The sequence below is a fragment of the Sinohyriopsis cumingii genome, chromosome 7 (genome assembly GCF_028554795.1).
Source record: "Sinohyriopsis cumingii isolate HCF-2022 chromosome 7, ASM2855479v2, whole genome shotgun sequence".
NCBI classification, from domain to species: Eukaryota; Metazoa; Mollusca; class Bivalvia; order Unionida; family Unionidae; genus Sinohyriopsis; species Sinohyriopsis cumingii.
Genome location: NC_142967.1, coordinates 83,231,593 through 83,303,681, shown reverse-complemented (window position 1 = coordinate 83,303,681; position 72,089 = coordinate 83,231,593). Strand labels below are relative to the sequence as shown.

Genomic DNA, 72,089 nt, shown 5'->3' with positions numbered 1-72,089 from the left:
AAAAACACGTATTACATTATGCATGCAATGTACATGTTGAGCACGCACAAGATATTCATTCACAGCAAGAAGCAAAATGATGCAACGATTACCCATTTGGTGTCTGCCTTGTAAACATTTCACTTTTAATTTTCAGCTTAATTAATTTCACAGTTTAATTATACATACTGTTGACATGCATATCAGCCTTGAAACAAGCAGTCGGAGCGTTCTGCCTAAGATGACCCCTTAATTATTATATGTATTGCTGACAGTCAATTTAAATGTAGATATTACTGCCATCTAATATATATATATATATACATATATATATATATATATATATATATATATATATATATATATATATATATATATATATATATATATATATATTAAACTAAATATAACATTTGGACAACACCTATTTGACCAGCTGAAAAATGAAAAAAGTCTAAATTTAACAAAGAACAATAAAAACCAGTTCAACAAAATAACAGAAACTTACGATGTTTAAATACAACAGATAAAATTCACTGGACATATGTTACCTTAATCTATATAAAAAATTCGGCTGATTAATTGTAAATAAAGGTTTTGCGACTTTCACAAATCATATGATATTATTCGATAGAAAACAACACCTTAATTATAATGACCCTTGTAACAGAAACGCATCAGTTTCTAAAATATGTTTATAATCACCTGGGCCGATAAATCAGCCCCTCACCAGTGATTATATTGACTGACATTTTAGGGGATGATATCGCCCATTCATTAAAACCTGCTAAAATTGGCAGCCAATTTTGACTGCATATATCGGTGTACATTTTATACACCTTCAGGTATTTCTTGCGGCTGTGGAGCTACAGTCCGCTGAAGGGGTCTTTGGTGACATGTACATTATATTTCCAGAGCAAATCCTATGTTTTGGCAACTTGTAAATCCACTTGAAATAGTACTCCCAGTCCTGTGGCCATTTTGATTTTCGCGCTAAATATGGTTGTTACCAAATTCCTGTAACATACATGTCAACCCCTGGCGAGAAGAAAAGTGTAATCCAAGTGGACAAAAAGACTAATCCGAGCAGAAAAAGAGTAGTCCACATATGACATGCTACAAATTAAATGAACATTTACACAAAATGATTTATTTACCCCTCTGGTCTTTTAGCATCATTTACTGCTTCAAGTTTTCATATGTATCACCTTTAGCTTCAGAAAACAACGGACTATCATATTGCATTTCAAAACACTTTAGCACCAATAGCAAAATCTTCATTATCTTTCTGGTTTGCTGTCATGAAAGTCTATATCAGTTAAAAGAATGGCTGATGAAATTATTTCTGGCTTAATAAACCTTATTAACAAATCTGACAACTAGTTTGACAGAATCTTGTGCAAATGATGAATGCATGGTTCTTCTTTCTGTAAGACATTTGCTGCACCAAACAATGGAATGACACTCTTCATAATCAAGCAATAGAGCTTTGCAACTGGGTCATTTAGTTTTTGAAAACCGTCTCACATGCTGATTCTTCCAAACAGTGAACAGATTCTGCTTCTTTCTGTGACATCTTAGTATCCACTTTGTTAGTGTTGCCCTTAGAAGGATATATATACTTTCATTTCTTTTTCTCTTCTGACTTTTAATAACAAACTCTAATTTAGTGCTGCTCTTCTTCACTTTTTGTCCCTGTTGCTCTATGCAGATTCACTTTCAGATCGAAAGATTGTAGTGCTGGCCTAAGCTCGAGTCAACGGCTAATTCATTTGCCAAGGGATAACCATCTTGTACACACATGCTTTACAACTTTAAGGTCTTCAAGGTCAAACTCATCTTGTAACAACTTTAGAGCTTGTTTCCGTTTACTACTTTTCTCCAAATAATAGTAGATATCAATTTGCAAATTATCAATATCTACCTTTAATTTATCAGCAGCCTTTCCAGCAGCAAGGTGCATCAAATGACAGGGACAACCTGTTATGTACACTGATGGAGACATTTTCAAAATATAGGATGCAACTCCTTTATGAATTCCAGTCATCACTAATGCATTATCATCTGCAAACCCCATACAGTTCTAACAACTTGTATCATGTTTCTTCAAAGCATTATCAAGCAAATCAAAAATGTTTGCTCCAGTGGAATCTATTGTTAATTCTGGACATGAAAGAAGAACACTCCTGACTTTTCCCTTTTCGTTGTCGAAGTATCTAACACAGACTGGGTACATATTTTTCTCCTGATAATCACTACTCCTGTCTGTGGCAATACTAAACAGCCCAATTTTCATGGTTTCTTTATTTTTAAGTGAAGTATCTTCAGCTAAACAGCAAAAAAATATTATACGATTTTGATTTTGCACATGCACATTTTTCAGCAATTTTGGAATCAGGAAACAACCATTTGAACAAAGGACCAGCGTGGTCTGCTACCACTAGGGGTAGTCCGTATTCTATTAAGGACTCGGTAGATAACACCTCTTCATTTACAATATTCATGTCCGCACTTGAGTTCTGCTGTAAAAAAAAAAAAAAAAAAAAAAAAGTTACCTTAGTATTGGAGCCAGTAAGACGAGCTAATTTGATGATTTTCTTTGTTTTCAAGCGTTTTTCCACATCAAATTTACCACCATGACCAATACTGAAATCCTCTCCGCAAGGCCTGCATTGGGCATGATGCTGCCCTAGAATGGAACGCTGTATTATGTCATTTATGTATTCATCTTTGAATCTTTCGAGGATTCGGTTTTTATGTCTTCTTCTGATCGACTAGAATCCTTTTGACGACTTTTAGCGCCAAATATTAAATTTCTTTCCACACAGCCTGCAATGGGCTTGATGCTGTCGTAGAATGGAACGCTGTATTATATCATTCATATCTTCATCGTTAAAGGATTATGTATTTTTCTTCTTTTTTTGTTTCTGTTTATTTGTTGCCTTTTTCTAATCCATCTGTGAAATTATTTGAAAGAAAACAGTTTTACTCTAACACACGCATCGACTAAAATAAATTAGACTTGACTTTTAGCGTATGCTTAGTTACGTAGAAATTGACTTTTAATCTGTGGGATTTTTCTGGAGGGGCATATAGCGAAAACGCGTAATCATTATACCCTAAATCGCAATTTAGTGACAAACAGCGTAATGATTACGCCAAAAGCACAGTGGTCGGTAAGTGTCTAAACTCTACCGCATGTGTGTTCTGGAAAGATATGCATGCAGCAAAATTGCACATTTTAATGAACAAGTGACAGCAGTCCCACATATCGTCCATCAGGATCAACACATGTTTGGGGGGGGGGAGGGATTTATCGGACTAATAATCACTCCACCCAAATGAATCTGTGATTCAATGTTAGTATGACCAGGTTTTTAAAAGTAACTGCACCTGATATCTGTCGATGATGTAGTGCTAAAATAAATACCGTTTTACTTGCAAACCTTCTCACACCAAAGTTAAATGTGAACCTCTGCTCAAGAATGATTCAATTTAGACTTGTACGGGCAATATATATTGCGCGGAAATACAGTTAAAATCAAGCACAGTATTTGGTTCGTTGTCAGATGTATTGGGATCCACTATCTTTAATATCAGTGGATCACAAGTATCACTAGTGCTAATATTGGTACCCTTACTCGTACCTCGTGGACAGGGTACTAACATGAGCATATATGTGTTGTTGTTGTTGTTGTAGGGTTTAACGCCATTTTTCAGCACACGATAGGCTATACATGGTGGCCAGTATTAATGGTGGAGGAAGAACCCGGGAAATCCCCAGAAAGAACCACCGACCCTCGAGAAGCTACTGGCAAGCTTTCTCACATACCCACATTAGCCGAATCCGAGACTCGAACCCACGCAGACAGAGGTGAGATGGCAGTGATCCGTAACGGAGAGCGCTTTAGACCACTCGGCCACTCGGGGCCCCCCATATATGTGTTAATGGAGCAAGCCGGGTGTGATTCACACCCGGCGTTCTTTTAGACTAATAATAACACTTTAAACATATTCCTTGCACGTAATCCAATAAATTGAGTAGTTCTCTTATTTAATACCGGAAGTATGAAAATCTTTGTAGAAATAGTTGTAAAATCTCGTTTACCTTTTTTAGCCGATATTTTCGTTTAGATCGTCCGCCATATTATTTCAAATAATGATTACTTCCATTCTCAGCCTCGTTTGTTTGTGTGCCATATAAAGGCATTGACGCCTTATTTGGAAATGTAAACAAATCGTAGTAAAAATCTGGCGCCGTTTGGGTCAGAAATTCTGCACATTAAAAGTAAATACGATTTGTCGGCAACTTTGAAATTCCACCAAGAAGCAATTATTTGCACTTGATTGATAATAATATAGCGTAGAATATCCAAACTATGGTCTGTCAAGCCTTACGTAGAAAAGGGATCACGGCGAGAGTCTCGCGTTATCTGTCATGGCGGACAGGATAAGGTTAGAGTAACCATGCCAATTTATTTTATCCGGTAAGGGCTTAATAAATTCAAAATAAGTCATACTTCTTTCACAGAATGATTATACTTATGTAGTTGATTTCTACACTGTTTGTTTTTCTGACTTTAGTGATGATTTTTTTTTTTTTTTTTTTTTTTTTTTTTGCTCCATTACATGATATGGGATCAGTTCGTAGCCTCAACCACAACAAATCAAGTTGAGGCTACGACATCGTAGCTATAGTATCACTAGAAACCGATCGCACATAGTATTTCTCTCCGGCAGCTAATGTGGTGTTAAGTCTTCGTTACATGTAACTTATCAATACTAGGGCACGGTACGTCATTTGACTTGCTTCGGTGTTAAATAACTTTATTGTGTTGATGTGCCATAAAATACCAAACCAAACCGAACCAAACCATGTCCCAGTGTGGAATGGTGGTGGAACCAATGGTCATGGCAAATCATTAAACCTTTGTAGGCTTACTTTATTTTTAGTGTGTGTGTGTGTGTGTGTGAATACTGTAGCCTGTTCCGGTCTAGACCAGCAAGTTGTTCTCCACCTTTTTTTTTTCTTTTTGACTGGCGGCGGAGACCAACGTTGTTCTGCACCACTCGTGCTGAGACGTCCGAGCTATGTCACCTCGGATGATCGGACCGCGCGCTATTAATTAATAAATTTATTTAGACTAACCTTTGTATCCAGACGGTAAGTATAATCCCTCTTCTAATGATCCACAGCGTTAAATCCTTTAGAACACACACTTTTTTAGTATAAATCCCTATCAGAACAGAACACCTGTGTATTCATCGGCTGTTGACCTCAGATTTGAACTACCCACGCATGTGTGTAAAGCAGCATCACCACGAGGCAAGAGTTACGCGTGAAAACCGTCTAGCGAGGCATAGATCACTAGGAATTTACTGATGCTTGGGTGGGAACTGTGTCGTTACGGCAGAAATTTAGGAGATAGAGAGAGACTTCATGTCAGAAATGTGAGATAGAGTGAATGATAAATAAATTGTAAAAAGACAACAAACTGTATTCAGATGTGAAAATATGCTACATAATAATAATAATAATAATAATAATTTATTATTATTACTAGTGGTAGTATCTTCAATCATATTTAATAACATTTATAATGGTATAAATGGATTTTATTACATACTACATACATATCTACATATTAATACTTTACATTGCTTATAAGAAGAACATGATTATTATGATGAATATTATTAATAACATTTGCAATGGTATTTATGAATACATACATACATACATACATACATACATACATACATACATTACTTATAACATGATTAGTATGATGAACTTTATTAATAACATTTACAATGGTATTTATGAATACATACATACATACATGCATACATTCATTACTTATAACATGATTAGTATGATGAATTTTATTAATACATACATACATACATGCATACATACATACCTACCTACATACATACATACATACAAATAACATTACTTATAACATGATTAGTATGATGAACTTTATTAATAAAATTTACAATGGTATTTATAAATACATACATACATACATACATACATACATACATACATACATGCATACATACATACATTATAAATTGACATGTGAGTTAGCGATAATTTTGTTTCTTTTGTCAAATTTGCGTGATAATTTGTTTATGTGCGAGATGTATATGTCTGGGTTCTTTATTCTTGCTAATGAGCGGAAATTCTGATAAGCTCTGTGATATCTTCCGGGGATTTCTCTTAAGAGTTCCTCGTCCTTCAGTACTCTGACAAAAGTTTCAATATCCTTTCTTCGTGAAAACTTTGATTTTCCTGTCTGGAAATTTTCCAATTCGGAGACTGTTGTAGAGTATATTTTATCTAGAGCATGGCCAACTCCACCAGCCAACTTGCTATGCCTGTCCAAAGTGGCGTCACTCAGCCGATGACTGGCCGATCGTAAGCTTTCTATAAAGATAATAAAAAGTCAGCATTAATATTTTAACCTCCATAATTAACATTATGTGGTAGTTTTCAAATTAATGAACACATAATATATTAGACACCAAGAACATCATGTCCAAGTCGTATTTCCACGAATTACAAAATACTGCATATATTTATAAAACAAAATTCTTCAAATTTAAAACGATTAATAATAATTCCGTTATCAAATGATTTACCTTTGAACTCCTTGTTCAAAAATTCATTGACTAGGTCAACCTCATCATTGTTTCTGGCACCTCCTCGAAGATTAACTATTCAGTTCCACATCAAGTCTTGCTGCATTCTGTCTGAAACGCACCCAGATACTTAAGACTGTTTTCTCATTGTTTAACTGATTCTTATACAAATTTACTGTTACTGACCCACAAATGAAATAAATATGTTATATACTACCGCAGAATGATCACACTAAATTAAAACTATTTTCTTTAGAATATTTGATATATGCATCTGATGATTCTGATATAGTCCTAATCAGGGCCGGCGCAACCATATAGGCAAACTAGGCAGCCGCCTAGGGCGCTGATTTCAGGGTGCGCATTTTTTATTTTTTTTTAATTGTTATAAGTGTTGAAATTAATATTTTCGGGGGGAGGGCGCCAGAATCTAACCTTGCCTAGGGCGCCAGATAGTCTGGTTGGGTTTGGCACCGGCCCTGGTCCTAATGGGTATTCAGCTGTCACTTCTTTGATGTTCCAAAATTATATTAATTATAGGTGACTTGTTTTTAAATAAATGAACCGATAGAATCTTTACTGTGGAACTTTCGTAACATCCAATTAAACACTTGTCATAACTTTTATAATTTATTTTCACGTGACTTTTTAATATTTTTTGTACAGTAACCCTAAAGCAAACACTAAGTACCGCAAAAAAGGACCCCAAAAAATATAATGTAGGAATTCTTTTAAAATTACTTTATGAATAAGTAAACATTTAGTGGATTTTTCTTGTATGTGTTTTATCATGGATAACCATTTTGTTCTTTACAGTCGCTGGGATTATGAACTCATACAGAATAATTACAGTAATAAAAGGCTTCAATATAGGTTGTTTTTTCATAGATGTTAGATGGAGTTAGCTTGACCTAATTAACATATAAATACATACATTAATGCTCTGAAACAAATATAACATGGCTTACTTGTAATTAGATTGTGCCCAGGATAAAGTATCGTCTGTGGTTATTGTTGTGGAATTTGACCATGTCTTGCTTCCAAAAGGACACCATTGATGGACCATCATTTTCTCTGACAGCATCGCTTCTTACTTTATCTTCCATCCCTCTGATGAGAATCGTCTTTGTATACTCGAATTTACGGTCAACAGCCTTTTCACTTACAGAGTCTTTCTTGCTCTTCCTTTTCTTAGATTTCTTTTTTGATATCTTTTTGCAATTTTCAGAACAAAACCATTCTTCGTCTGGAAATGAAAACACATGTACCTTACATAAAAATGAGAACATGAAAAAAAAATTCTAAGTACGTCAATATGACCATTATTATAATGTAACAGTTGGGGTATGATTTTAGATAATGCCATATCCTTTGTATTGATAAAGTTCCATGAGATGAACATTAATGAAGAGATACATTATGTTATTACCACTATCTGGAAGTTCTTTAATCCCTTTGCACGAAACATGAAACCACTGATGGTCACATTGCTGATTGGAACATTTGACCATCGGTTCTTCTTTGACCGACTGGCACACACAATAAATCTTCTCATCTACAGTTTTCCTGCATGTGTCACCGCACACCCACTCATCTGGCAGATTGTCTTCCTCTAGGCTAAAACAACATAGATGGAAAATGGAGCCTCTAGGGCAGGATCTATTCAGGCATTGTATCATCGGTTCATCTTCTCCCAGATCTGGAAATAATTTGAGTTTGTCAGGAGATATCTTTGTGTTCGATAAGACCAAAACTGTTATTAGTTTAACAATGATGTACATTGATACTGATTTTGACTAAGTGAAGCACATTGGTACTGATGTTTATCACTTGTGCAAAAAAATAGAATACGGATAATTTTGAAACAATAGAATCTCCATCTTAAAGCTGTACAAAACAAGCTACAGATGTGTATTATTTTACCTGAAGCAGTAGCATTCTTTTGTGAATTTCTCCAGGTGATGGCACCAAGCCCTCCAATCTTTGTACAGGATTCCCAGCATTGGATCTTGCATTTTGAGCATCTATGTGTCTTTCACAAGACAGGCCATCCCCCCAGCACACTATGGGATACACATGATTATCATCTCTTCTTGGAACATAATCATGCAGCCGCGCCAGTATCCTAATAACACCTGCGGTTGTTGAAGGATTTTCTGGGATCACACCAATATTAAACTGTGAAATGGAACACAGTTTTATTACTGTACTTATACCAAGCCTTTATAACAGAGAATGCAGTTAAAGCGTTTGAGACAAAAATAATTTTCTCCACTTGCTATTGTTGTATTTTTGCCACAAAATAAATACGCACATTCTCTTACTTTCAACCTATCAGAGTAAGAAAAGAAAAACAATTTCAAATCTAAAACTAAGTGCACACATATCTCCTCAGATCGTAAAAGTACATTTGTTTAAACTGCTTCATGTAAACTTTTAATCCAAAACACGGACAAATCGTAGGCACTAGCATAACAATGTTGAACATACATCAATACAAATGAACAGTACATCGTTTGAATGAGATTATTGTTATTATCGTGATAGTAGAATGGCATTTAGTATAAATATCAGGCAAGTACATACTACTTCACTTTTCCTCCTTGATTCGGACCAGTGTTTGTGATCAATATGATGACAAACAAGGTCCGCCAGTGGATAGAGGCATGGGACATTTTCAGTCAGGATTCGAGACACCACAGCTTCCATTCTGTCCCTGGTCGCTTGTATCTCCTCTCGAGAAGGAAAATAAGTGGACATTGGTAGATCTACAGCTCTTCTCACATCAGATGCCTCCTTGTACATTATGGTGTTCACTCTGTTCTTTGCTATATATGCTAAGGCCCAAATCATGTACTTGTTGCCATGGTTCCTAGAATGATGCCTTGCCTTTAACTGTCGACCAACATTGTCCCAGCAAATAGTATAGCCTATTTATGGTGTGAAATTTAAGAAACTAATTAAATGCTGTGTTTAATATATGTCCGTGATTCACTGTACTATGATTTATAGTAAGTATTGAAATGTATCATTTTTCCACGGATAAAGAAACACAGGACAGAATTATTAAGGAATTTCGAAGACCCGAAGCATAATTCGCTGTCTTGTTGCTACGGTAGCATTCGGAATGGGGATCCAAATCAGCGATGTAGATATCGTTATTCTTTGGGGATGCCCAAAGAGCATTCTGAGCTATTGGCAAGAGATTGGAAGATGTGCCAGAGATGGGAGAAAAGGTTATGCTTGTCTCCTACCTTACAGGACAAGCACGATGAAGACAAGAACAGATAAAGACATGATAGAAGTTGCGAAAAATCGTCAACTCTGTTTAAGAAGAAAAATTCTTGAGGCATTATGGATCCTCGAAATGGATAAACTTTCCGCTGGTCTAAAAGAATGTTCCGCGGGAAGTTGCAATATATGCTCTTGCGGCAAATGTAATTGTTGTGTAAATTGTTGCAACACTTGTCAATGCAGTGGTCAGAAGGGAAGAAGAAACTATTGTTTTTGATTAAAATATAACATTATCCATATGTTATAAGTTATGGTATAAAATTATAACAGACGTATATATGTATGTATGCATGTATATTTGTATTCATAAATACCATTGTAAATGTTATTAATAAAGTTTATCATGCTAATCATGTTATAAGTAATATTAAGTAATGTATGTATGTATGCATGTATGTATGTATGTATGTATTCATAAATACCATTGCAAATGTTATTAATAATAGTCATCATAATAATCATGTTCTTCTTATAAGTAATGTAAAGTACGAATATGTAGATATGTATGTATGTCATAAAATCCATTTATACCATTGTAAATGTTATTAAATATGATTAAGATACTACCACTAGTAATAACAGTCAAACAAAAAAAAAAGGTGGAGAACAACTTGCTGGTCTAGTTCCGGTCTAGAGAGAGTTCTATGTGGACATTTTCCTGGCATGCATTAAATCATTGTTTTTCGTAATCTGTATGTAATGTTTCTTAATCGATACGTGTTGCTTTTCACCACATTCCCTACTGAAAAAAAACTAAACATGGTGCATTTCTAGCATGATGAATTTATACTTTTATAGTGGAAATGGAGAGCTCAAACATAAAAATACTATCTGCCAACTGTTGGGGGATCTTGAAAAACGTAAGGATGTTTTAGATTATCTTAGGAAACAATCAGTGTAATATATATATATATATATATATATATATATATATATATATATATATATATATATATATATATATATATATATTGCTTAAAAAACACACAGTTTACAGAGGATAAAGTTTCATGTACTAGAGCACAATGGGGTTATGAATGTATTGTAAATTGTTACAGGTCCAACTCTGGAGGACTTTGTATTCTATACAATAACAACTTCGAGTATGAAATAAAAGAATGAAAAAGGATACTGATGATAATTTTATTGCATTAGATATTCAAATTAGTGAAAGGAACTTCACTTTCATTATTGTATATGGGTCAAATAATGATTGACTTGAATTTTACAATAATATAAATGATATTAGATATGAATATGAAAATGAATCTGTGATTATGTGGGGACTTTAACTGGGTTCAAGATCCAGAATTATATTCATATAGTTATAGAAATGTAAATAACCCTAATGCTAGAAATGCATAATTAAATACAAAAGAAACTTTAGGTCTTGTGGATCCATTTAGAGCATTAAATGCAGGAGTACACACACACACACACACACACACACACATATATATATATATATATATATATATATATATATATATATATATATATATATATATATATATATATATATGGAGAAGAAAAAGTTCTCTAAAACAAGCTAGACTAGATTTCTTTCTTTTGCTTGAATCATCGTATGCCAAATATAGGAAAAGTGACAAATGAACCAAGTTAAAGGCCTGACCGCTCCATGATAACATTGTATTTGAATTTAAATTACTTTCATTAGATAAAGATTTGTGGAAATTTAATAAGTTTACTGTTGGATAAGAATTATATAGATAAAATCAAAAACTGCATGAAAAGAATAAAATTACTATATGCTGCAACTGATTATAATGGAAATATTGACAATGTATTGAATTCAGATCTAAGATTGACTTTTTCAGATTCATTATTTCCAGATACATTGTTGAAAAATATATCATATGCTTCTTATAAAAAGAAATGTAAATTAAAGCAGGAAATAGGCCTTGTGCAGAATAGAAATGCAGTCCATAGAGAATGGTTCCACAGGATCGTATGATTCAGAAATACTGGAGTCTAAAAAGAAAGACCTTGAAAGTTTGACAAAAGAAAAGCTTCGAGAAAGTATTATTAGATCCAGAGTAAAATGGATAGAAGAGGGTGAGAAACCAACCAGACACTTTTGCCACCTAAGTAGTGAATGGGGTCACCCTACGGACAATGGGAATTAGCATTAAAAACACCCCTGGGTCACTCTACGGACAAGGGAAATTTAACATGGAGAAAAATCGTGGGTCACTCTACGGACAAGGGGAATTTAACATGGCAATAAATCGTGGGTCACTCTACGGACAAGGGGAATTTAACATGGCAATAAATCGTGGGTCACTCTACGGACAAGGGGAATTTAACATGGGATTTTTTTCTTTAAAAATTTTTTTAAAAAAAGGGGTAGGCAATTCAAAGACTATCTCTTTTCGAGAAATATGGCTGGCCCTGAAAAGGGCCTTTGGGTTTATGTTAATGTATTCATAAACATAAATGGCACCGCATTGGTCTTCTTCTTCTCCTTAGGCTGCGTCTCACTGTTGGTCCGTACATCAGCACTCTTTTCAGGCATCCTTGCCTCTCCACGTAGATCCTACGTATCCACAGGCTGGTGTTGGTCCTGTGGACAACGGTCCACTTGGATCGGACATACATGAGCAAGTCTGTCCGAAACATCATGGAAGACACAAGGGTGGATGACTCAACTGTAGTCCACATCTTGAAGCGACGAGAACAGGTGAATCAATGCATTGAACGGCGCTTATTTATAGGGACAGGAAGGATTGAAACGGATTGAGTTCATTCACCAATCCGAACACGCGTTACAGAATTCAGTCAGCCCGCATCCAATCCGAAGAGAGCAGTCTGTGACGTCACGTAGTCAATATAGATTCGCTAGCGCTTGTGTGCAGTCAATCTATGCGACAGTGATTCAACATGACGGAAACTCAGAAAACGATCCATTGGGGTGCACCAGCAGGGGAGACTGCCCAAGGGAACTCGGACTTACTTTCAGAAGAAGTGAATTGGGATTTTGTGGATTTTCTCTCCTCGCAAGAATTTGTTCCGGAACCTTCGTTACCTTCTTCATTACCGCAAGTGGAGAATTTTAGACAGAGACAGAAAGAAGAATTGGAGAAATTTATGCAACGACAAAAGGAAGCGGAACAGGCTTTTCTCCTACAGCAACAGCAACAAGAAGAAGTAAGAAAAAAACAACAGCAGCAACAGCAAGAAGAAGTAGCAGCAAAGAAACAAGAGGGTGAAAATCAAACGGCTACGGTACTGTTGGACATTTTAGCGGAGTTAAGAAGTCTTAAACAAATGTATCAGACTTCTTTATCACGACCGAAGAGAATACGACCTTCCCGAGCTAAACACGTCAACCCTGTGACTAAGCCTACCGTACCACCCTTAGTCATTTCAACCCAATCATCATCAACATTACGCAGTCCAGAAGTAGGCCTTGGCCGTGGCAAAGGCATAAGGCAGTTAAAGTTGATTGCTTAAACTCACCCCTGCACCATAAAGAAAAAAGGCCCTTTTCAGGGCCACCCACATTTCTCGAAAAGAAATACAATTTCAATTTGCCAATAACTCAAAAAACTCACCCATGTTACCCTTATAGTACGTGTCTGTGTATGAGTGCGTGAGTGTACGTTCTTATTTTAAAATCACAACTCAAAGACTCTTACCTTAAATCATTCATTTATTCTTTTCTCCATTTTTTACAATTCAATTCACAACACAACACTTTAATGAAAAGTTCATTCACTTCTCCTTGTTTAGTCTCTCTGTTTCTTGAATTTCTTCACTGTCTTTTCCTCATTTTCTTCCCTTCTTCTTTTCTTCTTCTCCTCTTTCTTTGTCTCTTGTAAATAGAATTGTCTTTTTTCTTCCTCTAAAGAATCCCTCTCTTCTTCTGAAGAATCCCTCTTTTCTTCTGACTCCTCTTGTTTCTTTTTTGGGCAATCTGGAGACCAATGTCCTTTTTCTTGACAATAATAACAGGTATCTTGACTTTTGTCTTTTTTAGTCCCTGTTTTTGTTCTTTTTTCACGGTCTGGACACTCTGAAGACCAATGCCCTTTCTTCTGACAGATATAGCAAGTATCTTGACTTTTATCTCTAAAGGAAGGAGAGTAGTCCGTAGGTTGGTCTGAAGAGAATTTTCTAATGACCCCTCGCAAAGCTCTGACGAAACGTTCCATCTGGTTAGTCTCTTCCATCGTTGTGCTCGGCTTGAGAGTGAAATGAATAGTGAAAGGACAAGACACACACCCTTTTATATACGCTGGTCTGCCATGACTATAAAGTAGTTTATGGTGTTTGAACTTGAGTCATTTGACTTTTTGCTTTCAAGATGAAACGATCCCATTCATTCGAGAAGAAAGAAGAAGAAAGAAGTAAGAGGCAGAAACGTGATCTATCGCCTCGTACCAGGGCTGAAATCTTGGCACAAATTCATGCCAGTGATTTTGAAGAGGACATGAGTGAACCAGAATCCGAACCCTCTAAACCAAGTTCACCACCCTTAGTCAACCCTGAAAAGTACTATTCCATTCGAGAGACGGAAAAGCGCTCCTCTAGAAAATTTAGAACCACAGCCTACAAATACACGGTGAAGTTTAAAGATTTCAAGGCTGAAGTGCCGTTAGAGAAAGCAGAAGTGTTCATCACCGAGGTGTGGGATTCTTTGCTCACTGCACTCAAGCAACAATGTCAACCCAAAGAAGACGATCGCTTGAGACTTTCCATACAACACGACGGTTTGAAATCCCCTGTTTGGATCGAGTTTAGCACCCCTGCAGAATTGACTGCTTCCAAAGTCATGGACAAGATTCAACACGTGCAACAATCTAATGACCAGTTTGACATCACCGATGGTAAAGCCACACTGGATATGACCCACGTCTCTCCTCCTCAAGGGACTGGACGCAAAAAGATGTTATTGGTGGACGACCTTCGCAACACCAAAACAAGTCTCGTCCGAATTAACAACCCTCAAGACCAGATGTGTTTAGCCCGTGCCATCGTGGTGGGACGAACCTATGCCAACAAGAACGACACGGTAGAATGGAAAAGAACCTGGGACACTATTCAACGATCCGATCGAGCCAAACAACGAAATGAAGCAGAACTCCTGTTACAACAAGCCGGACTGTCCAAAGACACACCCTGTGGCATTCCTGAGATGCAAAAATTGCAAGATGCCCTAGCTCCACGATACACCTTGAAAGTGCACCCTCAAGAAGTGCGCGGACCTCTGTTGTTTCGAGGCCAAGACTTTAAGGACGGAAAATACATTCATGTCTATCATCACGATGACCATTTCGATACCATTACCAGTACCACTGGATTCCTGAGATATGTTTATTATTGTGAGAAATGTGACTATGGTTATAATAATCGAGAGCAACACAAACATTGTGGATGGAAATGCTCAGGATGTTTGGCCTCTCCACCCTGTCTGAGCGAAGAACCAGTGCCTTGTTCCACTTGTCTGCGTACGTTTGTCAGCCCTACCTGTTACCAACAACATCTGAAAACGCAAGGTTCACAGAAGAAATGCGCTTGTCAACTGCTGAGATTGTGCCCCGCGTGTGGACAAGGCATACGTACCAATAGTGTCAAGGCACACGTATGTTCAGGAAAAAAGAAATGTCACATTTGTCATCACATCGTGGACTTGGAACACCAATGTTACGTGCAAAAATACCAACCCCCACCAGAGAAAGAGGACGGTTACAAGAAGAAAGGCAATTTCATCTTTTTCGATTTCGAATGCATGCAAGAAACCGGCATTCACATTCCTAATTTCTGCGTGGCTCATCGAGCGTGCGAGAAGTGCATTCAAGAACCTATCTTCAGTCATTGCCCTCACTGCAGCAAGATTCCCGGAGGGCGTGAAAAAATCTTTCGGGGACCCAACACGTTAGCCGATTTTGCCCAATGGGTCTTAGACCCCGTCGACAAGACGTGGAGCCAAGAGGACATCGAACGTTACGGAGATTGTCATCGCCATGCCACAGTGATGGCTCACAATTTCTCCGGATACGATGGACAGTTTCTTTTGAGGTACTATACGGAACAAGGTACCGAGCGTCCTAAAGTGACTTTGAACGGAGCCAAAATCATTTTCATGCAAGTGGGACAAGTACAGTTTAAAGATTCGATGAGCTATTTGGCCATGCCTTTGAGTCGAATGCCTAAAACGTTTGGAATGACAGAAATGGCTAAAGGGTACTTTCCACATTTTTTCAATACGGAAGCTAATCAACATGCCGTTCTACCCCATTTGCCTGAGGCTCACTATTACGACCCCGACAACATGCGTACCGAACAACGAGAAGCTTTCTACGCTTGGTACCAGATTCACGCCTCGGACCCTTTCGACTTTCAGGAAGAAATGCTAAAGTATTGTCGTTCCGACGTGGACATTTTACGGCGTTGCTGTGGAAAATTTCGAGAACTGTTCATGGAACACGGAGGGGTGGATCCTTTGAAAGAAGCTTGCACCATTGCCAAAGCGTGTTCCTTAGTGTATCGACAACGATTCATGCCTGAAAACACCGTGGCTGTCATCAGCCCTCAAACGACCCACTTTGTCAAGCGTCAATACTCGGTCAAAGCCCTACGTTGGTTACATTACTTGTGCGACAAGGAAGACAAGTGGATTCAGCATGCCCGCAACGGAGGGGGCGAAAAGACCATCGGAACGTATTCGGTCGATGGCTGGGACTTAGAAAACCCCAAGATCGTGTACGAGTTTAACGGTTGCTTATTTCACGGATGTCCCGTTTGTTACCCTGACCGTGGCACTAAAAATCAGTTTTTACAACGAACCATGGAAGACTTGTACCAGGACACTTGTCAGCGACGCCTAAAGTTAGAACAGCAAGGATACCAAGTGGTGGAAATGTGGGAACACGAATACGATCACCGCTTGAAAACCGATCCCGAGTTTAAACGCCTCGTGGAAAGTTACCAGTTCATGGACCCGCTGAACCCGAGGGATAGTTTGTACGGAGGAAGGACCAATGCCACCTGTTTGCTGTACCAAGCCGACGAAGAGAAAGGAGAAGAAATCAAATACTTGGACGTGTGTTCGCTGTATCCCTACGTGTGCAAATATTGTCGCTTTCCTGTAGGGCACCCGCAATTGTTAACGGAACACATCGACCTGAAAAACATTCGACAATACGAAGGCTTGATCAAGTGTAAAGTTTTGCCTCCCACGAACCTGTACCATCCCGTCTTACCTCACCATTGTCAAGGCAAACTGATGTTTCCTTTGTGCCGTACTTGTGCCGAAACGTGCAACCAAGACCAAGCTTGTCAGCACAGCCAGGAAGAACGGGCCTTGACGGGAACCTGGGTCAGCGTGGAATTGTTCAAAGCTTTGGACATGGGATACCAACTGTTAGAAGTGTACGAAATTTGCCACTTTCCCAAGACACAACAATACCGCAAGGGTGACCCCACGCAGAAAGGCATTTTCGCAGACTACGTGGATGCCTTTTTGAAACTGAAGCAAGAAGCCAGCGGCTATCCTTCCTGGTGTCACACTCCCGAAGACCAAATACAATTCAAAGAGAAATACTACGAACAAGAAGGCATCACTTTAGACCACATCGAGAAAAACGAAGGTAGGCGATCGTTTGCCAAAGTGATGTTAAATTGCTTGTGGGGCAAAATGGCACAACGACCGTGTTTACCCAAGACGGAATATTTGACAGAACCTTCCCGCTACTTCCAGATGATTCACGACAAAACCAAATACATGAAACACGTGGACGTCGTTCGAGAGAATTTGATCTTGGTCAATTACGAAGAAGATCTGGACTTTGTACAAGACGACCCTTTTGGAAATGTCATCATTGCGGCTTACGTGACAGCCCATGCTCGCTTAAAATTGTACGAAGCTTTAGAACTGTTAGAAGAACGCGTCCTGTACTTTGACACGGACAGTTGCATTTACATCCATCACCCGATTCAACATCACCCTAACATCGAAGGAGACCGTTTAGGAGCCTGGACAGACGAGCATCCCGACGACAAGATTCTAAGTTTTGTCAGTGGCGGTCCCAAAAATTACGGCTACGAATACCGGGACAAACAAGGAGAAGTGCACACTACGTGCAAAGTAAAAGGACTGACTCTGAATTATCGTACCAGTCGAGTGGTCAACTTTGGGGTATTGAAAGAAGCATTGCAGTCTGGAGAGGATGCAAACTTTAAAGTGACCACCTACCAGCCGAACAAGATTGTACGTTTACCCACTCACCACATCGTCAGTGGACCCTTGGAAAAAGTCTATCAAATCGTGTACCAGAAGCGAGTTCGACTTCCCAATCATTTCACCTTACCGTATGGACACGTCGGTATAAAACATTGGTTGTAAGAGGATAGCTCCCCCACCAGAAAGATGACTTCGCCACAGCAAGAATCGAGTGAGAAACCCGATGAGAACTCCAAGTTCAAACCCTACCATTTTCCAGTCTTCTTACCTGACTATTGTGATTGTGCCCGTCGATTGGACACGTTTCAGAAATGGCCTACGGATAGGGAAGGATTACTTTCTTCGCATGTTTTAGCTAGAACAGGATTTGTCTACTTGGGACCTGAGTCAGGATTGGGATACGAGGTACAGTGTTTTGCTTGCGGACTGAAGTTACGAATGGATCTATGTATCTATAAAGATTCAGCTATTCTGGAACATACTCGATGGTCTCCGCACTGCCCTTACCTTTCTATGGTCTTTCCACCCATCACACTACAGTACAATGTTGACGGTACCTTAGAGACGGTACCTTCCAGAACAAGACATAAAAAACGTAAAAAAGGAAAGATGTACAAGCTGGAGACTGCATTGCGACTAGTATAAAAAGGGGGCTATGGTCAAGATCGATAGTTCATTGTGACTACCAAGACCGAGCGAACAAGATGAATACTTTGAAAAAGACATCGTTCCAGTTTGGGGATTGTAAAAAAGTTGTATCTTCCTCTAGTGTGACTAATACTGGATGGATAAGACCCATGCATTGCGACGGAAAATGTCCGGAAGGAAACTGCGATTGTCCATGTGGTTACCATTGTAATTGCGTAACGGAGTTTGCAGACGAGTGCGATTGTGAGCCTTGCGATGGATACGATGCTGTACCTTGTGACCTGAGCGATGCCGTAAAGCATCATGGGAACTTTGTTCTCACTGCCCCTATCATGGAAAGTGATGCTGTGCGTGTCAAACCTGAGGGATGCGAAAGCGATGCCGCTCGTCCTCTTAGACATTTTACCGGGTTTAAAGGGGAATGTCGACCTTCACGTTTACCTCCCTACGGATGTCATCCAGCCCTGAGCAAACTCCTGTTCATGTCACCCAACCCTCATCGAAACGAACCTGTGAAAGACGAATATTCGTTTCCTGTGCGTTTGTCGGAATACTGCGACTTTGAAAATCGTCTTCAATCGTTCAAAGGAAAATGGCCAAAGTATCTGGGAGGACCGACCCCCGAAGAATTAGCCAGAGCCGGATTTTTCTACTTGGGCGAAGGAGATAAAGTCAAGTGCTTCAGTTGCGGTGTGTCACTTCACCACTGGGAACCGCAAGATTCGGCCTACGTAGAACATGCTCGATGGTCACCGAATTGTCATTACTTACCCTTAGTGGGACCGAGACATTGAAGTAACTTCTTACCATAATCATTTGTTCATGGATACTTTACAAGAGAACATTTGTGCTTTGCCCGTGGAGTTGAGAGAACGCATTTATCGAGAGCTGGTCAAAATACAAGTGAAACGTAAAGAACAATTGCATCCGTTACGTCACCGGTGTTTGAACCACTGGTACCTGAAGGCTATACAAGGACTGATTCAATTGAAAGTGTTCCATTGGACAGACATTGATCAACGACCTCCTGGTTATAAAAAGGAATGGTTTGGTATGGACGATTTTATTTACTACATTGTAAACGTACTGCATCGAATTCCAGAGGAAGAGTTAACGAATTACCAACATCTTGAACACAATGTCAACTTGGTGAAAGAGGAAACTTCTGAACGAATTGTAATGTGTAGATTAGTGACTCAACGATTTAAATTCGACACTGAAGTGAAACCATGTTTGTGCAAAGAGTACATTTCTTGTGTCAGACCAAAGAGGATTTAGTATGACCTATTCATGGATACTTTACAAGAGAACATTCGTGCTTTGCCTGTGGAGTTGAGAGAACGCATTTACCGAGAGCTGGTGAAAATACAAGTGAAACGTAAAGAACAATTGCATCCGATACGTCACCAGATCTTTAACCACTGGTACTTGAATGGTATAAAAGAACTGATTCGTCAGAAATTCTTTCAATGGTCAGACATTGTTCAAAACTTTGAGGTCGCTAATGATCGACATGTTCATGATTATGGTTACTTCGAGATTCACCTACAGCAATACATTGAGGAAGACAAGTTAAAGGATTACCAACATATTTTACGTGGAATCTGCTTAGAGGAAGAGGAAACACCTAAACGAACTCTGACGTTTCGGTTACAGTATGCAAGATTTAGATTCCCTACTGGAGAACGAAGATCTCTGGCTAGAAAGTACGTCTATTGCATCCGAAAAAAAGAGAATATAAAAACAGGCTGTCATGCCACGGTTTATGTCACATGTCATCCAACAGATTCCGTGGAAGGAACTCAATGACCATATTCAAACCGTGGATCATTACCATCAATTATTACAAGAACTTTATCCATTCAATTTTGGACGACAAGTGGTGTGTGTCTTAGTGACTTGTTTTCTGGGATTTCGTTTACCAGCCGATTCTTTGTGGACTCTTTACGATCAGTACTTACCACCTCCATGGCCTTAAATGGTCACGAAAAACTCCTTTTGTTCAAAGCCTTGCGTTTTCATCTGGATACTTCTCGACCTCAACAGGAAAAAAAGATTCGTCAACTTTTAGCGACCCAAGACGTGTATGACGATGTGTGTGTAGCTTGTGACTTACACCCTCATTGGACAGATGTTCGTGATTGGAAAAAGGGGGGTTTTGAGGCTTGGACCCAAGAAGTGGCCCAGTATGCACAAGAGTTGTTCAAGGAAAAAAGTTACTTTTCAACCTGTGTTAGTGACGGTGCCAGAAGAACCCGTCACCGAGAACAACCACTCGCTTCAGGACAGGACTGTCATGGACATGCCTGAAAGGTCATTCCGGGAGGACACTTGTGTGACAATACCTCATGTAGAGACTGTAAGAACATTACACACTGTCCCTAGGACATCTTGGTTAACCAAAACATGTTGTACAGACACTTGTTTATATTTCACTTTGATCGCTTTGCTGTGTTTTATATTCCTGTACATCACTATTTGGGTTGTATGTATTTTTGTCTTTCGTGTTCATATTTGAAACATTCAATAAACGTGTTCTGAAAAAGTATATAAACTCTTGTCTTGTTTGTTTTTCGTGTCACAAGTGACATTTCTCACACCATGGCTACCTCTGCTGTCTCTGCTCCCTCTTCCTCTACTGTCAAAGTCATCGACGAACACTTAGATCGTGCCAGTTGGGAGGCTTTGTATCTTCGCCATCCCTTTAACATGCTCATTGCTGGACCTAGCGGTTCAGGCAAAACCGAATTCGTCAAACGTTTGATCGAACATAAACATCATTTGATCGATCGGCCCCCTCAACGGATCGTGTGGTGTTACAAAGAGTGGCAATCGGCGTACAGCCTCTTGCGTGAAAGTCAAGGCGATTCCATCGTGTTTGTGGAAGGCATTCCTAAAGAAGACGACAGCATCGTCTCTGACTCCCGTCTAACCCATTTGGTCATTTTCGACGACATGTTAGGAGAAGACGAAGAAAAAATTAAATTGTGGTTTACGCGCAAAGGGCATCACCGTAATGCCAGTGTCGTTTACATCACCCAAAATTTGTTTCAACAAAGTAAAGCCCATCGCACCATCAGTCTCAATGCGCATTACGTGGTCTTGTTTAAAAGCCCTCGAGATAAATCGCAAGTGCAAGTCTTAGCCAAACAGTTAGGAACGCCTTGGCTGACTCAGGCGTACGACGATGCCACTCAAACGCCACACGCCTATTTACTCGTCGATTTGAAACCTACGACCCCCGAGGATTTGCGATTTCGTACCCACTTGTTTCACCACTGGTGCCAAGACGGAGGGCCTGTCCTGTACACGTCTCCGTCCTCGACTTCATTTCACTCCTCCCATGAAAAAAATCTATAAAAACCTCAGACCCTTTTTCGTCTGTCTCACACAGTGTGAACATGACGTCCCTTCAGTCGCATCTTCCCGTCAAATTGATTCGTGCCTTGTATGGCATCAGTCGAGAAAAAGATCCACAAACACGAGCTCGTGTCTTAGAAGCTAGTCTCAAAGAAGTCTTACGATGGTTCACGGTGACGGCACGTCAATTACTCCAAGGAATCATTCAGATTCCTCATCAAACCCAACGCTTTTTCGATCGAAACAAAGTCGCTTTGGTCCAACTGGCCGATCCCCGCATCGACACTCAAACCAAAAAACAAATCATTTTGAAACCTGGAGGGAGCGGTACTCTAGGAGGGGTCATCATTCGCTCACTCTTAAGATGGGATCCTAATGCCCCCAAAGTTATCCCCAAGACAAAAGTCCAACGAAGCCCCAAGAAGAAAAAGAAAAAGACCAGGTCCCCAAGAAGAATAACTTCTCCAGTGGCGGGACCCTCCTCTTACCAGACACCACCCCGAAAAAAGAAAAGAAGCCCCCAGAAAAAGAAACAGAGAAAAAGTCCTCAAAAAAAGAAAAGTCCACAGAAGAAAACTAGTCGCAAGAGAGGCACTTCGGCCAGGACGCAACCTTACACTCGCAAGCCACGACCTGCCACAACGTCTCCGGCAGCCTCACGTTTGTCCACTTCTCCGTTGATGTCACCAGGAGCTGAAGAGTACTTGGAGACGTTGATTACACCAAGAACTTCTCCGTTGATGACCCCCAAAAGAACTTCCCCAGTGGCAGGACCTTCCCATTTAGCGGCAGTGGCTGCTGCTCACAAAGTACCTTCTCCCAAAATCAAAGTTCAAGAAAGATCGGGCATGTTACAAAGTTTACTGGATTTGTCCAAGCAAGAACTGGCTCGATTTAGTCCGTTACGTACCCCTGCACGACGTGTCATGCCTGTCCTCAAACTGATAAAACGTAAAGACAATCAGTGGCGACGCGTTCCAGTATAAAAATGGCCTGTGACCGAGTAGGGTATCAGTGTTTTTAGGTGCTCCTAAAGACTCAAAGATGTCACCCTCCAGAAAACCCCAAGGAAAGAAAAGGAAAGGACTACCACCACGTTTAGCCAAACATGGGGACCTGTTATCTGTCCTGTCCAAAGCTTCTCCACCCCTACGAAAAAAACTCATTCAAACGGCCTCCAAAGAGGTCATCGATACCGTGTGCGAATGTTGTTTGAACGTTTTGAAAGGCACGATCCCTTTGTCCAAACACCAGAAACAATGCTTAGGCAAACATCGTCACGTTCTTCGGAAAATGGTTCAAAAGAAAATTCCCATTCGTCAAAAAAAGAAGATGTTGGTCCAACGTGGAGGCATTTTACCTCTCTTGTTAGGCCCCATACTGAAAGGAGTCTTGGGAACCATGTTGGGAGGACTGATGGGAGCAAGATAAAAAGGCCTTCGGAAGTCCCAAGATCTCAGAATCGACCCCTGACAACCCCATGGAAGGACGAAAACTAGCTTTAGTGCCTTACAAACGATGGATGGAATACCATCGGTGGCAAGAAGAACGCACCCCGCATTTACCTCCCAATCCCAATTTGAGCGAGATGTCCCAGTTACAACACGAATTGCAATCCTTGCTGGATCGCCAAGATTTGTCCGAAACAGAAAAATCGCAAAAGTACGGTCAACTCTTGCAACGACTGCAACTCTTTCACCAGAAAGCTTTAGACGAAACAGCTCTACCCACTCTGAAAGATTTTAAGACCTTGATGAAAAGTCCAGCACCATCACCAGTACCAGTACCACCACTACCAGTGACCAAGACAGAAAAAGGAAAAGAAGAAGAAGAAGAAGGGTTTCAAACTCCACCAGAAAAAGTACGCAAGTTAACAACACCACCTACCTCCAGAATTGGATGGATTAAAAAGATGATGGCGACCCCTTCTTCCTCACAAGAGAAAAAGAAAGTGAAGACAGAAGTGAAGACAGAAGTGAAACAAGAACCGATATCCCCTGCTCAGACATCCTCCTCCTCTTCGACACCTATTGCTGGCCGCACACGCAAAGCCTTGCAATCCAAGAAAATACCCCAAGAGAAAAAGAGTAGCCTCTTCCAAGAGTGGGTGCCTTATTAAGACACCAATCAACACAAAAAATGGAAAAAGTCTTAGCCAGCATTTACTACGATCCCTCCCATCCTGCAGGTTACGCAGGAGTTCAAAAATTGTATCGTGCTGCCAAAACGCGACTGAAAAGTCTCCGTTTACCTCAAGTGCAACGATGGTTACAAGAACAAGCTACCTACACTTTACACAAACCCATTCGACGCAAGTTTGCCAGAAGTCGCACCCGAGTGGAAGGCATCGATCATCAATGGCAAGCCGATTTAGCCGATGTCTCTCATTTGGCCAGCTACAATCGTGGTTACAAATATTTGTTTTGTGTCATCGACGTCTTTTCCAAATTTGCCTGGGTCGTGCCTTTGACTTCCAAATCCAGCAGCGAGTTAGTGCGAGCCCTGCAACGGGTGTTGAAACAAAGCGGTCGTCGCCCTCTTCGATGGCAAACGGACAAAGGCACCGAATTTCTGAACCAAGCTTTCCAAAAAGAATTAAAGAAACGTGACATTCATTTTTTTACCACCGAGAATCCCGAAACCAAAGCCAGCATCGTGGAACGTTTTCAACGCACTTTGAAAGAACGCATGTGGAAATATTTTACGCATCACCACACTCTGAAGTACATCGACATCTTACCGCACCTGGTGCAAGCGTACAACCAATCTTACCATCGAAGCATCGGACGTGCCCCGCAAGACGTGACTCCCGACAACGAAGTGCTGGTGTTCGAGCGCCTGTTCGGTACGTCCCCGACGAGGGCTGTCCCCAAGAAAAGTGGAGAGTTGACCGTAGGAGATTGGGTGCGCATTGGCAAAACCAAACGCACTTTCGACAAAGGTTACTTACCTAACTGGACGACCGAACTGTTTCGCGTCACTGGACGAGTACATGGCCGTCATCCTGCCGTCTATAAATTGGAAGACATGAACGGAGAAGTACTCAAAGGAACGTTTTATTTGCCCGAGTTACAACGTGTCACCAAAAAAGAAGACGACGTGTACGACATCGAAAGCATTCTCGAACGCAGAACCCGTAAAGTGGGCAAACGACGTGTCAAAGAAGTCAAAGTACGTTGGAAAGGATATCCACCCAGTTTCGATTCTTGGATCGACGCTTCGCAAGTCATCGACTATAAAAAGAAGAAGTGACCATCATGCCCTTTCACACATCAGACGCAGCTACGTCGACCAGTCCTTCTTCCCCTAGTTCTTCTGTGCAAGATTTACAAAAACAACCCTTGTGGGTGTGGTGTGGAGAACGTGTGCCTAAAACGCAAATCGTCTTTTTCTGCCAAATCTTCGTGGTGTATTGTGTCATCGGGGCAGCCATCGCCAATTTGAGTTTGCAACAAGGAGACAAACAATTGTGGACCATTTTATTGAGCAGTTGCATCGGTTACCTACTTCCCAATCCCTCCCTGAAATTCTCCTCGAACGGGAACGTTGTGTCCAGTGCCAGTGCCAGTCACCACTCCAACAACAACCACAACCAGAACCCCATTTTGGGCGGAGACACACCTCTGACATCCACTAATATTCCCTCGGACAGCCACAGAACTCTAGAATTATGAGTCACCAAAACCAATTTTACTTAACCTTACCCAGTGACAGTTCCATGGAGGTGTTTCCCAACAACACGTTGTGCTGTTACACGGCCAAATTACCTCAAGCCATCCCCTTAGATCACGAAGCCCATTGGGAAGTGGCTTTGGTAGAAATGATTCACCCAACCCAAGTCCTCAATGTCATTCCACAGCAAAATTGGTTTAAGGTGGAAGTTCATGACAAACAATTGCAAGAGGAGTTAAATAAGATTGGCACATATACCAATAAAACCTATGATGACAAAACTCAAACGTGGACCTACAACTTGATCATTCCCGCAGGCTATTATTTCAGCGGTCAACATTTGGTCAGCACCATAGCCACCAGGTTTAATAGCGTGTTCCATAAAGCTTTGGGGAATGTCCAAAAAAGTGTCACCCTGGAATACCACAAAATAGCTCGTCGCTTTCTGATGAAATTTTCTGAGGGGTCCAAAAAATTCATGTCTTTCTTATTTTGTCCTGAATTGTTTGACATATTGGGCGGTGACACGGAGCTGAGGAAGACAGGAGAACAAAAAAAAAGCCCCGAATTAGCAGTCATTCATGACAACGACTCTTTTGCGAGGTATTTTCGTACCCCGGTAGAACTGAACCAAGGACTAAATTTGATGTTCGTGTACTCAGATGTGGTGGAGTATAACGTGGTGGGACACACCTCTGTGCCGTTACTGCGTGTCATTCCTTTCAAAGTGGATTCTGCCACAAATGCTGACGAGGAAGGTGGAAACACTTACCACGTCCACCGCGAATTTGTCCATCCTCACTATTTGCCGGTCAGCAAGTCGTATTTGGACACGGTCAACATTACTATAAAAGGAGATTTGGGACAAAATATTCCATTCACCAAAGGAAAAGTCACGGTGAAACTCCATTTTCGAAAACGGTTCTCTCACGAATCGTAAGCAAGTCATGTATCCAGTGTACCGAGGGGTGGCTCGACAGCGAGGACACGGTTTAGGAGACATGTTAAAATCGGCCTTTCGTTCGGTGGCCCCAGTGTTGAAACCGATGGTGACACGCGGATTGCACGCCTTGAAAGATGCGGCACTGACGCAAGGCAAAGAATTTCTCCAAAATGTCATCATCGACAAACAAAACCCTAAAGAAGCCTTCATGAGGGCTGGCAAAAATGTCTTGCTGCAAACGGGCAAAGACATTTTGGGCCGACAAGACACACCTATAAATGCCCTGCACGCTACCGAGTCAAGCATTCAGCAAGGACAAGGCAGAAAGAGACGACGAAGAAGAAAACACCCTTTCACCAGACTTCAAGCGAGAAAGGCCAAGAAAAGAAGAACCGTTCGAGACTTAGACGTTTTCGATTATTGAAACACAGCAACAACAAAAAATGATGCACCGAGAGTCTTGCGCCTGTTCCAAGACGGAACTGGATCTGTTTGCCATGCCCCCCACCATGATGACCATGCAAGAATCCCAATGGGTGGAATTTCATCCCATCTCCTCATTGACCGATTCCGCTCCCATCGAGTTTGAAATCAAAGGACAGCCCGAAGATTACATCGATTTGAATAGCAGTTACTTGTACTTGAAAGTCCAAGTTCTAAAAAAAGATGATAAAGGAGTAGAAGACGATGATAATATAGCTCCCGTCAACAATTTCATGCATTCCTTGTTCAGCTCAGTGGATTTGTACTTGAATAACAAACTGGTCAGCAGCAGCATGGATACTTACCCTTACCGTGCCTACCTGGAAAATCTCTTGACGTACGGACCAGATGCCAAGACAAGTCATCTCAATGCCTGTGTGCTGTGGGTAGATGACACACCGGACAAGTTCGACACAATAGATCCAAGCAATGAAGGCTTTGAGGCAAGAGAAACCAAAATCTTAAACAAGAAAAGTTTAGAACTGATGGATCGTTTGCATTTGGACATGTGGTTGCAAGAGAAATATTTGCTGAACGGGGTCAATGTCCGCTTGAGACTGAACCGCAGCAGTACCACTTTCCATTTGCAGGCTGCTGATCTTGCTAAGGCTCCTAAAAGCATAATCCAAGAGGCCAAACTCTACGTACGACGCGTAGAAGTGTTACCTAAAGTGGCAAACGAAATCAGTCAGACGTTGAGCAGAACGAACGCCAAGTATCCCATCCGACGCGTGGAAGTGAAAACGTTCACCATTTCTGCTGGACTACAATCCATAACCCAAGATCATCTGTTCCAAGGACAGTTACCCAAACGTTTGATCCTTGGTATGGTCATGAATTCAGCCTTCAACGGAGCCATCGATCAAAATCCATTCAACTTTCAACACTTCAACGTGTCCAAGATAGAAGTCAGTCGCGATGGCAAGACCTTGTGTACCCGACCCTTTGAACCTAAGTTTGGTGACGAAGAGAAGAATTACTTGAGATCGTACTTGTCCCTGTACGAAGCCACGGGTCAGTTAGGAACCAACACCAGTCACGGCATTGAGTATGACGATTATGCAGGAGGCTATGCTTTGTGGGCTTTCGATTTCACTCCAGACCAAGGCAGCGACGAGGGACATTTCCACCCTATAAAATCTGGCCAGATTCGTGTGGAACTTCAGTTTGCAAAGCCACTGACCCAGACAGTGAACGTCATCCTGTATGCAGAATTCGATAATACCATAGAAATCAACAGTTTGAGAGAAGTCATTCTAGATTATTAGAAGCCATGGAAGACTGTTATCCCTCTTTACAAAGTGAAGAAACTTTGGAGATGGAATGTGAGGAGACCGTGGAAGGAGAATCCCAAGACGAAGAAATTGTCATGATGAAGTCGAGATGGCCAGAACAAGAAGCCCATTTAGTCTCCTGTTTTGCCAAACACTTGGTCGACAAAATGACGGAATTGATCAAGAAAAATTGCTATGGATGTCAAAACGATCATCCCAGTCAAATTCAACACGATAAATGTCTGATGTTGAGTCAAGAAGAAAAATTGGACGAGTATCTGGACGAAGCTTGGAGCCTCATCTCGAACAAAGACGTGTTGCACCAGTGGTATAAAGACTTGCGTGAACATTCTTGTCCACCATTAACCACTCAAGAGATCCATCGTATCGAAGCTCTCCTGAATCAGAGTGAGGAAACAGAACGAATAACCATTTATTCGTCAGACATTTTCAAGCAAAAAGTCAGGATCGAATTGACGACTTATTATTACCTGTGAAGAAGAAGAAAAAAGCACACACAAATCAATGGATACCTGGGAACTTTATTACCTTTTGAACCACAGTTCGTATACGGCTTCTTGGAATCCTGTCGTCTGTGCTAAAGATGAACTCCCTCATCGCAAACCTAAAGACCATCAAGCTTACGTGATCAACACGGACGAAAGTCATCTCCCAGGAACCCACTGGGTAGCCGTCTACTTTCCTCAAGAAGGATGTGTGGAATATTTCGATTCGTACGGATTGCCCCCTTTGGAAGACGATATCATCGACTTTATGAGAAGAAATGCTCAAACCACCCAATTCAATAACGTGAAATTACAAGGCACAGATTCCTTGGTGTGTGGACAATATTGTGTGTATTTTCTGCATCATCGCAGCCTGGGCTATTCCTTAGAACATTTAGTGACTCATTTCGATCCTCGTTCTTCTGCTAGAAACGATGTGAAAGTAGATCGATGGTTCTGTGACCATTATGCTTATCTTTTGTCTCAAGCTAGGAAACGTAGTGTCCATCAATGGCCTAATGATTTCCAACAGTGGAAATCACAATTTCATTCACAACGTTGTCAGCCTTGTTTAAAGTAGATTGTGTTTGAAGAAAAGAATGTTTGTCATTTGAAAAAAATTGTTTGATGTTATCATGTTGAATTATTGTTAAAAATGTTGTTGTTTAGTGTTAAGTGATTTTTTGAATAAAAAATGTTGTGTTTTGAAAAAAAATGCCTTTGTGGTTTGTTTAGCTAGAAGAATGTTGGATTGATGCTCTTTCATTTCTTACTATCCCTCTCATGAACGTTGCGGCTCGAAAACCGTGTGGGGGATGTTTTCCTTCACGTCCGCGCTTTCACTTTAAGAACCGGGTTGTTCCCAGTCTAGCCATCCATTGTCGACTCATCCTCCTAAGAAGATGTGCTCCAAACTAGCTAAGCTCAACGAAGCCTACGTGAATCTGCATAGGGTCAGACACAGTCTGATACCGAAACCAGAAGAAATAGAGAATGTGAGAATGTTAAAAATCACTGAAGACCTGATAGAAGAGCTCTTCAGAGAAGAAATGAACAGGGAGAAAGAAGAATGGACAGAGAAGTACAGACTTCAGAGACAGCAGCAACAGCAGCAACAACAGCAACAGCAGCAACAGCAGCAACCTGAAGCTGACAGAGGCTTTGTCGATTGTCGTATCGACACCAAAGAATTCTTCTTCTCTTTCCGAAGAAGCAGACCTATCGCCAGAAAGTCTATCCTCAGAGGACATCGCATTCTTAGAAACTAAAAAAGAATGCCATAGCAAAACAAAAAACAGCCCTTTTCAGGGCTACCCAATACTCTAGAAAAGAAATAACTATTAATTTGCCAATGTGTGTAGGTAGAGTAGTGTGAAAATAAACACTAACTCTTTATTGATAGTGAGAGTGTATGTGTTTGTGTGTTTGTAAGTGATAAAGTAGGTTGGTGTGGATAGTAGATTAAAATGATGTTTGTTTGGGTTTTTTTTTGGGCTGATTGAGGTGTATATTTGGGGTTAGATTGGATTGCTTTGCGTATGTGGATAGTCTATTGAATTGATGGATAGCATAAAAAAGTGAGCGAGTGTTTCTTTTAGGTCCGCGCGTTGTTGTTGTTTTTTGGTCATGATCTAGGTAAGATGAATTTTATGTTTTTAGGGGGATGTTTTCCTTCACGTCCGCGCTTTCAGTATAAATTGAAACTCGTTCGGCAGTCCAGCTACCCTTGTTGATTGATCAACACCAAAAATGAACACGAGACTGGAGAAACTGTTGGAACTTCATGTGCATCTGGAATATGCCAGGCGCATATTAAATGAACTGGCCGCTGAAGCCATTGTCGAGGAGGGAAGGATAAGAGAGGAGGAAAGAAGAAAAAAAGAAGAGGAGGAGAGAAGATATAAAGAAGAGGAGGAAAAGGAGAGAAGAAATTTCAAAATCCCAGAGAGCGAAAATTGGGATTCTGAAGCAACATATCCTGCCTCTGCTCTCTCCCCCCAAAAGGTAAAAAGTAACTGGGGGATAAGATGCGTATGTGGCGCCAGGCCTGGAAGGTGCCACCATTAACCAGGTGCCCATGAAGTTCCAAACAAAACAGCCCTTTTCAGGGCTACCCAATACTCTAGAAAAGAAATAACGATCCATTTGCCAATGTATGTAGGTAGAGTAGTGTGTATATAAACACTAACTCTTTATTAATAGTGGAAATGTAAGTGTTTGTAAATGATGAAGTAAGTTTGTGTGAATAGTAGATCATGGGTTTCTTTATTGTTTCTTAGCGTATGTGGAGAGTATAGTTTGGGCTTGATTATATGAAATGAGAAAAGTGGGGATGTTTTCCTTCACGTCCGCGCGTTGTTGGGTCATGATCTAGGTAAGATCAATTTTATGTTTTAGGGGGATGTTTTCCTTCACGTCTGCGCTTTTCGTATAAGAACCCACAGTATTCTTCGTTCAAACCATTCTACGGAATAAGAGATAAAAGATGGAAGTGTCGGCGTTGTTCAATGACTTAAGAAATGTTTACTTTTGGATGATGGATGGAGAGTACACTATTGAAAGGATAGAAAGAGAATGGAGGTTGAGAAAAAGTCTTGACTATGTCAATGAACTAAAATTAGCGAGGAAGATGATAGAGGAGATGATAGAGGAAGAAGTTAAGAGATTGAGAGGATTGATTAAACCAGAGTATGTAAGAGTGGGGACTATAAAAGAGTCTATGGACAAAGTAAAAGCAGTGAGATGCTATTTAGAAGAACTAGAGAAATGGTCAGAGTGGAAGTTCGTGAAAAGGGGCATTGAACAACTAAAGAAAGCGGAAGAAAAGATGAAAAAGATAATAGAGGAAGAAGTGCAGAAAATTAAGGACAGGTGGGCAAAAGATAGAAAAGAACAAGAGAATAGAAAGAAAAAAGAAGAATATGAGAGACTGAACAATAACTGGATAAAAATCCAACAGAAGTTCCGAGCCATGGGTCACCCAGACTGGATACAGGAAAATGAAAAGAAGAAGAAAAAAGGAATTTGGGGAAAGATTAGGGGCTGGATGAGAAGATGGAGGAAATAGAAAAAGAAAGCCAAAGGCCCTTTTCAGGGCCAGCCATATTTCTCGAAAAGAGATAGTCTTTGAATTGCCTACCCCTTTTTTTAAAAAAATTTTTAAAGAAAAAAATCCCATGTTAAATTCCCCTTGTCCGTAGAGTGACCCACGATTTATTGCCATGTTAAATTCCCCTTGTCCGTAGAGTGACCCACGATTTATTGCCATGTTAAATTCCCCTTGTCCGTAGAGTGACCCACGATTTTTCTCCATGTTAAATTTCCCTTGTCCGTAGAGTGACCCAGGGGTGTTTTTAATGCTAATTCCCATTGTCCGTAGGGTGACCCCATTCACTACTCACCTAGATAAACTATGTTAATGAAACAATTACAAAATTAATTACAGATGAAAATTCAATATATTACTGGTCAATTTGATATTCTAAGGAAAGTAAGAGTATTATAATAACCTGTATATTGAGGAACAAGAGGTAGAGGACATAGACTTAGAGGACCTTCTCAACAACTATAAAATTCCTAGACTTACCCAAGAGCAGTCTTTAAGATTAGAAGGCAAAGTTACCCGAACGGAAGTATTTAATTGTTTAAAAAGTATGAAAAATAGCAAAAGTCCGGGATCAGATCGTTTCACAGCTGAATTTTGTAAAAGTCATTTTGAAATGGCATTGGAAAATTTGTAGTTAGAACAGTTAATGAAGCATATCAAGCTGTATCATTCTCAACTGTTTTGAGACAAGGTATTATGACTTGCATGCCCAATGAAGCATATGAAACTGTATCATTCTCAACTGTTTTGAGACAAGGTATTATGACTTGCATGCCCAATGAAGCATATGAAACTGTATCATTCTCAACTGTTTTGAGACAAAGTATTATGACTTGCATGCCCAATGAAGCATATGAAACTGTATCATACTCAACTGTTTTGAGACAAGGTATTATGACTTGCATGCCCAATGAAGCATATGAAACTGTATCATTCTCAACTGTTTTGAGACAAGGTATTATGACTTGCATGCCCAATGAAGCATATGAAACTGTATCATTCTCAACTGTTTTGAGACAAGGTATTATGACTTGCATGCCCAATGAAGCATATGAAACTGTATCATTCTCAACTGTTTTGAGACAAGGTATTATGACTTGCATGCCCAATGAAGCATATGAAACTGTATCATTCTCAACTGTTTTGAGACAATGTATTATGACTTGCATGCCCAAAGAGGATAAACCTAAGCAGTACCTAAGGAACTGGCGTCCAATTTCTCTACTTAATGTTGTATACAAAACTAGCATCAGGATGTATTGCCAAAATAATTAAGTCAGTACTGAATGAAATAATATCTGATGTTGAAAATGGTTTTGTAAAAGGAAGATGAAAATACAAGGACTGTATATAATATTATGCACATTAAAGAAGAGTTACAAACTATGGGTGGATTATTAACGTCTGTACTATTAAAGAATAATTTAAAAAAAATAAAAGGTATCAAGTTAAAGGAAATATAATATTTACCGTCACAGTTTACAGATGACACTACTTTAATTCTTGATGGCTGTTCTGAATCCTTGGAATCCGATATTGGAGTATTGAGCTTCTTTGCAAGGATTTCATGGCTGAAACTTAACTGTGCCAAAACAAGCAGTACAGTGCAGAAACATTTCATCACTGGTTAAAGTTACAGTGAGTGATTGAATTTACATAATTGGGCATAAAGTGTTTGGTGGATTTTGATAAAATGGTAAAAATAAATTTTGAGAATAGAACAGAAATGATTAAAACATTTTTAAAACATCGGGTGATTGAATTTATATAATTGGGAATAAAGTGTTTGGTGGATTTTGATAAAATGGTGAAAATAAGTTTTGAGAATAAAACAGAAATGATTAAAATTTATTTAAAGCATCGGGTGATTGAATTTACAAAATTGGGCATAAAGTGTTTGGTGGATTGTGATAAATGGTAAACAATTTTTTAGAATAAAACAGAAATGATTAAAACTTGTTTTAAACATCGGGAAAGGTGATCCTTAACACCAATTGGTAAAATAACAGCTCTGAAAACCTTAATTATTCCGAAACTTAATCATTTGCTCATCTTATTACCAAATCCACCACAAAATTTTATCAGAGAATCACATGAATTATTTTTCACCTTTATATGTAAATCAAAAGTGAACAAAGTTAAAAGAGAGATTATGATTTAAACTTTTTCTTAAGGTGGCTTGGCGAAGATAGATATTGATAAATTGATATTAGCTTTGAAAATAGCATCGATTCGTATAGTTCTTCTACCTCACAGAAAATTGGTCAACTTATTTGGATATGAAATATGCAAGATTAGATACCTGTTCCTACTAGATGAAAATGTGACTACAACAAATGCTTTTTGGCGTGATGTTTTACTGGCATTAAAGCTGTTACTGGAGCAAAGTACACCCCGGACAGGAGAAGATGTTATGAAAACAAGTTAATGGATTAACTCCCTTATAAGGGTGTACAAGTACCCATTTTCTATAGGAAACGGTTTGAACATAATGTAATCTATATTGGTGATATCTTTACAGATCAGGGAACTATGATTGATTTTGAAAGCTTTAAAGCTAAATATGGTCTCAATACTGATTTTCTTGCCTTTCAAGGGATAATTCAGTGTGTAAAGTCCTTGTGTAACAAGTTACAGTTAGGTAAATCAACACTGGTCAGACCATTTATCCCTTTCTATTTAGAAATTGTATTTCATAACAATAAAGGATGTAAAGACTATTACAATTTACTTTTTTAAGAGGGTGTTAAACCATCTAGTGAAAATAAATGGAATGAAATTTTTAATCTCGATATGGATATATGACCTGACAAATATGCTAAAGTTTTTAAAATAACAAGAAACTCAAAATTGCAGTGGTTTCAATTTCGTGTTACTCATAGAATTTTACCAAAGAATTCTTTTCTGCATAAATTAAAATTGTCCAGTACTGACATATGTACGTTTTGCAAAAATGCCCCAGAACAATACTGCATTTGTTTTAGGAATTCAATTTGATAATCATGCTGTGGAATGCTGTGTCCCGGTGGATTCAGAATAAAGTGAATATAGATACTGTGCCAAGTGCAAAAACTGTAACATTCTGAGATTTAATCAGAGATGGAATATATTGACAACCATTTTAATTTTCTTTCTTTTAGCCAGATACTTCATCTGTATATGTAAAATGAATTGGGATATGCCTAGACTAGATGGTTTAAACGTTTTTCTTAAAGACCACTACAATCTGGAAGAAATACATTGCAATCAAATCTGAAAGGAAAGAAGCATTTGTGTTGATTTGGGAACAGTGGGAACCATTATTCCAGAGTAACTAAAAATGATGTGTTTAATTAAAATGCAAGTTTAATAGCATCATGTTATAGTGTACAGTACAGTGTGTCATCCGGACACTGTATATTTGTAATTGTCTAAAACGAGATTGTGTGCTATATGAATGTGTGCACTTGCTCTTCAATGTGTGTGTGTGTGTGTGTGTGTGTTATTTTTTCCTACACTATAGTCATTGTCCCTAGACTACGTTAGATGTAAGGTGACCTTGGGATGGTTCCGCGACCCAAAGGTCAGCCTATTATGGGAACAATATAATAAGGATAACATGAATCATAAAACAACGTGCTGCTGGTGGAGTATTGAACAAAATGTAACCAATGTGTGACAAACGTAACCAATGTGTGACAAACGTACCAATGTGTGACAAACAGCTGGTTGGAAGAATAAGTGTAACCTTTCATATGGTATATGGACATTATTATATCAGATTTTCAATAAATGTTGAAATCTTGGTCAGGTAAAATTTAACCAGCTGTATTTACTACAACATTTTGCCACATGTTACATGTGACTGTATTTGATACATTACAATTTGCTCACATGGGATATTAAAACAGAATTAAAAAGTACACAATATATGCAATGCTAGCCAAACATCTGATAAAAACAATAACACATTCAGAAACTATAACACATTAAATTCAATGAAGAAAACTAATTTTCAGATTAGGACAATATTTTGTTCTAGACATACTGTCTAATAGTATAACAAGTCATGAAATCTGAACTATTTATAACAAAAAATCCTCTCGATTGAGCACATCTTATACAATGATTGTACATCCTCACATACATTTTGATATTGTTCATTTAAAAGAAAATGCCAAACACTGCGTTAGGAGACCACCTATAATTTAGGACATTGTTCTTAATACCTGGAATATTCAATGGTCTGTTTGTTATAACCTCTACGTTGAATTAATCCATCTAGTGTGACCAGTCTGTGATAGCAGAAGGGATGGTCTATAAGATGGGGGACATGCTTTTCCTATTTAATAATTAAAACCTCATATTTAAATAATTTTACTAGTGTGGAAAAATAATCATCATTAGCAATTTTTTAATTAAAAAAATCACCAATAAACCTGATGTACAAGGCATAAAAAATGAAAATGATTTTTATAAAAAAAATGAAATAAAAGAGTCTTTTGACATCTAAGTCTACATAAAAGATAAACTGTATTCAATTAGTAACATCAGAAAATGATCGAACAGTTTTACATGTACTCAATTTTGGTACCTTGTTCTTCGTAGGACCTCTTTACATTTCACATAAATCGCCTAACGTTTTGCAGCGGATAAAATTGCAACATGCTATGAATACAAATTATTGGGAATAATCAGTTATTAAAAATCTCGACTCATAAAATAGCAAAGTTTTATGCATTGTTCATACAAGTACGAGGCATCTCTGCTCACTTTGGCTAAACAGAAATGTGTCTTTTTTCCAAATCAGACACTGACAAATACGAGAGCACGACACAGTATGATTTCTAGAGCTGATCTAGGATAATTTGTTCAGCAGAGTGATGTAAGCTTAGTTATGATTGCATCATCCACGACTTCTAGGAATAACATGATGTAATTCATATCATGTATGATACAATACCAGCTTCAACTTGCATAATTCGTTGTTTTGCCTAAAATGCAAGTACTTTCCAAACCCAGTCACATATTTATTCATAGATTCATTCAAAAGATGTATTTTAGTAATTTCTGGTTTAAATTAAGATCTCTTCCCTTTATAACTTATCCTCCGCCATTCCCAAGTCAAGGGTCGTATATACTGACCCAGCATCATATCTTTAAAACTAGAGCCAATCAACAATTTTAAGCATCATTTTCTTTCTCAGTGACCCAGAATTGGTAAAGTTTGACTACATTTATTTCGGAAGCAATTTGGCTTTAGACCAGTGTACTGAAAGAAATTGTTACTACTTTTATTAATTCAAGCCAGTTCTGTTTTTAAAGTCATGAAAGGCACTGCTGCTAGGTACTGTATGACGTTGCAGTGAATAAGCATTTCTGCCAGAGTTCATTCTGAACAAAATTTGATAGAATTTCTAAGGAACACTTTTGTAATCTTACATGTCAAGTGATACGGGAGCTTTTGAGAAGTCAAAATGTGTATAACAGCAACGTTATCAGACTTGTGATGGGTGACAAAGCCCAGAACCATAACACATAGCCAAGATAACTGACACAGTAGGCCTACTATGACACACGGTGAGGATAACAGACACAGAACAATGCAATGAGCTCACCAGACACGTGGTCAAGACAACAGACAGAATCATGACATAAGCTCGCCAGACATATGGCCAAGAAAGATATAAAAATGACTTCACAATTACCATATTCATATTGTTAATACGGTAAACAGAAAATAATCATAAATATATTAATAATGAATCTGAATGAATGCATTAATTCATATACTACATTGATTAAATGTTTCACTAGGAAATGAATGGAAGCAAAAGAATGAACAAATTGAAATAGCATGACATCAGTTGTTGAATGTGGTATCCATGGCTGGATTTCCATGGCGAGTCATCCGTTCCCTGCTGCCCCAAACAGTGTCGTTATGTGAATTTTAACAATAATGTGTATGGCTAGGGCATGATGCAACCAATGACCGTATCAGTGGATCGATAAGTGGATGTATAGGTAGACAAGCAAGCACATGCCAGAATCTCTTGGCTTGGCATCCGTCCGTCTACGAGAGACGATGGCATAGCTCCAAAGTACGCTTTTGCTTATCCTTCTTTTTAGCTCTCTTTTCAGCTTGCTTTATTCTTCTCTTTTCCTCTGCGTTTTGAACTCCCTGCCTGACAGCTAGACGCCAGCTGGAACGGTTGTTTGCACAGCTCTCCCAGTCGTTGACATTGATGTTTGCTGTCTTCATATCCTTCTTGCAAACATCTTTGTAGCGCAGATGTGGTCGTCCAGTTGGTCGTGTACCTTCTGCTAACTCCCCATATAACAGGTCCTTGGGAATGCGACCTGGGTCCATTCTCTTGACATGGCCGAGCCAGCGAAGGCGCCTCTCGCTGAGTATGGAGAACATGCTGTTCATGTTGGCGCGTTCTAGAACCTCTGTGTTGGGTACTTTGTCCTGCCACTGGATGTGCAGAATGCGCCGCAGACATCTCAGGTGGGAGCTGTTGAGTTTCCTCTCGTGTCTTGCATAGGTGGTCCATGTTTCGCTGCTGTAGAGAAGTGAGCTGAGCATGCACGCTTGGTAGACACACAGTTTGGTCTTCTCTGTGAGGTTGGGGTTGTTCCAGACCCTCTGGTTAAGTCTGGCCATCACTGCTGCTGCCTTGGCAATCCTGCCGCCCACCTCAGAATCAATGGAGAGTGAGCTGGAGATGTTAGACCCGAGGTATGTGAAGTTCTCGACAACTTCCAAATTGTACCCATCGATGGAGACAGAGGGAGGGGAGTCTGTGTCCTGTGCCATGACATTTGTTTTCTTCAAACTGATGGTCAGTCCAAATTCCTTACATGCATGGGAGAGGCAGCATACCAGCTGCTGAAGTCCATCTTCCGTGTGTGATGTCAAGGCTGCATCGTCGGCAAAGAGCAATTCACGGATGAGTACCTCTGTGACTTTGGTCTTAGCACGGAGACGGGCGATGTTGAACAGCTTGCCGTCAGCCCTGGTATGGATGTACACTCCCTCGCTGCAGTCCTTGAATGCGTACTGGAGAAGCATGGAGAAGAAGATGGCAAAACTTCGGGTAGATGGGACTCGTAAACCTTGGATGGTAGCTCATCTAGGAGAAGGAAAACTCCGATTCCAAACCTCTGCTGCCTTGTGGCTATACCCACTCATGGGAAAGGCTAAGGGAGTAAACCCCGACAGAAAATCCGGAGATGGAGTCCCTAAGGCGGTATGACATTGACTTCAACGTCATTCCGGCAACTCCTGCGACGCCGTTGGTGCCAGAATACACGCACAAATATCACTTGAACTTTATACTCGAGATCACGTCGGTCACATTCATCATCGATGCTGTTTATAGGTTCTACTTCAGCCTTTGGTAGGTTATTAGAGTCCAGCCGTATATCCAACCATGTCCCTGGCTTTATTCATGGAGACGCTTTTAATCAGGGTATTTGCCTCATGGTGTCCCAGGTAGCTTCGTCAATGCTTTAGCAATATCACAACCAAGTGTCCTTAAACCTGGAGCTTTCAGCAACACTGATAGACAAGGGGGTTTCTCGAAATGGTGGTTCTTGTGAACATTAACTGTTTTGCTTCACATTGGATTTTCTTTGATTGCGGCTCTGTTATTACATGTATGAATACAAGTAGGATTTACAGTACCAGTTTTCATGTGGCATCACACACAATATGAATGCAAGATCGAGTTATACAACAATTGCTACTTAACATGGCATCTACACAAACCACTTTTCCATTTCCACCCAAGCAATTACCATGTATCTAAACTCGGTTCTTGCATTAATCATTTATCCAGACAGATCTGGGAAAACTGTTGTTGTCCAATATGATCGTGGTGTGATTATCGTTGGATTAATCTGATTAAAATCAGATCTCCACTGTCCTACGTGTAGATCAAATAGACACCCATAAAAGTTTATGTTTTGGTGTCCCTTGGAACTTCCAGTCCACTTATTTTTAGTATCCTATCCGATAAAGTATTTGAAATTTGTGTTAGGGACAGTAATCATTAGTAATGATATGTTCTGAATGATATGGATCACATTAAAAGATTTGAAAGCTGTGACTTGATCGGTGCACCACAAGGTCAACAGAACATGGTCTCTTATTGTTGTCCAGACCTACACATAGGACTCTATGATTTCAATCAGATGGACATGGGATCTGTTGCATGTGATTCCTCCCTACACAATCAGCTGTGTTGTGATGGTCTTGAGGATTTCAAGAAAGCTTTCACGTTGTTGCATCTTTGTCGTCTACCATTTAGTTATTTTCCATAATCATTTAAGCCCCTGTGATTGACCATTCACTGGGAGCATAATAATCATGTCATGTATGATGATGTGGCACTTGACCAAGTAGACACCCAGCAAGAATATTTTCCCGTGGCCGACACAAAAACAGATATGTGACCCAATGATACGAGCATGTGACTAAAGTATTACGGGAAATCTTCAAGTTGTTAATGACATTTGGTGGCAATGACATGAATGGTCTTGCCAATTTTCATTGGACCTGGCATGTTAACAACGAGTCGTGAAATCAGTTTTGGAATGTTTGCGTGGATCACCCAGGACCCATGTGGCTTTCTCACAATCAACTTGTGTAGTGGACCGTGCAAGTATCGCACTGGTCTGGATGCAAAGATGGCTCACGCAACAATTTAAACAGCCATGATAAATAGACTTTGTCGAAACCTGCCAGTAATATTGCAGTAGAGTAAGCTGACAGATGCTACAAAGCTGTCCGTGATTATGTAGGTAACTGTTGTTGCTCTGGTTTCATTAACCTCTGCAGTGTCTGTAATTCTCTCAGGACCTTGTCATGCTTGATTCTCTCTTGTTCAGCTCCATCTAATTCGCATAATCTGAAAATGTATGTACTTTATTCGAATACAAATCATTAGCTATTGCTCCTCACACGAGTCCTGGTCCAGTTGTCATTGATCTGTAGGTAAAAATAATGCTATTTATTGTGCTGAAAAATTTACCAAATATACATACACAATAAATTCTATACCACTTTGTTTCAGGTCAAGTCATCTTGTTCAAGAGCAGACTGTATATACTGCTGTCAGTTTTTATTTTACAACCTGATTTATTATGTGAAGCTTTCTTGGGTTTAAATCCAATTATTAAAACATTGTTCTCCTCTTGATAGTAAGTGCACGATTAGATTTGTGCTCTGGCGGTTTGTTCCTAAAGTTATACATCACAAACCTGGGATAACTTTGTGCAATGTTGTACTTTGGGTATGAAAAGGAATACAGTCAATGTTGGCAGTCATAAGGTCAAGGTAGTTGTGACCAAAAGAAAGATACAATGGTTCTACACAAAAATTGTTGTCATGATCCATATACCTTCATGACAGTAGTTTGGTGAGAAAGTATACCATCGATCTGGGTATAAAAGGTCTAACATCAAGCTCACTTTGACTGTGAGAAGATGAAAAACATTTTCTATATGTGGACTAATTGCCTGTTTTAAGAAGGGAGTGATGAATGTGGGCAATAAATTTTGTACAATTACCTGAAGCAGACAGACTTCCATTATCAAAAGTACTGCACATCTTAAAGGAGACCAGAAACCAATGGAAATATAGAATACTAATAAAAGCTCTATAGAAGAAAACCTTATTCTGAAGTATCATCTGCGACCGTAATGCCAATATTTAAATATTGGCATATCTTCTAGGAGCTGAACTTACGCGATCTCGTATGCAAAATTTCTGCAACTATTCGGTTACTTTCAGGATGTGATGTCACAGCGTGACTCCAGCATCCCAAATGGGAGTTGCCCGAGTAAAAGACAATGCTGTTTTGCGTTGCTTACAGGTGTAATAGATAAATTAAAAAAAGCCTGTGGACAACATTTTTTTCTTTTCCAAAAGATAAAGGCATAAAGAAAGTATAAATACATTATGACAACCGAGTCGATTTCAAAGCAACACCATACAGCACTCTATCCTCATTACATATCTCGAAGGAATGTTAAGAGAGGAATCCTAAAAAGAATGGCAGCTCTAGGATACCAAAATGCCTAGACTAAAAGTTGGAGCTGTTCCAGACATACCGTTGGATATTTTCAGTCCTGGGAAAAGTGTTAAACGCAAGTTACAAAAATATACAAAAGGCCTAGTAAGTGACCACAAAATGCAACAATCAATTCATAGATCTTTTATCTACACCATAGTGCTGAATAAAAATCTGATAGCCCAACACCCAGGGGACCTCTGACATTCGTTCAATCCATTCTATATTCAAAGTGAGGTGTCTGTCAGGCTTGTCGAAACAAAACTAGTTTATCTGAGGAAACTTTGATCGCGCTGATGAAATGTGTAAATGTATTTTCAAGATGTTGACATACATGCCTTAACACAGCACAATTTAAATCAAATCCACTGTCCTAGGTGAAATTGAGATCTGATTTTAATCAAATGAAAGCTTAGCTGAAAATAAGATTCTAAACCTATTGTGTTTTGAGAAAACACAATTTTCAGTGATCTTTTTTAACAAAATTATATATATTAAAAAAAAACTCTCAGTCTATGCCTGTTACATGTTGCATGTATAAACAGTAATCTGTAATGATTGGAACTGATATAAAACTATCTCTAGGGCAGTTTAAATAGCAGTGATTAAAAGAAAAGAGGTCATGTATAAAATCAAAATTTCACATTAACTGGCTGACAATAGAAATTGTGGGGAGGTGACTATTGACCCCACCCCGTCCCCAATGTGCAAACGCCCATGGGACGTGCCATTTCTTCCTGTCATATGCCTTATTATTCCCCAGGACAAGCCCCTTTTTTCATATTCTGGTCAGCTGTAGCTAAACTGCAAAATAGTTAAAGTTTTGATTTAAGTACACAAGTAATAAAGCCAGTGTGATTAATTAACAGTTAATCCTTATCCTTGCATTTGTCGTGCGAAAAGGACTGCCCTTCTAAGAAATCATGTTCGACAGAGTGTGTATGTAAACACCAGCAAAAGATTGGCAAATTAACGATGCTATGAGGCACCGTAGTGGACAAAAGCTGATCCAATGAGAAAGTTGCATTTGAAATTACGATATCGCATATCGAGAAACCCAATATCACGTGTTGGATCATATTGCATGTTTTTAAAGTTACATTTTCAAGATCGAGATTTTAGATTTTATATGCTGAATTATACAGCGGTGGTTTAAAGTTCTATTTCCTATGTCGACGTTTTACAATGTATATTTTGAATTACACAGTGGTGGTTGAAATTTCCATATGTCAAGAATCCTTATTTCACACGCTGTATGTAACTGTTTGTGATGAATGATCCATTTTATATGGTGAGTATTTAGATTTTATGCTTAATTTCACAGCAACGATAAGCAGCCTCCTTGTTTAAAATTAATGCGGTCTGTTCATGAGAGTGACGTCTAGCGAAGAAATTCATAGTAATTCTCGACATGTAAATGGTAATTTTCAAACTGTAAATGCATGAAATGTAATGGTGCCTCTTAACTGAATACACGAATGATGTATCTTAACACTTAATATTATTTTGAATTGTTAAAGTGGACATCGTGTAATGTTACTTTTAACATTAACACATATTTTCACCATATAAAAATAACAATTCTGACAAGTAAAACAAAATGTCCAATCACTGCTGTGTAATTCAACAGATACCATATGAAAACTCAACATACGAAATGGAACTTTCAGCACAATCAATATGATTCAACATGTTAAATTGAAACTTGAGACTTATGACATTAAAATTTCAACAACCACTGTGTAATTCAGAAGATACAATCTAAAAACTTGACATTGGACATCGAATTTTAAACCAGCGATGTGTAATTCAACAGATGAAATCTAAATACCCAACATATCAAATGGAACTTTCAATATAAACTCATTGAACCAATGCATATATTAGGAATTCTCGATGTATGACATTGAAATTTCAACCACCGCCATGTAATTCAAACAACACAATCTAAAACCTCGACATAGAAAATATAACTTTCAACCACAACTATTTAATTCAACAGATACATTCTAAAATCTTGACATAGCAAATAGAACTTAAGGACAAGCATTTCTGATAAAACAAATTGGAATTCTGGACATATGACAGTAAAATTTCAATGGCAGCATTCTGATTGGACCAGTTTAGTCTGCTACCGTGCCTCATACAATGCCCTATTTTGTTGCAACTTACGATGCCTAACTTTATTTTAACAGATCAAATCTGCAATCACAGGTTACCATACATGTGGCAATTGTTTTTCCAACATTTTATATCCCACCTTATTTCATTATGTTTAACTCTTAAGGCATGTAACACTGTTTACTGAATAAAATATTTATTCTGAATTAGTTCTTTAGGGGCACATATACTGCGTGGTATATTTTGTTTTATTCCTTCTTTTAATTTAATCATGGTAATTAAACTTTACATATAGCCCAGTTTAAGCTTGCCAGTAGCTTCTCGTGGGTCGGTGGTTCTTCCCAGGTTCCTCCACCATTAATACTAGCCGCCATGCATAGCCTATCGTGTGCTGAAAAATGGCATTAAACCCCACAACAACATAGCCCAGTTCGGTAAGTGCATCTTGAAATTATGTCCCTTGACGTGCTCTCCATTGCCTACGGTAAGAAAAGTATAAACTGCCACCTCCGGGAAGCAATTTCCAACAATGGCTAGGATACTTATTGAATAGATTGCCATTTCTTTTACGTGCTCTGTGGATAGACAGACACACAGGAACACATGGCATACATCACTATTTAAAGAGGGGGGAGCAATACGAGTTGCATGCTTTCTCAGCTGCAACCATGGGTAATAATTATCAATCTCCTGAGCACAAAACTCCAAATAAAGACTAAAATTTTTTGATTGTATAAATTTTATATAAATAGATGCTTACATAAAATATATCAATACTGGTGTGAACTTTATGTCAGATTATTGTGGGAATAATCATGAAAAATTAGAAAAGGTATGCGCATAACTTTGATTTAATTTGTACGTAAAATGTAGTATTATGAATATCCCTCTTTAAATTTACTCAAAAAAGATGTATTGAAGTAATACTGTTCATGCAACTTTACAGTAACCACATCTCACAACAGATCCTTGTTCTTAATGGTTTTTAATACAATGCACACATAAATTTATTCTAGAAATCACAATTTATGGGAACATAAATTGAACAGCATAAAAAATCTGAAAATACTATTTCAGTTCTTTTCTTTTCTTTTAAAAGTATCCAACTAACATTGACATTGATTGTTTTGACAATATTGAATTATGCATCACCTAATGGTTTATAGTCTTTTCAATGTCTAATATATCTAGTAAAAATTTCAGGGACAACTGCATGAAGGTAAAACTCATTCAACATGGTGACTATACTTTCCCAAAATTCAGTGTCAAAAAAATATGTTTACTAAACGTCCTTCTAAGGTCCACACATAAAAGTCACACCATTTGTATTGTCAAATTACTAGTTGTCCCTGCACATGATAATTATATGAATGACTTCAACCCATGTGTGGAAATGTGGGATTGATTTGTACTTGTGACAAGTACTTAGTGGTTTATAGCGCTGTACAAGATTCATTTGAAAACATTTTTATGTTAAGAAAATGGAAAGGTATAATATATTCAGTTGCATAACTTCTCAAAGTGCAAATATTAAAGCTGTTATCTCATTTGCCTGTATCTGATTGACCATGCGCTATTTCATCTATATAGTTGTCGCCGCGATGGCAAAAACCTGTCAAAGTTTGGCATTTCCCCAACAGGATCATATATATTTTATTTCAATCCTAATATACAGTAGTTTTCTTCGATGTAATTACATAAATTCGAACCCCATATTTCTTCACAAGTTTGCTATGTTATTGTTGTAGTTATGGGTAATTTGTATTTTCAAGATTGTTATTCATTACCAATAAGGAAGGGTAAGTGCTTTGGCAAATTTATAAATGACATTTGTTTATCTATTTCTCCTGCATATTTGAAATTTACAGCCCCTCAATTTATGAAAACTTTCCATCATTTGAAACAAATCTAGGGTAAACATTTATGTAAGCAAATAAACTACACATACAATTCTACTAAAATACACTTTAAATCTAGTTCAGAGATTCATGATATTAAGTGTTAAGTCCAAATTGTTTGAACGTGATCCAGTTTGATAGCAATAAATTATTATGTTTCATTGCAACTTACTGACTTATAAATCTTAAAGTAAGAGCAAATGAAACATTTTACAATTTATTTCATACTGAATGACGATTTCAAAAGCATCAGGTTTTAAATCAGTCGACATTTTATGCTTCAAGAATGGTATTTTTAAGAGTTTATTTTCCGCACTTGTAACGTTTAATTTTGATGGATTGCCTTTTCCTTTGTTTAAATCTATTGTTACAATGCTCCCTGGAAGAATGAAACTATGCAGTTATTCTTTAAGGGAGGTAAATAATGTTATCGATACGGGCTATACGTTAAGGGAGGTAAATAATGGGCTATACGGTAGAGAAATATCAGGTGTTAACTATCCAAGTTTGTTTCGCATAAATGGAGATGCAATTTTGTTTGCCAAGAATATTAATAAAGCATTCACAGTGATTATTAATGTGACTGAAGCTAATTGGTGACAATTTTATTTATTAAATTTTTTATACTACAGTACTGTTGTAGTGGTTAAAAATATCTGAAATTTATGTGAATAATGTTTAATCTTAACATTCTATTTACTGAAGTCCGAAAATTATTATTTAGTCAATTCAGTAGAATCTGTGGATTGTATACATTATATCTTTTAATGTATGAGGGGGTTTTCTTCTGAGAAATGAAAATTGACAGACATAATGTAATAATAGGGAGTTCTCTTTGAAAAATCGAGAGATATCACAAGATCGGGAGGTAATTCTGGAAATACCCCCAAAATCAGGAGGTTTTTCTCCCAGCTTTGGAGTTGACAGGTATGAGCTGTCCGGGCTTGTGGAATTTCAGTTAGGGCTAGCGAGTTTAAGTCACCAGCCTGGGGCATATGCCTAAAAAAGAACTTCTTTGAGCACGGACCAATACAGTATCTAAACTATTTATACCAGACATGTATATATTATCATATTTGTCAATACTCTAACTGTAGCCTGCATGTAAAATACACTGTAATTGAATCGTAAGAAGGAAGCTTCTTAATGTTTAAATTAATTACTTATTTCTGCTTTGTAGATTTATTTGTAGGGAGGTGTGTGTGTGTGTGAAACACTAATGCAGAAGTTATGACTGACGAAAACCGTTCTCAATGCCTTTTACACCTCCCCCGTAATGAATATTATTTCACACGTTGGTCACCGATCTAGTTTCTTCGCCCAGAATTCAGTATATCTCTCGGTGTTGGATGTATATTTTCAAAATATTAGTCCTTAGGTGATGTGTGTGTATGTGTTGGGAGAAAGGTTATGAATATGTTGTTGTTGTTGGGCTATACATGGTGGCCAGTATTAATGGTGGAGGAAGAACCCGGGAAAACGGACAGCGCTTTAAACCACTCGGCCACTTGGGGCTCTGGTAATGAATATGTCATTTACATATAATATGACTGAACCTCATCCTTCTTAAATAAATTTATTGCACTGTAGTAAATTTTTAATTTTTACATGGGACACAATCACTTAATCCATATCACATTTTTGCATAGAACGCAATGTGTAAGTATTTATTTTAAAAATACATTGCTTTTTTTAATTCCAAAATATGAAATATGAGCACCTTCTTACTTTTGTACTTTTCTGCTGTCAGGTCTTAAACACATTGTTAAAACACAGATATAGTTATGAGCATATCTCGGAAGCAGATTCAACTTTTGAATGTGCAACCTAATTTTGGTCTCCTCCTGTCTGTCTCAATCACCATGTTTCTGTTTGTATTCAAGGACTGGCTACTATTGCATCACAGGATCTCTCATCTCATCAAAACTCGGCAATTTATGAAATCATGGTGTCTTCTGCGCAATACAATCACTACCCGCCTACAATATTTAATTTATAAACATTATAGTCTAATTAAAATTTGTAAAGAATTACATACATATAAGGAAAATTTTTATTTTTGGTCTCCTTTAAGGACTCAAATTCAAAATCATGTGCATGTGTCCCTAAAACTGTATTTTTCTCACAAGTGTACTCATAACTAAACTAAATAAAATATAACACTCTCAATTTAATCCTGTAACTCATGCAAATTCATGGTCTTCTTAAAAAGTGGCAAAATCATTATGGTACTGTACTATAGACATGATTAAAAATGTAGTATTATTCATGCTATGTATATTTAATTTGTATTGTGTGTTTGACTTTTGTCCATGATTAAGGATAGAGTTTTAGTGTATACCTGCTTTTTTGTTATGTTTGTAAGTTATAAATAGGTTGTTTACTGATATCTGAGTTCAAGGTCATTGTTTATTGCTATTTTGAGTTCAAGGTCATTTCTGGAAGCAACCTTTGGACCAACATCCTGGTCATGTTATTGTATCTTACGTTTTTATATAAGGCTGTTGTCAACAAAATTATCCATTCCTACTTTAACATCAGTCTGTGGAATTATTTTTAGTTGTGTTTAGATACAATTTGAGAGAAATCATTTATTTAAATTATTCACTGGAATTACAAAGTGCTTAATGATATATAGGACTACTTTGGAATTATTATGAGATCATTCAAAGACATTCTTATTTTGTATTTTTGGGATAAATCAAGACTATTGGTACATCAACCTATTATTCAAGACTGTTAGTACATCTGCTGATTCAAAATTGAAATTAATTTGGATCACTACATTTTTGACTTGTGATAGAATATATAGGATTATTTGTGATTTAAATCACAATACAAGTTCCTTTCTGTAACCTAGAAAAATATTTGTTGATTTTACTTTACTTGGTTTTACTTAGTTTAAGACCATGCAGTCATAACCATTCTTATATAGTCTTAAGAAAAACAGACAAAGAAGAATCTTTAACTTAGTTTACTACAACATGCACTTTTCACATCCAAGAGAAAAATATGCACACTTCTGATAGTATTTCAAAACAAGAACAGAATTTCATCCTAGTTAGAGATATTTCAGCTCTTTGGTGTGATTCCCACTTCTTTGGCCAAATCTGCCATTTGAACTGAAAGAGAGAAAAAAATAAAATGCATTATTTATGAACTAGGACTTTAGTGCTCCTTAGATAAGTACATACCATATATTTCCTAATTAAGACCCCACTCCCCATTGTTAAGAACAGAAAATGTGAAGATGCAGTATATGACCTTTGCTTATTAATACCCGTTTGCTTCAGAAATATGGTTACAACAAATCCTGCAGCAGTCAATGTTGATCACACTGTTACAATGTAACTAGCAATGTATAAATCACTAAAGTCAAAGGTACATATGTAGTGTTAAACAAGACACAAGTGCTAGGCAGCAAGTTCAAAGACTTACCAGTCCTAATTCAACAAGCTGCTGAGTGGGAAAATGTTTGGTCAATTGACTATTTTAACTGTGCTGATATTTACAATGATTGAATTCAGTTGCATAAAGACCCTCAGATGTACGTGTGGACATTGCATCAAAACAACAATATAGCTTTCATTACTGTGTTCTAATAAATGTTCCCTACTTGGAAAATATAAAATCCCCAGGTGTTATTTAGGGAATATACTGTACATAATAATCAACTCATGACTCCCTTCTCAGTCGCATTTATTATTCCCTTTGAGTTTGCCCTTTCTTACATGAAAACTACTTGAATGGCAGTGCAAATTTAGCTCTATTTTTCCTGCTTTGATATAGAGTTAGAAACTATCAATCACAACTATTAAAACCCATCAGAAATTATCTCCTCAAAGAATTTCCTCAGTTTCCAATTCAATGCAGATATCTATCTCACACTGTTTGCACTGCCTTAGGCACCTGTCAAAAGCTTCATGAATTGGTGAACTACTGTTCAGATATGTGCCTGAGGGTCATGTGGTCATGAACAGTCTCTGGTAACCCTTTTGTTACATTATAAGACTGATGAAAGAGATCAATAAACAGTACTCAAACCCCTACAGACAAAGGAAGGGACAGACTGGGAAAAACCATAAAATGGGCATGATATTTAGAAAATATTTTCAAAAAGGGCATGGCATGTGGATATACACCTGTGATTGTGAATAATTTCATGCATTCAAAACCAGATACATGAATTCATTATGATGACAATACTATCATCCTCATAGTGACAAAATGTATTAATAATGGTTAATTGATTTGACTGCCAATTATCTAAGGTCCAGAAAAAAAACACAGACAAAACAAATTAACTGGTATTCAGTGAAGTATGGAGAAAATTCAAATATATCTGAAAGTATAAACTTAGAGTAGGTATAGAGACTGAGGTGATTTCGTTTTCTATTTTCAGAAATATTGGAAAAACTAAGCCTGCAACATTTACAAAAATTTATGAACAGGTACACTATAAAATAACCATTTAATTGAACAAATACAAACTCCACTTTATTTTGATCAGCAGATGTGCCAACTCTAACAAGACCTTCTCTGTAAGGCAGTCATGATTTTTCCATAAGTCAGACTTATATTCAGCAGTGTGTAATAAAACATGATGTGTAATAAAACATGATGTACTGATACTGTCAAGCTGGAAAACAGGCATTTACAAACACAAGTCTAATCAGAGACTGATGCAGTGATAATAAATATTATGTTCAACTAAAACGCTTGTAATGTATTCTTAGACCATAAATACCTCCAGTACAGTGGTGACAGCAATTATCTCTCTCACCACAAGACAGACTCAGATCAATGCATGATACCCATACTTACACAAGAGGTGCAGAATCTATACAAAACAATACTTACCCTATACAGGTTACTCTTAATATTCAGCAGTTGTGAGTAATTATTAGCTATTTGCCATTTTAATCTTTAAATTGAGAATTCATTAAAGACAGCCACAGCAGATAAATGCATTTATTTATGTCAGTAACAAATAAAATCTTTTGAAAATACGAACTTACCTTTTACAAATAAGCAAACACAATAATTTGTGTGGCCTGAAATCACCCCACCCCCAATTACATGTTGATTATGCCATCAGCATGCACTGTCACTGATAAAATGCATAAACGAAAGGAAGATATTCCATGTTTGTTCCCCACACGTGATTTAAGTACTTTACTGATGATTTAATATCCGCTTTTACATGAAATTTCACTTTTGGTTCAAGTCTTGTCCACTTCTATGAGGGCTACACTTCCAGTATATCACAATGAAGAATGTTACTTTCAATTCTGATTGCTGGTTATTATTTATTCAAGACCAGAGTAAAACAACAACCACCAATCCGAACTGTAGCTTATACACTACAAGACCTGCCAAATAAATATAATGAAACAAGGAAACTGTGCAAAAGTGGCTAATGAATAATTTGTAAAATATTTAAATTGGGCAATCACGCGTCCTGGAGAAAGTACTGAAATGTAACATACAAAAATGATGATATGAAGGCCTTAGACACTCAAAAATGTTTTATGAGATCGATATAATTTACAATTAACATGATGTTGCTCAGTTCTGTGAATAAAATCAAACAATGCTTCATATATTTTTTGACTGAATTCATCAGGAAGCATCCTGCAATGGGTTCAAAATGCAGTGTATACAAAATCTAACCCAATGGGTCTCATTTTAATGGCCTGGGTGCAAATCTTAATACACTTCACTTTGACTATTCACAACAATTTACTTTTCTGTTATTGAAACTTAATATAATTCACCATATATTCATATAAATGGAGAACATTATAAGCCATTGGCTTTCATTCTTATCCTCTACCTTCTGTACTGCACAACTTTTAATCACCAATTACAAATTTATGAAATAAAAGAAATTTAAACTAAGTATGCAATAACTATAGAAACTTGAATGATACACCTATGACTATCCCGCATCCCACACATATTCCATGATGGAGCTGAACCTATAGTAAAATAAAAAGTGCAAAACATTTCTAAAAACAGAGCAGGTAAAATGACGGGTCAACATGTCCACCTTTTGACAGTGAGGATATTAGGTACTAAGTTTCACCCCCAATCCACCTTTTGACAACGAGGATGTTATGTACTAAGTTTCGCCCCCAATCCACCTTTTGACAATGAGGATGCTATGTACTAAGTTTCACCCCCAATCCACCTTTTGACAATGAAGTTATTATGTACTAAGTTTCACCCCCAATCCACAAAAAAACTGCAAGTTTAGCTGCATTCACAAAATTTTGTCATACACTGTATTCAGCTCTAAGATTCAATGATAAAAAGGGCAAAGATAACATGTAAAGATTTGTCAATGTTCAGCTTTAGAAGATGACTGTAATATGTACCAAGTTTCACAGCAATCCATAAAAACTTGCAAGTTATCTTCACTGAAATTTGTCTTACAATGCCCTCAGCCAAAGGACATAGAGAACAATAATTGTAACAGAAATTGCAAGATTTGTCAATATGCACATCTTCAGATGATGACCCCATCATGCTTAAAGTTTCCTGGTTATCCTTTGAAAACCTTGAGACAAGTGTTCACAAGATTCTGTTAAATACTGCACTCAGGTGCAAGTCAGCATGGGCAACAACTCTGATAAAATTGCTAGAACATGGTGATTTGATCATATGTCCTTCCACAGTTGATGACAATAATATTTAGAAAATTAAAAAGTAGTCAATCAAAACTTCAAACTAACTGTGTTGAAGAGATTGTGTCTTACGCTGCATCAAGCTACAAGACAAAATTCACAGTAACTCAAACAAGATGTAAGGAGTGAAGTGAATTGTCAATATGCAAATTTTCGGGTGAAAAATATGATATATACCAAGTTTCATGGTAATCCATCCAAAACTGGACCTAGCTGTACTAAACGACAATGTATCATACACATCCATAAGACAAAAACGGTAATAGCTCTTAAGAAAAACTGTGGAAGCAAAGTGATTTGTCGATTTGCACATCTTCAAGTGATGAATATAATATTTACCATGTTTAATGACAAACCATCCAAAATTGCAGCATGTTTTACAGCATTAAGCTACAAAATAAAATGTGCATAAACTTGAAAGAATATGCAAAATCAAAGTGATATTTTGACAAGTGCATCTTCAGATAGTATCCATACTATTTACTAAGCTACATGGAAATCTGAAAACTATAGGACTATTTGTGCTAACAAGATTCTTTGCTGGATGGAAGGATGGATGGATGGATGGATTGACAACTAATGATTTGCTTGGATCTGTTTTTACCTGCAAGTGCCTTTTCACGCTTTTCTTTTTGTCTGAGTGCATTAATGGCCTTAATCCTATTTTCTTCCTCCTGTATGATGATCTCCTTTGCAGCTAGCTTGTCTATAATAATAATAATAATAATGAAAAGAAGCATAAAAAGAAAAAGAAGAAACAAAAGAGGAGGAGTAAAAGCAGTTACAAATTTCACATGCTCCATAACTGATGGACAAATGGTTGGTTTATATAGACCTGGACAGTGCAGGATCCTACTGGTCCTGGTCCAGCAAATCAAAAATGAAATTTTTTAAACCCTGACACAGTACTTGCCAAATTGGATCAAAATCTGCCCAGAAGTATGGCCTCTAAAATAAAGACAAGCTCTGTCAATGAGATGCAGGACTTTTATGCACAAATCTCAACTCACTCTTAAAGATCTTGATGATATAAGCCAATATTCTAAGTTTGAGCAAAATCTGAATTAAGTGTATTATGGAAATATGGCCTACTGGATGGTAATAAGCAACTATTTGACAGACGAATGGTGGATGAGAAATAGATACCATAAGCTCTATTGGTCTTTATAGCCAGGTAAAGCAAAATTCATGATGTTCTATAACTATGAAGTGAAACTGACTCCAGCCAAGATTAATTCATGATGCCAGTACTGGTATATATAGCAATGATGTCCTATAGCTAAGATTAAATCATGATGCCAATACTGGTATATATAACACATTATCAAGTAAATCATGATGCCAATACTGGTATATATAACAATGATGTCCTATAGACAAGATTAAATCATGATGCCAATACTGGTATATATAACAATGATGTCGTACAGCCAAGATTAATTCATGATGCCAATACTGGTATATATAACAATGATGTCCTATAGCCAAGATTAAATCATGATGCCAATACTGGTATATATAACAATGATGTCCTATAGCCAAGATTAAATCATGATGCCAATATTGGTATATATAACAATGATGTCCTATAGCCAAGATTAATTCATGATGCCAATACTGGTATATATAACAATGATGTCCTATAGCCAAGATTAAATCATGATGCCACTATTGGTATATATAACAATGATGTCCTATAGACAAGATTAAATCATGATGCCAATACTGGTATATATAACAATGATGTCCTATAGCCAAGATTAATTCATGATGCCAATACTGGTATATATAACAATGATGTCCTATAGCCAAGATTAAATCATGATGCCAATATTGGTATATATAACAATGATGTCCTACAGCCAAGATTAATTCATGATGCCAATACTGGTATATATAACAATGATGTCCTATAGCCAAGATTAAATCATGATGCCACTATTGGTATACATAACAATGATGTCCTACAGACAAGATTAAATCATGATGCCAATACTGGTATATATAACAATGATGTCCTATAGCCAAGATTAAATCATGATGCCAATATTGGTATATATAACAATGATGTCGTACAGCCAAGATTAAATCATGATGCCAGTATTGGTATATATAACAATGATGTCCTACAGCCAAGATTAAATCATGATGCCAATACTGGTATATATAACAATGATGTCCTACAGCCAAGATTAAATCATGATGCCAATATTGGTATATATAACAATGATGTCCTATAGACAAGATTAAATCATGATGCCAATACTGGTATATATAACAATGATGTCCTATAGACAAGATTAAATCATGATGCCAATACTGGTATATATAACAATGATGTCCTACAGCCAAGATTAAATCATGATGCCAATACTGGTATATATAACAATGATGTCCTACAGCCAAGATTAAATCATGATGCCAATATTGGTATATATAACAATGATGTCCTATAGACAAGATTAAATCATGATGCCACTATTGCTGTATATAACAATGATGTCCTATAGACAAGATTAAATCATGATGCCAATACTGGTATATATAACAATGATGTCCTATAGACAAGATTAAATCATGATGCCAATACTGGTATATATAACAATGATGTCCTATAGACAAGATTAAATCATGATGCCAATACTGGTATATATAACAATGATGTCGTACAGCCAAGATTAATTCATGACGCCAATACTGGTATATATAGCAATGATGTCCTATAGCCAAGATTAAATCATGATGCCAATACTGGTATATATAACAATGATGTCCTACAGCCAAGATTAAATCATGATGCCAATATTGGTATATATAACAATGATGTCCTATAGCCAAGATTAATTCATGATGCCAATACTGGTATATATAGCAATGATGTCCTATAGCCAAGATTAAATCATGATGCCAATATTGGTATATATAACAATGATGTCGTACAGCCAAAATTAAATCATGATGCCAGTATTGGTATATATAACAATGATGTCCTACAGACAAGGTTAAATCATGATGCCAATACTGGTATATATAACAATGATGTCCTACAGCCAAGGTTAAATCATGATGCCAATACTGGTATATATAACAATGATGTCCTACAGCCAAGATTAAATCATGATGCCAATATTGGTATATATAACAATGATGTCCTATAGACAAGATTAAATCATGATGCCAATACTGGTATATATAACACATTATCAAGTAATATAAACTGAAGACTTTGAAAGAAAGGAAAAAAACATTATTTCTTTTATTGAAGACCTGGACCTCAGTTCACAATAAACTGGAAAACACCATGAAAAATGAAGAAATGAGTTGAATGTGCACTTCAAAACATTCCAGTGTCAATTTTAAAGGTTTTATAATTTACTATCATTTCACAAAGAATATTTTTATTTCCACTAAGCAAAAATGATGAAATCTGGCTTTGTATATTGGTGTATGCAAAATGTGTTTGAATGCCGTTCAGCAAGCATTTCATTTCTAGGACTAATAAGCCTAATTACTGTCATGTAAATAAAACTTTGGCACATAACATCTTTGCAGAAAAGACTTTGCCAAAAAAAAAATCAATACCTTCAACTGTAGCCCATAGTTTTTTATTTTTATTCCATTAAAATCAAAGTGAAATCATGAGATTAGACAGTGACATAATAAACATACACAGATCAAACTCATCCAAAACCTTAATGATATATGACTATAGCATTTAACAACTTTGATCAAAATTTGATCTGAAATATTGTTGAAAACTCAGCCAATCAAATTCAAGTTCACTTAATTATTAAGCTTAGAGCTCACTCATACCCATCCTGACATTACAAGGATATTATCTCAGATCTTCACAGTACACCAGAACAATGACACATGTACATGTAAGGTGGTGAAAATTGTGTCCCTAATACTATTTTAATGAAGCACATAGCATGAAATCATGCATTCTTGATGACACCATAAAGAATGAGGAAGAAACATGGTGAAAAAGTATCGATAGCAGAGTTACTGAAATTGAAATGGAAAATTTACATAGCTGTCAGATATTTGTGAAATTAACATAAATTACATTCAAAAGAATAAAGACACATTGCAGCAAAACAAAATATAATGATATGAATGACTTATTGATCCATGACTACCTACAAATGGGTATAAAAAAGGCAAATATACTTAATTAAAACTTACCAGAATTGTCTTTTTTTAATTCAGATTTTAGTGTTTTCTCTCCATGCTTCACTAGTTTTCTTTTAAACGATTAGTTCTGATATAAGAACATAATTTTTTCCTTTCAGAAAACTATACATCTGAATTTCACACAACAACAGTATTTTAATCCACTTGGTTTTTAAAAATGAATCAATTTTTATAACAAGAACTACTTACTACCGGAACTATTCATAACACTCAAGTCCAGAGTTTAAACTGATCAGGTCAAACAAATTTTGGAGTTGGATGATAAATGCCAGTCACTGTTTCTAGTATTTTTCTTTTTTACTGGGCCCTAGACGATATGTATTATTTTAAGAGTTTAAATGTAATGTCTATATAGTATAGACACCTTGGCATGAACTAAATTATAAGCTTTCTCACCTCTTTTATCCTATCTTTTGTGGTTATAGAGGGTTTAAGGGAGAAAAAAAAACAATGACCCAAAAACTGAATGGGACAATTACATATACCTTATGTCCAATATTTAAGATGTCTGGCAAATATGGACATTTTAGGATCTCTGATATATATACATACATATTATGTATACTTAACTTGTATTGTGTGCTTAATGTTTGTTTACATAGCTGACATTTGTCCAAGATTTTAAGTTGTAAATAGAATGTTTACATAGCATTCAAACTCAGAAGATTCTAGACCCCATTTGATTTACAATTAGACAAGAATTGTCCATTGGAATGATCCACTTCTATGTCAAGTGAAAATGTGTATAAATAGGAACTGATAAATTAACAATTCATTCCTGTTATAAATCAGACTGTGAGAATCCATGACCAGAGTTTGCAGCTGTGTTGTTGACATCAGATATGATTCAAGAGGAATTGTTTATTTAATATATTCATTGGAATTACTCAAGTGCTCACTGCCTTTTGGATTTATACACACTATATTAGATTACTGGGAACTCAAAGACATTCTGGATTGCATCACTGAGTCATATCAGGACATTCTAGACTGATGGAATTCATTCGGAACATTATATATTTTGGGCCTTGTGACATTAAGGATTATTTGGAATTCACAAAAACTGCAAGTGTCGCTTGAATTTTCAGACCGTATAATTGTAGAGAAATAAATTGCTTTATCGATTTGAAAATTTTTGGTTAAATTTCTTTCTGTTACATAATTTACGATCTAGTGTCATAAAAATAGACATGGTAAATATGATGTTGAACAGGCAAGCTAGAAGCTTTTGGATGGTATCATTCAGTTTCAAAGACACTTTTGGCCAAGGTTTAATAACAGCTGAATTTTGTTTACGGTCCCACTTCTTCTGACACATTATGCACTGTTTGTATTTTGTTTATTAAATGACAAACTTTCCTAAAATCTCTATCCTCCTTCAGAGCGCATCTTAGGTTGTACCCTTGTACCAATCACCCTTATGTTTCATCTACGGTACAAAAAAGTTCCCTTATTGGCACCTGTAGGATCAATGAAAAAGCCTCAAGAAAATAAAGATGAAAAATCATACTAGTGAGTTTAGACTGAATGAACCAAGTGCATTCTAAGTTTAATAAACTGAGTGTGTTCATTGCCTAAAAAGCACAAGAAGCAATCGTTTTCAATGGCTGACAGAAATGTCTTACTGATTTTGATTAACCTGGACACCAATCAACGGCACATTGTCAATGATCATTGGCAGAAAATGTAACGGAGTTTTATCAATTTTTAAAAGAAAAATTTGCACTTGTCACCAGTGACAAGCATATGTGGACTACAGCTCATCCCCAGGCAAATTCTACCCATTCAAAACGAGTGTTTAATTCGCGCCAAGTTGGAGTTCTCTTACCCATCTCCCTATATACTGCCTGATCTCATATTTATTGAGGGGCCCTGAGTGGCCGAGTTGTCTAAAGCGCTCTCCATTACGGATCACTGCCATCTCACCTCTGTCTGCATGGGTTCGAGTCTACGATTCAGCCAATGTGGGTATGTGAGAAAGCTTGCTAGTAGCTTCTTGTGGGTCAGTGGTTCTTCCTCCACCATTAATACTGGCCGCCATGACCCTATCGTGTGCTAAAAATGGCGTTAAATCCCACAACAACATCAACATATTCACTGATTTGGAACTGCATTTATCATAGTTTAACTGACAGTAATTTTACCGTGACTAAAATTTCCTTATTTGTCTCTATGTTAGCATTTGTCAATACAGGTCATGTATTAAACTGGCTATTTAGACAAAAGAAACAAACATTACTTATGCAATTCCAGTTTCATGCTATTAAAAATAGTTGATGGCCATTTGGTCCAAGATTTTTTCCCAAGAATCTGGGCAATAATGGATAGTACTGGCAGTAAACAACAGGGTAGAGTGGCTTTGAGTGTTACTTCTAGAGCCCTTCTAACCACCACTACCACCACCACATTATGGCACAAGTCCCTGCCATTTTTCAACTCCATTTACCAGAGTAAACAATGGCTGTACAAACCAATTTTATTCCTTGGAAAAATACCTTGCCAGTATTAGTCACATGGTTCCCATGCTTTTCTAAAGATAAATTTCCAGGGTTTTCCAGGCTGAAATTACTTCTTTCAAGGTTCACATATGACTATTACTGTATGGGATTAAAGAACATTTTAGATTATAAAACATGCATTTTCTAAATTTAAAGATGTTTCTCTTTCAAGGCTCTCCAAAAACATCGAAGTCAGAAAAGATGGTCATGTACAAAACCACAAAATGTATCATATGAAAAAAGTTTTATTATATTCCAACTAATTGGCATATAAAGCAATTTCAATGTACAGAATAAAAATTCTATTTTGCTGCATTATGTTGCTAAGTGAGAACAACATAATGAAAATTAATTATGCTTTGTTTCCTTTCAAACCTTTAATTCTAAAGAATTCTATAACAATATATATATATATATATATATATATATATATATATATATATATATATATATATATATATATATATGCATCTCACAGAAAGTAACATTTCCTATTACTATATATATAAAAAAAACAATAAAACAATAAATGCAAATAATCAGAATCTTGTCTTGTAAGTAAACGAGTTTAACCCAGAATTCATCTGTGCCAACAAAATCCCAAACAAGATTTTTCAAACAGCCTAATCTCCTTAAGACAATCAGATTATAAATCCATCATTTAAAAAACATTTTCAAAAGGACTGATTTAAATTTTGACAAAAGACCTTCAAAATTATATACTGTTGAATAAACAAGGACTGAATTTTCTGTAAAATCAACTTGTCTTGTAATTCATAAAACCAGTCCCCAAACCTGTCTTGATACAGGGGCTGAAATAGCTTTTTAATATATAATACAAGGGACGAAAATTTCTCATTTCAGCTCTGAGATTCAACAATTTGGACTACAAATTTGGCTTAAAACAAATAGCAGATCATTTTCACTATTACCTGCAATGAAATCATTGCATCAATATTTTACTAACAGAACAATATAAAAAGTCTTTCAAAGATGAAGGCTGTTTCATGAACTCAGTTTTCCACTTTTGTTTTGTTTCTGTTTTTTTTTTATTAATCAAAGGAATTTTGTTTGGTAATTTCAATCAATAAGTAGTCTGGTTCCCTAATTAGTATGCTCCTTACCTTGCATTCCACTATGGTAGAGTGCAAAGCAGGGAGCATATGGATCATGGAATCAGACTACTCAACAGCAGCATAAAGCAGTGATGTAATACACAATGTTTTCGCGTACACATGACAGTTGTTGAAACCAGTTGGAATAATGTTAATGACCTCTCAGTGGTTGTGTATCTTGAAAATAAAGGTCATTTTTACATAAACAAATAACTTAATAACTTACGTAGAAAAAAGCACTTGCTGACAATTATTCTCAATGACATTTGAAAACAAATATTCAGACATTAAACAGACCAGTTCGCCCCCCCCCATCCAACCCCTCATGGTTTTCTCTATGTCCAGCGAGGATGGCATCATTTCATACTATCATGCAGGTCCCTCAATAACTCGTTTCCTCACTTACAGTGCGATCAATGTTTCTGGACCCTGTTGTGCAAGAGTTATCGAAAAAGAGGAATATGGGGTGGCAGGCAAATATGGGTTTGGATGGGAAGCCAGAATCAAAGCTGAATAAAATTGCATCTACCAAATGTTTTTTGCATAGAACATGACATAAACTGAACAGTACTGAGGCATTTTCTATTAGGTGCATTATGATTCTGAAGGTCAATGTTATACTTCTACTAGCATACCCCTTCTATAAATGAACATGTTTGCCAAAAACAATCTTATGAGAAGCAGTCATACCCATAACAAATTGCTGAAAATTACATATAAAGACTTGCACAAATGGCTGATTGGCACAGAAATTTTGGGGTCAAGTGACATCTGCTATAAATTCTGAAACTGACATTCATCTGGCTGATCATAACAACAAATGTTATCATTCTTAATTTTTTCAAGTACTTCTTTCTTTCTCTTCATATTTTTTTAAAAACTTGTTGGGTACACATAATAGGCTGTGCTATAAGTACAAAGGGACAGAAACTGTAGATGCTTTATTGTTAACCACTGTTCCAGTTAGAGAACTGTCAAGTATGCAGCGATTTGCACTGCTTGAAAAAAAATTAAGAAAATAAGCTTGACAAAATGTATACTTACTGTATCGTCTGTAACCATATACAATGCCAGATATTAGAGCTACATATCTGGCAGTCTGAAAAAAAATTAAGCTGAAAATTTAACAGGATATAGAAACAGTACATGTTAAGAACTTTTGAATAAGATTCATAATTTGAAACATTGTTGGGTGCTCCATGATTTCAATGTATTTATGTTGTTGTATTTAATAGCATCTCAGCACAATATATATGGTGCCAAATAAAAGTAAAGTTTAAAAAAATGTACAAATGAAGACTTGCTCAGAATAATATGGCAGATAAACCCTTCCATATAAATCTATACATGAAGTACAAGTTAAAATATAAAATAAAAGATGTTAAAATTTTGTAAATGGTACATAAAACAAAGATAAAGGTAACAGATGTAAACTGTTAAAATATGGCTAAATTGTTTTAGATATTATGGATAATTCTGCTGTATAATTAGGGTCATTTGGCGGTCCCAGAAGTTTTGTTTTCAAAACCAATATCAAAAGTTTGTAAATATTGCCTGCCAGTACTTTTCCCTCGTTCCATTCATACCCTTTACAGGTGTTACAGAAATGAAACTTAAATTTTACATTTTTCATATTTACAGTGGTCAAAGAAAAATTGTTTAGACACAGGCCCTGGGGCTGGTGACTTAAAGCAACTCACAAAAGTGACAAGCCCTGAATGAAATTCCACAAGCACAGATTCCAATTTCCCCATGCCCAAAATTTCCCCTCTCTGATATTGTCACACAATGTTGCAATAGCTACACTTCAAATATAAATTCAATAAGGTTGAAAGGGGGGGTTTGAAGGTAATGTAATAGTCATGAGTGTTCATCACTACAAACAGTAGGGACTGGATGGTCCTGGTGTTCAACTGAGTGAATCCTTGTCAGAACCGAGCTGATGCATGTTGATGTGTTGTTTGCAGTATGTGCAAAGAATCAATAATCACCCCCAACATTTTTATTCTTTTTTTCGCTGGCGTACTTCACAAAGTAAAACTCCGTCATTCAAGAGTTGTGACATTTATTTTTGTTGGGCTTTGCTGACAGCTAATTACTTCCGAAATTGGCTTCATAAATTACACTTGAACACTATTCCGACTAATGAAATGATCATGCTTTGCATTCTATCTATGCAATAAAATCCAACATCAAAAAAATGCTGCCACTGTTCACAAATGTCTCAATACATATGGCTTAAACTTTCTCATTCAAGGCAATAATGTAATTAACTTTTATTATTGTAAACACATCACATTCATTTACCTATAATGGGCTGTTCCACTAGCTATTGTCAGCCAGTTAAGTAATATGTGAAATGGTGGTTTATACCTGACCTTAAGCCTTTAATTGCCTCTATCTAAACTGCCCAAGGAATAGTTTTACATCAGCTCCAATCATGATTGTTTACCATTTATACATGCTGCATGTAACGGACATATACTGAAAGTGGTGGGTTTTTTTTTTGTTGTTTTGGTTTTTTGGGGTTATTTATGAAGGTTACTGAAAAATGTGTTTTCTTTAAACATGACTGGGGTGGGGGTGGGTGGGAGTATAGAATCATATTTTTAGCATGCCATGCCATGCTTCAATTTGATTAAAATTAGATCTCAATTTTACATAGGATATTGCACCTTCTTATGCCAGGTATGTCAGCATCTTGAAAATACATTAACACATTTCAACAGCGTTATCAAAGTTTCCTCAGACAAATTAAAAAAGTGTTCAAAAAGCATGACAGGCACCTCACTTTGAATACAGAGTGAGCTTGATCTAAAATAAGAGGGTCCCCAGGCATCGGGCTATCTGATTTTTTTTAGCACTGCATTTAAGCATACAAAATCTTGGCATAGCTTTTAATTTAAATGCATTAATCATGATAGTCACTTTTCACACATGCTTATATGATGAAATATTGGATAAAATGATTATTAGGTATTAGTAATAGACATGAATATAATTTGCTTCAAACTGGGCAATACAAATATAATTTTTCAATTATTATTTCAGGTTTCTGTGTAATTGTCTGGCAGTGAATTTCATAGCAATAAAATTTTGGGTATTTATCATCATCAAATTTGACTGCTGAACACAAGACTGTTATCTGCTTTTGATATTTATAATGTTGAATCAAGCAAACATAAAGAATAACAACTAAAAATGAGCCTTTCTCAAGGATTTAACAAGCAGTGTAACTTCTATATTTATGTGTGCAAGGGATATAACTCTAAACTCTCAACATGATGGTAATTTACAGAATTATCCATCAGTTACTGAATAGGACGAGCTATGTCCCACTGTTGTCTGAGGAAAATAAACTTGCCCATAATGTACGCAATATGGCAGTGTTAGTATGGAAAATCCATTAAGCATGAAAGGTGCAGAGGAGGCCAGTGTTAGGGCCATTCTGGTCACAGGTTAGAAATTACAAATGAATGAATGAATTGACTAAGTTCTGTGCACTTTTTGTCACATTAAAGATTTCCGTTATTGAAATCGGTAGGGTGGTACAAAAAAACAGGGAGGTATTGTTATGTATATTTTATTTAATTTATATTCGATTTAATTTAATTGTTTGTTTGTTAGTTTTAATTTTTTTTTATTACATGCTATTGTAATGTAACTTTATTTACTGGATTTGAAATTTTCCAGAAGTTCAGTTCAGTTTGACCTGCCTGTTTCTCGTAAAACTAATAATAGACACTTTGTATCTAATGCTGACCTAGTTCCTGACCTTGATTCAGAATCAGTAAGAGTTGAAGTAAACAACTTTTTTTTCTATAGAGAATTTGGGCAGTCAGGCTTTTAACCACTGACACCAGTCTGAGTTGAATTTATCATTTTTCTTCAAATTATATGGATTCTAAGAAAATATTTTTCCCTAGAAATACTTACAACGAATTCAAACACTGAAATATTATTTTCTGTGATTCAACAAAGAACTGTTGACACATCAGTATGATGCTGACCACAGCATACGTCATCACCATCCATTTTGGATTTCATCGGGATTCAAACTCAGTTTTATTAGGACATTTTATTACTAGGACTTCTATTTTTCAATTCTTGGATTATTCTTGGATTAGTTTTGGATTTGATTCATAAAACTAAGTTCTTTTTTTCTTTTTTACCTTCTTTATCTTGGGAAATAAATTATTTGTCAAATGTTACAAAGCTTATTGTCTTCACTCTTTTCTTGTTGCGTTTTGTAAGAGCCTAAATGTAACAGTATATTCAGACTATAGTAAGAAATCCTGACTTTTCTACTACCTTACTTCAAAAAAATCAATCATGTTTTTTGGTGAGATTCTATTTCATGCTTTTTTTAATACTGAAAATGGAATATAGTTTTAAATAACTTTCAATATTCCAGTCTGTTGACTTGTACCAGTTTGGTAAATATGTTGCAAAGATTTCTATCCTTAAAAGAACAGAACTTTTATTTAATCTGAAAATAACGGTGCTTCATGAACATAGTGCACATTATTCCAAAAACACCTATAAACAATGAACAGAATTATTACCATACTTATTATTATTTTAGATCAATAAACCGATGAATTTATAAATTTGTTTCAAAGTATTTTATCCCAAGAAAACAACATCTGCAACTTCCACTACCCTACTATTTAAATAGGCAACTTTTTAGGCAAAACAAGAACAAAATTGTCAAACAGCTAGTAATTCTTGTTTATCTTTCTTTTTTCTTGTTTTCCAAAAAGATACACCTGAAGATAAAATGCAACAAAAATGTGATGAGGCTTAGAAGGTTAAAAACAATAAGCCTGTGTGCTGACAAATCCCCAGAATACATGTTCTGCAATGGAAAGTTCCCAATTCTAGGAACTGGGGCCCCAAAATTTCAATGTTCGAATCATCCATATATATAAATTGCATTCCCTCAATAACTCCGTTTTTATTTCGGGAGGTACATTATGTACTACATGATTCCACACTTTTATTATTATTATTATTTTATTAAAAAACCCAATTAATTCCAATTTGGAAATAAGTATCAGTTTTGTAAAATAACAAATGCCAGGCACCCTAATTAATTCCAAATATCAAAAATATAGGAAATTCTGTATTAACTGACACGCGAGTAAATTAAAATTTAAAAAAGACTGTTTAAAAAAAAATTTCCCGTCGTGGACAGGATTCGAACCTGTGCGGGCATAGCCCATTTGATTTCGAGTCAAACGCCTTAACCACTCGGCCACCACGACTTCACACTATTACCAGCATACAAACGACCCCTAATAGCCACGCTTTTTCCAAACTAACCCTTTTCCATCTGTAACTAATTAGACGCTGTAATTATTGGATTTCATAAACAGTTTTTTTTATATAAATTGCTTTGCTTCTGTTAGTTATTATAAGCATAGGTCATTTACAGATCGTAGGTTACCTATCAACCATTGAAAAACTTGTAAACATTACGGTATGTTTTTTCGTTTGTTGGCAATTCACAAAATTCAGTTACAGTTAGTATGGGTAGTAAACATTTTACTATATCATGAGGTTATCAATTAAGCATATTTTATACTGCAAGTATACTTACTCGTATAAGCGGGGAAACGTTCCTCGGAGCCGCTAAGGTGGCCATATTTGATACCCAAGGTCAATGAAGTGGAGACTGGTTTTCGACTTTGAAATACCAACTTGATACCAGATTGAGGTTTTGAGAGGAAACGAAATTACACTCAGAGCGGAAAGCACGATCGCTGGACGGAGTATTCCGGAGTATTCACTATTGAAGAAAGAAAGAAAGAAGAAGAAGAAGAGTAAACGTTTACTCCACCACCTCGTTAAGTTAGATTATTAAAATATTTATGTTTGATAATCATTGCACAACCCTCATTTGTTGTGTTTGTCCGGAGCGAGACAGACGATGGATTGTGAAAATTGGATATGTCGATCATTGTGCAAGATTTACGTTATTGGCAAAGTATACAATGTGATAATCAAATCACAAAAATGAGCAAAATTGTCTGTTTATTATCTCATCCAATATGCAGTTGAATGTACTTTTGATGCTGTTTTTTTTTTCTTTTTTTTTCTTTCAAAATATAAAATGACATAAATACAGTAGACTGCTTCAACGTCCCCAGTAAAACTCCCAATTTTTTTTTCTTCCTACACTCTCAGCAGAGTATTATTACCTGCAAACATGAAGTATAACTTGTGTCGTGCATCCTACGGTAGCCTAACGTATATTCCAGCTAACACTTATGAAACGCCAAAGCTGCCTTAAGATGATAAGTTTTATTATATCATGTGCAAACTTCTTTATATGCTGTGCTTTCGTCCTTATATGATGTGCAAACTTCTTTATATGCTGTGCTTTTGTACTTATATGATGTGCAAACTTTATATACAGTGCTTTCGTCTTTCTGTGATGTGCAAACTTCTTTATATGCGGTGTCTTCGTCCTTATATGATGTGCAAACTTCTTTATATGCGGTGCTTTTGTACTTATATGATGTGCAAACTTTATATACAGTGCTTTCGTCCTTATATGATGTGCAAACTTCTTTATATGCTGTGCTTTCGTCCTTATATGATGTGCAAACTTCTTTATATGCTGTGCTTTCGTCCTTATATGATGTGCAAACTTCTTTATACGCGGTACTTTCGTCATTATATGATGTGCAAACTTCTTTATATGCAGTGCTTTTGTACTTATATGATGTGCAAACTTCTTTATATGCTGTGCTTTCGTCTTTATATGATGTGCAAACTTCTTTATATGCGGTGCTTTCGTCCTTATATGATGTGCAAACTTCTTTATATGCGGTGTCTTCGTCCTTATATGATGTGCAAACTTCTTTATATGCTGTGCTTTTGTACTTATATGATGTGCAAACTTCTTTATATGCTGTGCTTTCGTCATTATATGATGTGCAAACTTCTTTATATGCTGCGCTTTTGTACTTATATGATGTGCAAACTTCTTTATATGCAGTGCTTTTGTGCTTATATGATGTGCAAACTTCTTTATATGCTGTGCTTTCGTCCTTATATGATGTGCAAACTTCCTTATAGCCTGTGCTTTCGTCTTTATATGATGTGCAAACTTCTTTATATGCTGTGCTTTTGTACTTATATGATGTGCAATCTTCTTTATATGCTGTGCTTTTGTACTTATATGATGTGCAAACTTCTTTATATGCTGTGCCTTTGTACTTATATGATGTGCAAACGTCTTTATATGCTGTGCCTTTGTACTTATATGATGTGCAAACTTCTTTATATGCTGTGCCTTTGTACTTATATGATGTGCAAACTTCTTTATATGCTGTGCTTTTGTACTTATATGATGTGCAATCTTCTTTATATGCTGTGCTTTTGTACTTATATGATGTGCAAACTTCTTTATATGCTGTGCCTTTGTACTTATATGATGTGCAAACGTCTTTATATGCGGTGCTTTTGTACTTATATGATGTGCAAACTTCTTTATATGCTGTGCTTTTGTACTTATATGATGTGCAAACTTCTTTATATGCGGTGCTTTTGTACTTATATGATGTGCAAACTTCTTTATATGCTGTGCCTTTGTACTTATATGATGTGCAAACGTCTTTATATGCGGTGCTTTTGTACTTATATGATGTGCAAACTTTCTTTATATGCTGTGCTTTTGTACTTATATGATGTGCAAACTTCTTTATATGCGGTGCTTTTGTACTTATATGATGTGCAAACTTCTTTATATGCTGTGCCTTTGTACTTATATAATGTGCAAACGTCTTTATATGCGGTGCTTTTGTACTTATATAATGTGCAAACTTCTTTATATGCTGTGCTTTTGTACTTATATGATGTGCAAACTTCTTTATATGCGGTGCTTTTGTACTTATATGATGTGCAAACTTCTTTATATGCTGTGCTTTTGTACTTATATGATGTGCAAACTTCTGTATATGCAGTGCTTTTGTACTTATATGATGTGCAAACTTCTTTATATGCGGTGCTTTCGTCCTTACATGATGTGCAAACTTCTTTATATGCTGTGCTTTTGTCCTTGATACGACTATTTATACCAAACAGCTGTTGTAATAATTCGCTTTCTCAAAGCTTTTTGATCTGCCCTTATGCCGAATAAAGTGAAAAGATGTCAAAATGCATCTTAAACAGTATAAGTAATTTAAAGTAACTGTCCATGAAAACATCATTCGAGTATTAGCATTTTCAATCAAAGGCAGTATACTAAATGTCAATTCGATATTTTTATTGCCTTTGAAGTTAGAGATCTGAATCAAAATGTGTGGTGGACTAAAGAACGGACTTGATTAAAGTACCAAAACGGACTTGATTCAAGTACCAAAACGGATTTGATTCAAGTACCAAAACTCTCTCTAATATTGACGGACGCTTATAATTATTGCTTACAAATTTCTCGTGCGAAAAGGAAACATGAAATGGACTCAAAGACAGAAATTATTTAAGAAAAGTTTTTTTCCATTAAGACAGTAAGAGAACACCATATTTCTCTTGCTGACTTTGCTGACGCACAATGAAATAATATTCAGAACGATACAGTGATAAATTCAAATTACCACACTGTCAGTATGTACATTACTTGCTGTACTAGTCCTTAAATGTAAGACCTCAACGCTCAAAACATAAATATCAGGGTCGAAGTCTTACATTGTAGGACTAATTGCTGTACCAGTTATATGTTTACAGTGTGAGCACTCTTGCATCTTTTTAAAATCAATAACATATCGCACAGAGTACAAGAATACATGATCACATTTGTATATTTCTAAATCACCATAATCTTGTGCTGGTACGAGAACACTGTCCACGCTCGATCTCTATTTAAATTAATACCACTTCATGCTGGATTCGTGATTTTAGTATTCGCACACCACATACCTTGACCACAGTTTGTGGAGGACTCGTACTTAAGGTAAGGAGGAGATTTTTCATTTGAAGGTCAAAGGTCATAGTCATTGTGGCTCAAAGGAAAATGTGTTACTGTAGAATAACTTTTATCATTGAATAAGTTCTGAGACAACTGAGCCAAAGACATGATATAGAGTTATAGACTGATATATCTTAGACAAAGACATAATATAGGCTGATATATCTTAGACAAAGACATGATATATGCTGATATATCTTAGACGAAGACATGATATAGACTGATATATCTTAGACAAAGACATAATATAAGGCTGATATATCTTAGACAAAGACATGATATATGCTGATATATCTTAGACAAAGACATGATATAGACTGATATATCTTAGACAAAGACATGATATAGGCTGATATATCTTAGACAAAGACATAATATAGACTGATATATCTTAGACAAAGACATGATATATGCTGATATATCTTAGACAAAGACATGATATAGGCTGATATATCTTAGACAAAGACATGATATAGGCTGATATATCTTAGACAAAGACATGATATAGGCTGATATATCTTAGACAAAGACATGATATAGGCTGATATATCTTAGACGAAGACATGATATATGCTGATATATCTTAGACGAAGACATGATATAGACTGATATATCTTAGACAAAGACATGATGTAGGCTGATATATCTTAGACAAAGACATGATATAGGCTGATATATCTTAGACGAAGACATGATATAGACTGATATATCTTAGACAAAGACATGATATAGGCTGATATATCTTAGACAAAGACATGATATATGCTGATATATCTTAGACAAAGACATGTTATTGACTGATATATCTTAGACAAATAATGCAATACTGTTGCTTAATTAATTGATTACAATCAATGAGGTAGGCTGATATATTAAATCAACCAATTCCAAAGCAAGTAAGGACAAAATGACCAGCTCATTTATTACATTTTCCAGCAAGAAAAGAAATAAGATGTGTGAAAACCAACACGTTTTTGTAAAGCTTAACGTATAATTAATTTTCTAAGTTATTATAAACGAACATTTAAGAGGAATTTACAGTATATTGAAATAAATCCAAAATAATCCTAAAAGTTCTGTCACAAGTCCAAAAGAATAGAATATTCAAAGTTATATGAAAACACAACATTAAATACATCTGCAGACTGATATCAAAACAAAAACATAGGAAAATACGAATTAGGAATTAGAATAATGTTCTACTCTCTCCTTTTATACGTCTACGCGACTCTATTACGACTCTAAGTCGCAATACGGTCCTACCTGATTTATGTCGCAACACAACTCACCTGAGTTCTGTCGAAACACAACCAACTTGACTTAATTATGAACAGGTTCAATATACAGAACACGTTAACAAATAATATATTTATAGCTCATAGCAATCTGCAGTCATTGACCAAAAGTTAAAGACACAATACAGATATACATAACGGTATGTGTGGGTGTGTGTCAAACCTATTATTATTATTATTAAAATATTATGGATCGCGTCAGGTTATGAAAGTTTTGAATGTCAGTTACTTTACCTTTATCTGAGAAGCTTTCTTCTAGAGAAAGTGTTCTTATTCAGATAATAGAGTTCAGCTTTGTTAATGTTCCTATCCACTGTGTCATCAGACTTAGCCTAAGGACAAATGAATGTCGGAGGCTTGACTTCTTTATCCATTGATGGTATTCGTTTATTGCAGGGAAATTACCTAGCTGGAGATAAGGTTGTGGTTAATCCACTTTAACTGACAAGTCTTATTTGGATCAAAACGTTGATCCGGTTGAGACTGAGATAAAAATCCCTAATTTATAACCCGCTTGTGCAGTTACTCGAGCTCTGGCAAAAGGAGTTTTTAAGAATGATATTGATTAGCAAATTCTTCCTTTAGCTGACACATTTATTGGTCAGTCTTTTGATGAGGTCGCTTTTGCTCCTGGGTTTAATCTATCAAGAGGTATTCATCACTCCATTCTCTCTTTACCATTCATTCTCTAATCTAATCAGGGTGACAAAGCATAATCACTTTTGTCGAACAGGAACAAAATCAAGAGATCACCTATTGTTTCAGAGGACGGGTAATTAGGGAAACTAAATCCACAGAAGTATCTGTTTTTTATTTTACGAAAAATGGGCCCCTTATCAGAAAATGGAGACCACATGAGGTACCCGCTGGTGAGGAGAGATCAGTGAATTATCAAATTGTTGTTCCTAAGTCTCCCTTGGCTGGTTCTTTAGGAGTCGAAAAGACTTATGACAAGAGGTGTTTCTAAATACTGTAAAACTTGTCATACTTGTAAAATAGTGGGAAAACCAAATCAGAAGATACCCAAGACTTATCTACAACATACCCCTGTATTTGACGAAACATTTAGCAGAATAATTGTAGACTAAATCAGTCCTTCACCTAAGATGAAGTCAGGCAACC

General features: G+C 36.8%; 2 protein-coding genes and 1 non-coding gene across 3 annotated transcripts; all 3 read right to left on the bottom strand.

Moving 5' to 3' along the window:
- Positions 1 to 7,742: 7,742 nt before the first annotated feature.
- Positions 7,743 to 9,435, bottom strand: LOC149795644 (uncharacterized). The gene is made up of 3 exons (XM_089963830.1): positions 9,245 to 9,435; positions 8,554 to 8,851; positions 7,743 to 7,876 (listed from the first exon to the last, which is right to left on the bottom strand). The coding sequence occupies exons 1-3, from the start codon at positions 9,433 to 9,435 to the stop codon at positions 7,793 to 7,795; spliced, it is 573 nt and encodes a 190-aa protein (XP_089819956.1). The 3' UTR covers positions 7,743 to 7,792.
- Positions 9,436 to 49,158: 39,723 nt separating this feature from the next.
- Positions 49,159 to 66,440, bottom strand: LOC149795642 (ATP synthase F(0) complex subunit e, mitochondrial-like). The gene is made up of 4 exons (XM_089965471.1): positions 66,301 to 66,440; positions 61,743 to 61,797; positions 53,493 to 53,594; positions 49,159 to 49,321 (listed from the first exon to the last, which is right to left on the bottom strand). The coding sequence occupies exons 1-4, from the start codon at positions 66,343 to 66,345 to the stop codon at positions 49,272 to 49,274; spliced, it is 252 nt and encodes an 83-aa protein (XP_089821597.1). The 5' UTR covers positions 66,346 to 66,440; the 3' UTR covers positions 49,159 to 49,271.
- Trnas-cga (transfer RNA serine (anticodon CGA)) lies at positions 65,884 to 65,965 on the bottom strand. Its single transcript has one exon. It is a non-coding gene; the product is annotated as a tRNA-Ser (tRNA).
- Positions 66,441 to 72,089: the final 5,649 nt, after the last annotated feature.

What these genes read in the sequence shown, in the direction of transcription:
- LOC149795642 (XM_089965471.1), bottom strand. Translation starts at nt 66,345, where the DNA reads ATGGCCACCTTAGCGGCTCCGAGGAACGTTTCCCCGCTTATACGA. An exon ending in ACGTTTCCCCGCTTATACGA is followed by an intron (nt 61,798 to 66,300) that starts GTAAGTATACTT and finishes ATTTTTTTTCAG; the next exon opens with ACTGCCAGATATGTAGCTCT. An exon ending in GCGTGAAAAGGCACTTGCAG is followed by an intron (nt 49,322 to 53,492) that starts GTAAAAACAGAT and finishes TCTCTCTTTCAG; the next exon opens with TTCAAATGGCAGATTTGGCC.
- LOC149795644 (XM_089963830.1), bottom strand. Translation starts at nt 9,435, where the DNA reads ATGTACAAGGAGGCATCTGATGTGAGAAGAGCTGTAGATCTACCAATG. An exon ending in CATATTGATCACAAACACTG is followed by an intron (nt 8,852 to 9,244) that starts GTCCGAATCAAG and finishes TCTGTTATAAAG; the next exon opens with GCTTGGTATAAGTACAGTAA. An exon ending in AAAGAATGCTACTGCTTCAG is followed by an intron (nt 7,877 to 8,553) that starts GTAAAATAATAC and finishes TTTCATTTCCAG; the next exon opens with ACGAAGAATGGTTTTGTTCT.